The sequence below is a fragment of the Lathyrus oleraceus genome, chromosome 3 (assembly GCF_024323335.1).
Source record: "Lathyrus oleraceus cultivar Zhongwan6 chromosome 3, CAAS_Psat_ZW6_1.0, whole genome shotgun sequence".
In the NCBI taxonomy this organism is placed as follows: Eukaryota; Viridiplantae; Streptophyta; class Magnoliopsida; order Fabales; family Fabaceae; genus Lathyrus; species Lathyrus oleraceus.
The window spans coordinates 145,890,954-145,963,042 of record NC_066581.1 but is presented as its reverse complement, the minus strand read 5'-3'; the positions used below and the strand labels follow the sequence as shown (position 1 = coordinate 145,963,042).

The 72,089-nt window shown below is 36.8% G+C and overlaps 2 protein-coding genes across 2 annotated transcripts; both read left to right on the top strand.

Annotated features, from left to right (window-relative positions):
- Positions 1 to 7,014: 7,014 nt before the first annotated feature.
- LOC127125865 (probable serine/threonine-protein kinase PBL7) lies at positions 7,015 to 9,785 on the top strand. Its single transcript, XM_051054717.1, has 5 exons — positions 7,015 to 7,371; positions 8,225 to 8,415; positions 8,543 to 8,732; positions 8,814 to 9,205; positions 9,305 to 9,785. Exons 1-5 carry the CDS (start codon positions 7,272 to 7,274, stop codon positions 9,569 to 9,571), a joined length of 1,140 nt encoding a protein of 379 aa, XP_050910674.1. The 5' UTR covers positions 7,015 to 7,271; the 3' UTR covers positions 9,572 to 9,785.
- A 30,227-nt stretch (positions 9,786 to 40,012) lies between these two features.
- LOC127130102 (uncharacterized) lies at positions 40,013 to 58,272 on the top strand. The gene is made up of 4 exons (XM_051059171.1): positions 40,013 to 40,267; positions 56,613 to 57,624; positions 57,716 to 57,865; positions 57,949 to 58,272. Exons 1-4 carry the CDS (start codon positions 40,014 to 40,016, stop codon positions 58,270 to 58,272), a joined length of 1,740 nt encoding a protein of 579 aa, XP_050915128.1. The 5' UTR covers position 40,013.
- The last annotated feature ends 13,817 nt before the right edge of the window (positions 58,273 to 72,089 follow it).

The window sequence follows — 72,089 nt, the reverse complement described above, 5'->3', positions numbered from 1 at the left end:
GATATGAAGATGTGAAACATTAGGCTTCCTTCCCTTTAGCAATTCATAGGGGCTTTTGTTTAGAATAGGACGAATGAGTATCCTATTCAATACATAACAAGCCGTATTTATGGCATCGGCCCAAAAATATTTAGGAAGGCCGTTTTCATTGATCATAGTCCTTCCAAGCTCTTCTAAAATTCAGTTTTTACGTTCCACTACTCCATTTAGTTGTGGAGTTCTTGGAGCAGAAAAATTATGATCAATGCCGTTTGTTTCACAAAATTCCTCAAAGAAGTGGTTTTCAAATTCACCTATGTGATCACTTCGAATAGTAATTATGCTAGTGTTCAATTTGTTTTGAGACATCTTGGCAAACTTTTCAAAAGCAGAAAAAGTTTCACTTTTACTTGCTAAGAAGATAGTCCACTAAAATCTAGAGTAGTCATCTACTATAACAAAACCATATTAGTTTCCACCTAGACTTTTAATTCTAGATGGCTCAAAAAGGTCCATATGGAGAAGTTCAAGGGGTCTCGTTGTGGAAACAATATTTTTAGATTTAAAAGAGATCCTTGTTTGCTTTCCCATTTGGCACGCATCACATAAGTGATCTTTTGAAAGTTTGATTTTGGGAAGACCAACTATTAGATCTTTTGCCAGAACTTTATTTAGCAAGTTAAAGTTGACATGCACTAATCGCCTATGCCAAAGCCACGAGTCTTCACTGATGGAGACGAGACATTTAGCACTAGTCAAAGATACTTCATTCAAGTTAAGCATGTATACATTATTTTTCCTCCAGCCCTTAAGCACATCATTCTTATTATCATTATGTTCAATCATGCAACAATCTTTTGAAAATGATACTTTATATCCTTTGTCACATAATTGGATAATACTAATGAGATTATACTTAAGGCCTTTAACTAAAAGGACGTCTCAGATAGTAGTAGATGAGGGATTACCTACACTACCTTTTCCAAGTATAGCTCCCTTGTTATTATCATCGTAGGTTATAAACCCTTTCTTCTTAGCCCCAAAGTCAAAGAACAAGGAAATGTCACTCGTCATGTGTCTTGAGCATCCACTATCGATAACCCATGTTCTCTCTGTATCCTCAAGACATTCCACCTACAAATTTAAACACGGGAAAAAGGTACCCAATTTTCATTGGGTCCTAGTGTGTGAGTGAAACTTTAGTTGCATTTGGGCAACCATTGAAAAATGCCTTTAGGAACTAAAAATCTCCTAAATCGATATTTAGAAATAGTATGTCCCCTTTTGCAACAATATAAACAATTTAAATTTGGATGAAAGATGCTTTTGCTAACTTGATCCTTTACCACATAAGTGTATTTTTGATAAGGATTATTCATGTTACTTCTAAAATGTGATTGATCAATAGCAAAGGTAACTTTAGGTTGTAAATCCTTGTCTAATTTAGCTTGAAGAGTTCTAACCTCTCTTTGCCAAATGTGACAAGTTTCACATCCATACCATCTAAACCAAAATCCCTTATCATCTTCAGTTTTGCCTTTAGTAACCTCTATCATAGATTTCTTAAGAGTTTCTGATTCCTTTTCGGAATCTGAAATCTTCTTTTCTAAATAATAGAATATTTTCTTATTTGAGGCTAGGCGTTTGAAAGCTTCCCTGGCCTCATTGTGTAGAGTACTAAAGGCATTTTGGAAATCACAATAAGACATTTTATCAACATGATCATATTTAGAATGACTTACATTATTTTTCTTCTTTAGATGAGTTGTAAGACAAAGATTGACATTTTCTTCTTCATCACTTGAGTTATCATTACTTGAGGACTCACCATCGCTCTCCCATGCAATGTATGCTCTTCTAGCTTTGCTAGATTTGTTGTGACGTTTGTCTTTTCCTTTGTCTTTCTTCAACAAGGGACAATCCGACTTATACTGACCAGCCTTTCCGCAATTAAAGCATGGTCCTTTTGACTTAGTTGTCTTACCTTCCTCTTGATTCAGGAATTTTGATTGTCTTCTATAGTTGACAAGATTTTTATCCAAACGTTGGAATTCATTCTTTCTAAGGTATCGGTTATACCTCTTTACGAACAACCCCATGTCTTCTATCGAATCTTTATCGTCATCACTTGATTCACTCTCACACGCATCGTTGGTTGATGACTTATATCTTGAAGTCTTTAAAGCGATAAACTTCCTTTCGGTGTCCTTAGCTTTCTCCTTCTTTTCCTTCTTTTGACTCTTCTCATGTTTCTCAAGGTTCATGAGCTCTTTCTCATGCTCTTGAAGCTTTCCAAACAATGTTGTCATGTCCAATGTTCTTAGATCATTGGCTTCCTTAATCGCGGTGACCTTTGGTAGCCAATCCCTGTTAAGACATCTTAAAATTTTATTAGTAGCAACATCATTAGGGGTAGTTCTACCAAGAGCATTTAACCGATTGATTAGATGAGAAAATCGCTTTTGCATATCGGTAATGGTTTCACCATCCTCCATATGGAAAAGGTCAAATTCTTGAGTTAAGGTGTTGATTCTAGCTAGTTTGACATCATTGGTTCCCTCATGGGTAATTTGCAATGAGTCCCACATAGCTTTAGCACTAGTACAATGGGAAACCCTATAATACTCATCAGCACCCAAGGCGGAGATGAGTATGTTTTTGGATTTCCAATCATAACTGTACTTTTTCTCATCTTCTTCATTCCATTGTGCTTCAGGTTTGGGTATAACAAAACCATTGGTCATGGTTATTTCCATAGGATCATCTTGGATGAATTTCCATACTTTCCTATCAATAGAGTTGATATGGATACGCATACAATCTTTCCAATAACTATAGTTTTCACCGGTAAAAATAGATGCCCTATTGTACGCCCCTTTAGGATCGTTGCTTATTTTCTAAAAAGTTATATGTGAAGCACTAGATGAATCGACGCTCGTGATACCACTTGTTAGACGATAGTACCGATCTAGAATGGGGGTTAAATAAATCAGTTTTTGAAATTTAGAGCTTTTTAAAAATGTTTTCAACGGTTGCGGAAGCACCCTAGATTATAATCATCTAAACGATCTGTTAATGGAAAGATCGGATATGCGTGAAACTGAATGGAATAACCATGATAGAGATAATCAACCACTATCTAAATCAACTGATTAACTACTATAATCCTTGATTTCGTTACCTCTAATAATACGTTAACACAATAAGAGAGCAAGTAAAATATTACTAGATTTGTGTGAGATTAATTTTATCGAACACTTGGTGAGCACTCCATACCAAGTTTCAATTTCACTCAAATTGAATGTGCAAAATTTTACTTAGTTGCAATCAAAGTGATTGTAGCAATCTATCAAACAGTTACTATGCACAACAATCAAGCGATATTGATTTTACTATTAATTTCACACAAAATGTAGTTAATGCAGAATTGAAAGAGTTAAGAGATAGAGAGAATAAGACCGGATTTGTGAGGCAATTCCCCTATCGTCCTCGCTTAGGATACGTCTGCCCTCAAATCTAAATCTAAAATTGAGATGTTTTTATTAACACGTTGCAAAGTCAATACAAGAGAACAAATGATCACCACCAATCAACCCCTAGTGTTGTTGAAGATCCTATTCGGTTCTCTCCCCTTGATTCGAGTTGAATCAAGTCCTTCAAGCGCTTCGAACAAACCTCTGGTTACCGCTACCTTATTGCAAGAACGCCTCGTTCTCCAAAACTTTAGCTCGACTGATTTCGATCGCAAGTCGCTTGAACCCTAAGCTTTCTTCACAATCCTCCGGTTTCTGTTACTTGTTTGACCGAACCCACTGTTCTTCAAACTTTTCACTCGGCTGAATCTGTGAAGCAAAGGTCAGTGCAACCCCCCCCCCCCAATTCTTGGAGGACAAAACCCCAATAGCTTTATTCAAGAAAAACCCACACAAATCCTCAACCCAAACTAAGATTACACAATTCTATTTGGACGTTATCACCACAACAATGCACAATGCTCAACAAAGATTGTTATGTGTGATTATTGAGAAATGCAATGAAGAATGAAGATGAAGAACACTTTGATGTATATCTTTCACTTTTCTTGTTAAATGTTGAAGAAGAGACTCTATAATATTTGTATGATGCATGGACTAAATAACAGACATAACAGAATTATTTTGCAAAATTACACAGCAGAAAATTGAGTCCAAGCAGTGACCACTCGACCTGTTCATACAGGTCACTCGACCTGTATGGACCTGAGGAAAAATTATTCAAGTAAAACAGGCGATGAGTCGACTCAAACAGAGTTTTTCCAAGGTTGACTTGACCTATGACTCGATCTGTTCAGACCCGTGGCTACATGGTTCAAATGAGAATAGACAATGAGTCGACGCAACATGTGGATGAGTCGACTCATTCAGTTTTCCCTAGGATTGAGTCGACCTATGACTCAACCTGTTTAGACCTGAGAGTTATGCTCCGAGTCATGAGTCGACTCACAGTTTTTAAACTCTAAAAAATGAGTTTTGAGATGTATTTTGACCAATTTAAACCAATCTCTTATAAACCTAGGGTATTAACGACGATCAAGTGCATGATTCACTTCTATGATATGCTCATATATGCCTGGACATGTTGAACTTATATTTTGAACATGTTAGAGGATGAATGCATTCTATGAAATGATGACACCGTCCAAAGTACACGTTATGGGCGACTAGAAAGGTTTGACATCATTAAAATAAGGACTAGGCATATTTGCCCCCATAATTTTTTCTTCACTGAACTTGACAATCATGTTATCCATATAAACTTCTAGAGTTTAACCTATTTCTTCTTTGATGAATTTGTTCATCATTTATGTTATGTTTCCTCCGAATTCTTCAGGGCAAAAGGCATAATGTTATATTGATAATTGGCTCTCTTAATAATAAAGGTTATGTTCTCTATCTGCAACTCATACACGAGTATCTAGTTATAGCCAGAATAGGCATACATGAACGACAATAGTTTGTAACTGGCTGGACTATCTACCAGCTTGTCTACGTTTGGAAATGGATACGAATTTTTGGGGCATGCCCGATTAAGGTTGGTGTGATTAACATATATTCTCCAATTTCACGAGGCATGCTTGTCTAATACAATATTAGGGAGTCATTGAATGTATCTCACTTCGAAGATAAAATTAGCATCAAACAAACTCTAGACTATCTTCATGGTTGCTTCAGCCTCGTCGGGGGGATTTCACCTTCTTTTCTAGGTCACATATTAAGAGAAAGGATCAATATTCAATTGATTGAATGATATGCTCGCATTTATGGCCATCATCTTGCCGAGAGAAATTGTAAAAAGGTCGACATTGGCTCTGAGACACTCAACGAGTTCCTTTTTCATTATGGTTGGTAGATCAACACCTATAGGGACCGACCGTGCTAGGTTATCATCAAGTTATTCAGCTTCAAAGTTTATGTCTAGAACTTAGTCTTGACTTCCGTTGACAAACTAATTTGACCATTCTATAGGATTTAGTCTTCTCATTCGTCAAGGTCGACCATGCCGACTACTTCATAAATATATATTTTCTCCTCTTAGAGGCGACTCTAGTCGCGGGAGGGGGGATGGGTGGGGTGGGATGAGGTTCTTCAACATCATTTTGTGTATAAGGTGAGATCCATATAAATCAGTCACAATAATGATCGTCTCACCCGAACTCTTGTGATATTTCATCTTCAAATGGAACGTGGAGGTCATTGCGTCTAACACCGCCAGAAACAACCTTCTTAGGATGTCGTTTTAGACGTTTCACAAGGGATAAGGAGGAAGCATACTTTCACAATTCTCTTATGTTTACCTTGTTCGAAAGAGACTTATAGGTCCATGCTTTAAGATGGACAAGTCAAGGAGTCAATGAATGCCAAAAGATTCCCTCTTCCACACAACTTCAAATCTAGCACATGTTATGCTAATCTCATGAAGACCTCGAGGTACATCAGGTTGTATGAGCTTCCATCATCGATGAAGATCCTTGATACTGAGTGGTTAGCTATGAATACAATAAAGTCTTGATACGATGTTCCACTAGGAAACCAGAAATGCTTGGTGAAATGATATAGTAGAGTCTTGATACGATAGAGCAGATCTCTGGTGTGGCGGCGCGAGGATGGACCTATAAAGTTAGAACTCTAACGCGTAAGTCAATTAGAGAAAAATGAGTTATGTGAGTTATAAGAGTTATGGTTCAGAGAGTACCACAGGTTTCACGTGAGATGTCTTATATACAAGGGGAGGTTAAAGACGTCTTTTGCTTCTCGGCGTGTAATGTGACATAGGCAACAATCCATGATGTGGATCCAGTATGAGACTCCATAATATAGTTACATTGTACCTTCAACGCCTGGTAAAATGACTTACTATGATTGAACCTTTTCCAGGTCGGTCCATAACATATTTTGTTGAATCTCATCTTTAAAAAGCAAGTTGAGAAGATTTTCGTTTCAGTAAAGTATCTTATTGTATAATTTCTTTCACCGTAGCTTCTTTTAAAATAGAAAGTTTGAAGTTGGGGTTAGGAGTTACTGGCTTTTGTCTTCGTCGATAATCTTTCAGAATAGCTGTTCAATTTAAGCGTTTTTTTAAGTTGCGAGTCTCACATATGAATGCTATGTATTTTTGCAACTTGTTTAAAGACTTTGTGCTTTTGCTTATGATGGTGATTCTGTTTAATTGGATTTCTTATGCTAGTTTGTTATTGTTAATAGGTTTGCTTTTGCTATAAAAAGAAGCAAATGATTATAACTAGATTAAATGAGCATCACATTATTTTTCTTTTTAGTGTTGGACTAATTCTAATAAGTGGCATTAGGTATTTTGTTCATTAGATTCTTAACATTGAGACAGCAATGGGCATACAGTAGTCGCTGGCATGACATGTTAAATAAATAAAGAAACTTAATTCAAAAGCAATTATTTTATTCTCAACCAAAATAAAAAAGAAATATAAAAAAGGAATATTTATATATACAAGATTAGTTTGAAGTAGGTTTTAGGAGACGCATTTGAACCAATCATGAAATTTTTTCCGACCAAAAAAGAAACCAATGACTAAATTAATATTTCAAACTCAAAACACCCACAAAATTTAAAGACAAAAAAACATAGAACATAAACACATGTTAAAAAAAACTGACATAGTCAGAGAAAGAGAAAGAGAGAGAACAAAGAGGTTCTTCTCCAAGTTGCCGTAGCTAGATACCGGAGCACCGTGTTCCGGGTCGGGTCGGGTCGGATATTCGAAGAAAGGAGGAGGAAATATGGGTTGGATCCCATGTTCTGGAAATTCAGGAACCAAGAAGAAGATTGTGAAGATGGAAGTTCAAGATAGTGTTGCTCCTCAGATTAAACCTACCCCAGGTACTTTTCTTTTCTTTTGTTGGTTTTCAACGGTTCATCAATGGGTTTATGGTTGTGAGATGAACCCTATTGAAGATAATTGAGCTTTCAGTGATTTTGTAATATGTATTTTGCAAATTTATCTACTTGCTTTATTTGGGATTTCTTGCAAAAAAAGTGATTTTTTTAAGCTGGAATTTGATGTGATTAATGACTGCAATGTTTTTAGTGATTGACCAAATAGCAGCACGAGCAACATGTACATTTTCCATATACAGATCATAATAACAATGTTAACATGCCAAATTTTTTCAAAAAGATCGTCGTATTAAGCGTTCGATATTAATGTTTGGGACTAAATTGACAGTAGGTGGTTGAATATAGGGGCCAAATTGATAGTAAGTTGCATAATATGACGACTTAATTGATAGTAAGTGGTTATTATAGGGATCAATTTAACATTATAATAGAGTCGGGGACTAATTTGCCTCTTTACTCAAAACCAAATATTAACAAATTTGACATTACTGTCAAGTATCAGCTTGCTTAATTATCCCGATATAGTCAGCCCAACACGGTCGTATATTTAACGATGAAGGTAAAAATATGAGGTCTTTTTTTAATTTTGTTTTCTTTGAGCTCTATGGTTTCTTCTATCGCACAGTATAATCCTAACTCAAACTTGTATGTACCATTGATGTGATTTGGAAAAAAACGTATAATGTGTGTAAAACCAGTTTGCGATTCGTATTATGTCAATATGACATGGTTCCTAGAGATTGCAGTGACATGTGTTGGTTTTAGAAGTCAAAGATAATCATGCTTTAGTATGCTTCTCCCCCTTTAAATCATTATTCATCTCACTTGAGTGCAGGGAAATTGAAGAGGAATTCATCAACAAACTCCAAGGATAAATCTAAAAACGGGAGCGCACAACACATTGCAGCACAGACTTTCTCGTTTCGCGAGTTGGCATCGGCAACTAGAAATTTTAAAGCGGAATGTCTTTTAGGAGAGGGAGGCTTTGGTAGAGTGTACAAAGGGCATATGGAAAGTATCAATCAGGTGAGTATACTTTAACATGGTTTTTATTTGCAGGGCAATGAAATAAATCTTTCTATCCACCTTAACATGGAACTCTTAAAAAGGTTGAGTTTGTAACTTGTTTCGTATTTTCTATCATTGAATATAGGTTGTCGCAATCAAGCAACTTGACCGAAATGGACTCCAAGGGAATCGGGAATTCCTTGTTGAAGTATTGATGTTAAGTCTACTTCACCATCCTAACCTTGTCAACCTTCTTGGTTATTGTGCTGATGGAGATCAAAGGCTTCTAGTTTACGAATTTATGTCGTTAGGATCCTTGGAAGACCACTTGCATGGTATTCATGCATTCTTTTTCTCTCTGAATTTGATACTATCTTCTCGTTGTTGTTTATGGGTTGTATATATTTGGATTGTAGATATATCTCCTGGGAAGAAACGTCTTGATTGGAACACGCGAATGAAAATAGCTGCTGGGGCAGCAAAGGGGTTGGAATATCTACACGACAAAGCTAATCCTCCGGTTATATATCGAGATTTGAAGTGCTCCAACATTTTGATTGGCGAAGAGTATCACCCGAAATTGTCTGATTTTGGTTTGGCGAAACTTGGCCCGGTCGGAGAAAACACCCATGTATCGACGAGGGTTATGGGAACCTATGGATATTGTGCTCCAGAGTATGCAATGACCGGGCAACTCACTCTCAAATCAGATGTTTATAGTTTCGGTGTAGTTCTTCTAGAAATAATCACAGGAAGGAAAGCAATCGACTATACAAAATCTGCAGCCGAGCAGAATCTTGTTGCATGGGTAAGAGAGAAAGTTGTCGGTTTTATGTTTTAAATCGGCCTTTGATTATCGAAGTACTTCATAACGAGATTTGATATATGACTTGGCTTTTGCTTGCAGGCTAGACCATTGTTCAAAGATCGAAAGAAATTTTCGCAAATGGCCGATCCTACGCTTCAAGGCCAGTATCCTTCAAGAGGGCTATATCAGGCCCTTGCTGTTGCAGCAATGTGTGTTCAAGAACAAGCTAATATGCGCCCGGTTATAGCTGATGTTGTCACTGCTTTATCTTACCTCGCTTCACAAAGATACAATCACAATACACAGACAGTTCAAAACTCGCGCCACGCCCCTCGTACTCCTCCTAGAACCAGAAGAGGACAATGATATATGGAGAAATTTCAAATTTGTTGTTTAATTGAGGTCTCAACATGGTTCAAAATATAGGTTAATAGATGTTAATATCAGTGGTCTTTTGTGGTGTTCTCTTCTCAGCTCATAGGATAATGGATAGTTGTGGAAAAACTTTGTGGAATTTTGTTATAGTTTTTGGTATTTTTCTCTTTTTCTCTAAATATTTATTGAAGATCAAATTTTTTTATGTGTGCTTTAGAAATTACGCTAGTACACAACACAACTGAGTCATCAGGTTTTGCAAACTTCATTCACATCATCAATTCCTCTTACATATGCCAATGTGTTTAGAATCAGAATCATCACCAGTATATTTATTCATCTCATAGTTTATGTTCAGGTCACTGTTTTCTTTATTGTTGCAGTTTTGGACAAATACCTTATGCATCAAATTTATTTATTTATTTTTGAAAAAGTGAAAAATATATACAAAACATTATTTACTGCTTAAGATGCCGCTAATTGAGATAAACAAGAGGCAACAACAAACTTTACAATGATCAAAGAAATACAAGAAAAACAACCCAAACAATAGGTACCTCATTCAAATGACTCAACCCACCCATAGAATGAATATAACATGACTATAGTGCAAGATTTTTGTTGAGTACTCTCATACCCCGATTTTGAGCGTCAGCTGTCGCATCTTGAAAAATACGATCTTTTGTGAAGTGTTTGTATGCTCGTGGAAAATGATATCGAACAGAGTTGTTATCGAACTTTATTTATTCCAATAAAGGAAAGGGAAAATATTGATAAAACTCTTGAGAATAAATGATACCCCAATTTTGAGCGTCAGCTGTCGCATCTCGAAAATTACGATCTTTCGCGAAACGTTTATGCGTTCGCGGAAAATGATATCGAACAGAGTCGTCATCAAACTTTATTTATTTTAATGAAAGAAAGAGAAAATATCGATAAAACCCTTGAGAATAAATGAAGATGATCGTCGCAACCATATTTAGGTTCGAGAGTCGATTACGCAAGGAGAAAATATCAATACTCTTCACGTCTGTTGTACTCAATGAGAACCTTTTAGTTGAACTTGTGATTGAATGTTATCTTATGTTAATTTTCTTCGAATTATCAAAAGTGCAAAGGGAAAGAAAAGGGATCACAAAAATGATTTTATTAGGGTGTTTGACGAGATTACGGGTACAAAGCTTCGTAGTTCGGGGAAAAACAAAAAATATTTTTGGTGTTTTTTGTTATAGTGTTTGACGAGATGTTGAAATTCACTCCTACATATCTCCATGTGCGATGGAGAATTCAAAGCTACGTAGTTCTTGATAGCAAATGAGTGTTGGTTGATTGATTTTAGCGAACGAATGTTTAGTTGCATTCAAACAGTTAAACGTTGGCTTGCATGCTCGTGGTGGAGACTTAAGCGCTAGTTTGTATACACATTAAAAATGACTAAATAGTGTCCGTTTGTGAAAAGATCTCGATCGCACGAGGGCGAGAAAATATAGGTTTGATGTGTTTGAATGTTTTTGAGTGATTAACGAATATTCAAACGGTAGGCTAAGTACGACCATCACATGAACATTCGGGAAAGGAGAAGAAAATTACTTTCGCCCCAATCTTTTTCAATCGATTAATTATGAAATTTGTGTGACGAATCAAGTCACATTTCTCTAACGGACGACAAGCATTCGAACGGTAGGCTAAGTGCGACCATCACACGAAAACTTGGGAAATGAGAAGAAAATTACTTCCACCCCAATCTTTTTCATGCATGAAAGAATCAACTTAATTAGTTTATTTAAGAATGTTTTGAAACGATCAACGAATGTTCAAACAGTAGGCTAAGTGCGGCCATAACATGAACGTTTAGGAAAGGAAAATAAAATTACTTCCGTCCCAATCTTTTTCAATCGATTATTTATTACAAAAAGAGTTTCGAAACAAATTATAGAGTTAGTTTGAAGTATATTAAGTTTTGAAAAAATCGACTCGGCGTTGGATCAAAAGTTTTGAAAAATCCACTTAGCGTTGGATAACGGTTTTAACATTTAAAAAAAATTAATTACAAAATTATTACTTATTCATCAATCAATTTCAAATTAGACAAATAAATAACCAATATAAGACATGATAGGGAGTATAATTCTAAAATAACATAAAAGATGAGGGAATAAAGATAATTAACATGGTAATTACACCAAGATAGTAAATTAATTAATTATATTTTATTTTTACTAACTAATTATATTTATTAATTTTAATTACTTTAATTAATTAATAAAAATTTGGTCTCATTATTTAATTAAATTAATTAAGAACTAACTAACTTAATCAATTAATTAAAATAAAATTATGATTAATTAATTGGCATAATATAGAAAAAAAGTAAATGAATTAAAAAAGAAAAAAGGGTTGTTAGAAAATTGGGCTCAAGAGAGGCCCTATCCCAATATTAAAGACCGTAGAAGAATAGAAAATCGGGGTTTAAAAATCAATCAAATGCAGGGCCTAAAAGATATAGGCCCACCCTAGCCTGTCAAACGAGTCAACCAAAGAGCGTTCAGATCAAACACACTAGAGCATCTAAGGGACACATGGACGCATGCATATAGTACCAAAGTGGGGTGGATCCACGCAAATCCCTATCAGTCTTGGAATCAAGGTGTGACAAATGTACAAGGGGAAGAGCATTGGCCAGCCAAGTGGGGGTCATGCTAAGCAAGTGAAAGACACAACGAAAGGGCAAACAGAGAGATAAGTATTCATTTTATTGAAACTACTCTCTCTCTCTCTCTCTCTCTCTCTCTCTCTGCACCCAAACCCTGGACATGCTTTCCTCTCTGGTCACCTTATCAGATCAAACTTGTCGGAGGTAGACGACGACCAAGGGCGGCGCCACCGTCTTCACCGGCGGACTCATCCACAAACACCAAAACCTTATACACAGACCCTAGTTAAAAAACTCACAAATCCAAATATGAGATTCATTTCCTCAAATACACCCTAAACTTACGGATCATGGAGTTAGAGTTAAAAAAACCAAAATCCATTTATGCTAAAATATAGTCCAAATCAAACACAAATCCTCTAAACCCTAATCAAACGACGATCAAATAACATATTTGAAGCTAGCAGAAATATACCCAAACGCATCGCACGCTCGAGCATACAACAGAGTCGCCATCAAACTTTATTTATTCCCGAAGAAAATGGAAAACATCGATAAAACATAGGGAAAGAGAATAACTGGGTAGGTAAGTCGGTTATGCAAAGGGAAGATGTTATCACCCCTTATATCTGTTGTACTCAACGGGAACCGTTTTGATTGTTCTTGCTCGAATGAGTGTTATATCTAAAGATTTACTCGCGAAAGAATAAGGGAAAAAGAAGAGAATAGATAGAGTGCTCAGTGAGGATTATGGCCCTCATGCCTACATATTCTTATAGTGCAATAAGGAATTTAGAGCTCCATAGTTCATATAACTAGTGGTAGGTGTCATACCCCAAAATTTGCCCGTTAATATTACAAGGCATTTTTCAGGACACTCCAACTTATTTTTCAAGGCACTGATCCCAAAAGAACAAAGGCCCAACACACAGATGGCCAAATCCAGAAAATGGCCCAAACTGGCCTGCTCGCTAGGCGAGCAAAACCTTCGCCTAGCGAACCCTTCGCTATGCCACTCGCCTAGCGAAGCTTGCGAATACCAGAAAATTCTGGGCTTCATTCTGAGCCCATTAGGTCACGGAAAAGCATTATAAATACTAAGGATTTCATTCAGAAAAGGAGAACGGAAAAACGGAGGAAGACGGACAGAAACCCTGGAGACCAACTCAGAGAATTCCAAGTAAAGAAACCCTGAAGGCCGCTCATCCGCACCAAGGTTGCCTCCGCCCAATTCGACCCGATTTGCCAATCCAAAGCTGCAATTCCATTGCAAACAGGTTTGCGCATCTCTACTGTTTTATGCTTTTAATCGGTAATCGCTACATACATAAGGCATCATGATTAAATTTTCGGATATGTAATTTGATTTCACATGTGAATCTAAGTATGCCTGAATATCCTGAATGTTTGTCCATGCTATTCCTGTAATTAAATGCCATAAAGTTCAGGATTCTGGAGATCATGCTGCTATCAAACTCAAAACCCGTAGCCGCTCGCTGGCACATCGCTAAGCGAGCCTGTAGCGAGTACTCGCTAAGCCTTCGCTAGGCGAAGCAGGAGCGAACGAGACAGTGGCTGTTTTGTTTCTTTTCTGTTCTACCTTATGTTTATCTAACCAAGATTTATTATAATTCTGCATTATTTGGCCTGACTTTATGACTGTTGTGTTTATTTTGTGGTGCAATTTTCAATCGTACTTTATCTCGATGTTCTAACCCGTGTGCTGAATTGTGTAAAGGCTTACATATTCCCGAGGAAACGGCCGGCTAGGTATTCCACTTTATATGTGGGATACCCTTATGGAGATGGATTCTGAATTACTTAATTTTAATGTGGAGATTCATCCTAAATTACCTAGTTGATTTTTATGTATTGATTTCATCGTTTTTAATGTGGACCTAATTACTTAATCGATTACGGCTATCTAATTAATTGTAAAACTTTGCTTTTAAATATGCGATCTTGGACCTCTCTTTGTTACCCTACGATATTAAGGTATTATGGTCATGTCCCGCGAATGTGAGGATGCACTTAGCAAAGACCCTTCGGTTAAATCATCATAGTCCCTCGAATGTTGCCTTTGTCCCTCGATGACCCTTCGGTATAGCCTACGGTTAAATGATGATCGTCCCTTCGAATGCTAAGGTATCCTTACAAATGTTGCCTTCAATGACCAATCGATGACCCTACGATGACCCTTTTACATCCAAAGGATAAAACTACTTACTTGTCAATAGTAAGGACAATTTTACCCTCATAAGGATAGGAAATGCCCATAAAGACCTTGGGTAGGTATCACTCCTAAATGCTTGCTCACAACTTAAACTACTTTTCACACCTCACACTTTTCAAAACCATTAGAAAATCACCACTTGGCATACATTCGTACTAGAATCATTGTCAAGTTATATTTTTCTAAACAACTTTCAAAATCAAACGAGATAAATACTTTGTATACATTCGTACAAGAATCATTACAAAGTTAAACTCCTTTTTTCAAAACATTTTCTAAACAATTCACAACCACTTTTTCCAGACAAACATAAGTGATCAAGCAATTAAGAGCCCATGGATAACCATGGATACAAAGGGTGCTAACACCTTCCCTTTGTATAATGTACCTCCCGAACCTAAAAATCTAAATTAAGGTCTTTCCTGTTCTTATCCACCTTTCCTTATGGGATAAAAGAAAAGTCGGTGGCGACTCTTGCTAACCGCGACATTTGCTTTCCAAAGCAAAAACACATAAAGTCAGTTCACCGTATGACAAAACTGACGACTCTGCTGGGGATTACAAAGAGAGGTCACCTTAAAAAATCATTTATGTTTTCAAAATTGTTCATTCTTTTAAGGGAATTTTTGAGTGAAAGATCCTACACCCGGATCTAGTGTATCTTAGGTAAGTAGCAATAGATCATCGCGACTATCCGGCGTATACTGGAATGGTTAAAATGATGGCTACGGTTAATGTGACACTTTGGATGTCCTGATGTTCCTCATGTTTACTTGAGGAAAAATTTGGCATTCGCGTGGTGTCATCAAAGCATTAACCAGACCTTTAGAACCCTAATTGACTCATCCTAGCCATTAGAAAGTAGTGAGATAACTGACTTCGGTTCCGACTGGGGTTGGTTGATACTCGATACTACACTCTTTGAGATTAGACTTTAGGGAAGCTTCGGTCAACCACTTGGTGTTGCACTGAAGTGGACTTAAAGGAAGGTCAATGATTTGAGATCCTTTTAGAACCCGGTTACTATTCTAGGACAGGTTGAACCAACCAAACTTCAGTGGGGAGGGTATTTACCTATGGAATTCATGCAAGCCTCAAAACCTAGGAATAATTGTGTGACTTGTTTATGCTTATTATTTGCATAACATCATAACATCATAACATCATAACATCATAACATCATGACATGGTACTAACCATTTCAAGGACTTAGGGATTTAGCTTTGCTCCGTTAAACAGGTTATGGCTTCCAGGAAGACTATCCGGATCAATTTTGTAGTCATCTCTCCTCAACTCAAGGATTTAGTGTCAGAACTTCCCGATCATGCTCAGTTCATCAAGAAACATGGTTCTCTCCTCAACTTGGTTACCACTGGTTTCAAAGAAGATATGATGAGAGTTTTATTCCAGTTCTTCGATCCTAAACATCATTGCTTCACCTTCCCAGATTATCAGTTGGTACCCACATTAGAAGAATTTTCCAGGCTGCTTGGGATACCTATTCTTGATCAAACACCTTTCAGTGGTTTAGAAAAGATTCCGAAGTCTGAAGAAGTTGCCGCAGCTTTACACATGACAAAGTCTGACATTGAAATTAATTGGGTAACAAGAAGTGGAGTTAAGGGTTTACTTGCCAAATTTCTGATAAATAAGGCCCGAGAATTCCTAAAAGTTATGGATGTCCATGCTTTCGAGGATGTCCTAGCATTACTAATCTATGGTTTGGTGTTATTCCCTAATCCAGACCAATTCATAGACATGAATGCTATTAAGATATTCCTCACTCATAACCCTGTGCCTACCTTGCTCGGAGACATTCTGCATTCCCTTCACACTCGTACTATGAAAAGGCAAGGGACTCTCATGTGCTGCATACCTCTATTGTCTAGGTGGTTTATTTCACACCTTCCTCAATCAGTCTTGAAGAATGAGCAAACTCTGAAATGGTCTCAAAGGATAATGTCACTCTCCTATTCAGACATCCGTTGGTGTCCTCATCTCGAAGGAAATGTTACCCTCATTGACCGTTGTGGAGAATTCTCTAACGTACCACTCCTGGGGATAAGAGGAGGTATTACTTATAATCCAACTTTAGCCCTACGTCAGTTTGGTTATTCTCGAAGAGATGGTCCACATGAAGTAATCCTTCAAAGCACTGTGTTCGACTATGACAATGACCCTCAAGGTCTCCGTCAAAAGTTTGTACGAGCTTGGGGCATGGTGAAAAGAAGCACTTTAGGACAGAAAAATTCTATTCCTATGGAACCTTATCTCAGATGGGTACGCGCAAGAGCTCGTGAACTTGTCATGCCATATTTTGCAATCGGACCTCTGATTGTTGAACCAGGAGTTGAAGGAGGTACTCCTCAGATCATTCCTTATCCAGATATGCCTACCGATGTTGAAGAATTGAAGAGATCCTGGATCCAGTTGAGAGAGGAAAGGGATACTTTTGAAGCCCAGTTCTGTGCTGAAAGGAAGAAAGTGTCAGAACTTACCAGCCAGCTTAATGAGGAACGAAGACTCAATGCATATCTTCGCCCAAAAAGAAGCTGTCCCTGGGAGACTTGAGCTTTCATTGTATTTTTATTATTATTTCTTGTAATGAACAATGATTAAAGAAACTATTAATAAAAAATTTCTCTCTTTTTGGTAGTTTACGCAAAGTTAAATTCCAAAAGTCCTTGAAAACATTTCATACATTGCATTGCATAACATAACATTGCATAACAGGTATTCTAAAGGATCAATGTTCTCACGGTCTTCATTGCAAACAGAAAAATGGACCTCGAACAAACTGTCAAAGATCTCCAGACTCAGAATGCTCAATTCCAGGAGTTGATCTTGAGCTTATCCAAAGGGCAGGAGGAACTGAAGGCTCTTTTGCTCGAAAAGAAGAAAGACAAGAAAGCTGTGAGTTACATCAACACGGGAAGAAGGCTTAAAAGACAGGCCGCGAGAGTCAAGTTTGGAATTCCGAATGGTCCAGAAGAGGAGACGGAGAATGATTCAGAGGAGGAGAATGTTGATTTCTCCAACCCTGAGGATGACGATGAAGATTATGAAAATGAACAGTACTCTCCAAGAGATGATAAGTACAAGTTGCTGGAAGAACGTATGCTAGCCATGGAGGGTCAGAAGGCGCCCGGTCTGGATTTCGAAAGTTTGGGTCTGGTCTCCGATGTGACCATTCCTCGCAAATTCAAGATCCCCACTTTCACTAAGTACGATGGTGCGTCCTGTCCTCAGATGCATCTGAGAGCTTATGTGAGAAAGATTCAGCCGCATACCACTGATAGGAAGCTATGGATCCATTTCTTCCAAGAGAGTCTGTCTGGCACACAGTTGGAATGGTATTATCAGCTCGAGAGCTCTGACATCCGCACCTGGACTGATTTAGCAACAGCTTTCTATAAACAGTACCAGTATAACTCTGAACTAGCGCCTACTCGGCTACAGTTGCAGAATATGACTATGGGATCTAAAGAAAGCTTCAAAGAATATGCTCAAAAATGGAGAGATTTGGCTGGCAGAGTCAAACCCCCTATGACCGATCGAGAATTAGTGGACATGTTCATGGGCACACTGACTGGCCCATTCTACAGCCATCTATTGGGAAGTTCTTTATCAGGTTTCACTGAACTTATATTGACAGGTGAGCGTGTTGAAAGCGGCATCCGAAGTGGAAAGATACAGGCGGCTACCTCTGCAAGCACCAAAAGGTCCTATCAGGGGAGGAATGAATCAAATGCTGTGTACGGTCAAAAGGGTCGTAACAAGAAAAATCGTGACCATACCATTGGAGCGGTTACGATTGCAGCACCGCCATCTCAAAGCTTCCAGCCCAAACAAGACAAGCCAAGAAGGCAGTTTACCAGGATCAATATGACCTTGGCACAGGCACTGCAGGAAATGCTAAGGGTAAATCTGATCACCCTCCGAGATCCTCCTACGAAACCCAACACTGCTTCTTCTCGTTATAATCCCAATGCCAGGTGTGCATATCACTCCGATAGCCCCGGACATGATACAAATGATTGCTGGTCATTGAAGAATAAGGTTCAGGATATGATCGAAGCTGGAGAAATTGAATTTGAGCCTCCGGAGACTCCTAACGTCATCACTGCACCTATGCCTAATCATGACAAGGCTGTTAATGCTATGGATGACAATTCTCACATTTCTAATGTAGCTGATTTAACATCTCCTCTCCTGGTCATCAAGAAGAATTTATTGCAAGCTGGTTTATTTCCAGGTTGTGCTGAAAATTGCGATCGCTGTATACTCCGACCCAATGAGTGCTTGAAGTTGAGGAATGGTATTCAACGGCTGATGGATGATCGCACAATTCTCTTCGAAAAGGATCCTAAGGTGGAAAACCCTACTGAAGAAATATCTGTGATTGCTAGGTCCAAAGTTCCAGTGAAGATTACCGCTACTAGAGCGCCTGTGAAGATTACTGCTGAGCCCAAGGTAACTCCCCTAATCATTACTGCACCTGGCCCAGTACCGTATTCCTCAAGCAAAGCCATTCCGTGGAATTATGGAGGTGATGTTTACATCCATGGCGTAAAGCAAGTAGATAATTCTGCTAATCCTAATGACATTGTTGGGACTAGTAAAGTTACTCGAAGCGGAAGGATCTTCTCTCCAGAAATCTCACCTCCTGCCCCTGAAACTCGAGGAAAGGAACCAGTAGTCAACCCTCCTCAGTCAGAGACATCGGTTGAAGTCACTACTGAAGATGCTGCCAAACGAGAAATAGAAGAAGTGCTGAAAATCATCCGCAAGAGTGATTTTGATGTGGTAGAACAGTTGGGGCACACCCCTTCTAAGATCTCGATGTTATCCTTGTTGTTATCTTCTGAATCTCATGCCAATGCCTTGATAAAATTCTTGAGGACTGCTCATGTACCTCAGGAGACCTCCGTCGATCAGTTCGAAAACTATGTTGCTAACCTGACTGTTGACAATGGCCTAGGTTTTTCCAATGCTGACTTGACACCAGCAGGGAAGAATCACAATAAAGCTCTGCTTATCTCCATTGAGTGTAAGGGAATCACCTTGTCTCATGTGTTGATCGATAATGGCTCTTCTTTGAATGTGCTACCGAAAGCCGTGCTCGATAAACTTGACTGCAAGAGCATTGAACTGAAGCCTAGTGACATTGTGGTGCGTGCTTACGATGGTGCGAAGAGTGTTGTCCATGGTGAAGTGGTTCTCCCTATCAAGATAGGACCTCAAGTCTTCAACACTACCTTTCATGTAATGAACATTCGTCCCGCCTATTCCTGCTTGCTGGGACGCCCTTGGATTCATGGGGCAAGTGCTGTAGCTTCGTCTCTCCATCAAAAGCTGAGATATCCAATAGAGGGTAAGATCGTTACTGTGTGTGGAGAAGAAGAGTATATTATCAGTAGTGTGCATACCTTCAGATACGTCGAGATGGATGGTGAATTCTTTGAGACTCCGTCTCAGTCATTTGAAGTAGTTCCTCCGACTAATCCTGTCCTTAAGCCAACTTCCTGTGCGCCCAAGGTTATTCGTGCTCCTCCTACTATGATTTCTCTGAAAGATGCTCAAGCTGTGGTTGAAGATGGTGGTTGTACTGGCTGGGGTCAACTGATCAATGTACCATACAAGTCTGATAGATTCGGCCTGGGGTTTAACTCTGAGAAGATAGTCAAAGATCAGATTAATGCTATAGAAGATGCTGACAGCGACTGCGACCTGGATAGCTGGATTTTCCCAACAATTAGTGACGGACTCAATAATTGGAAGGCTGAAGACACTATCCCGATTTCCTTTAGTCAGGAGTAATTGTTATTGTCTATTTTAGTGTTGCAAATTTTTTAGTTTTTACAATTGAACTTCTTAAAGCATTGTGTCTATGCCCGGGGCACAATAGCTAATTTGTTAAGGGTTTTGTCATTTTCATAAGCATATTCATATTCAATAAATCAATGGACTTTTTGCATTCAAATATTGCGCTCTTTATCTTTCCTGTCATCTTCCAAAAAAGTTATGTTTTCTTACACACACTCGCGTAACGAATTGCAGATCCATACCCACTCTGGATCCTGTTGATAATAGTTCTACTACTGTTCATTATGACTTTGAAAATCCGATCTACCAAGCCGAGGATGGAAGTGAGGAAGATTGTGAAGTACCTGGAGAACTTGCCAGACTGGTACTGCAAGAAGAAAGGACTATACAGCCGCATGAAGAGTCAATCGAAATTGTAAACCTGGGTACTGAAGTGGACAGGAGAGAAGTCAAAATAGGAGCAAGCCTGGAAAACAGTATTAAAGAAAGATTGATTCAGATGTTACATGACTATGTAGAGATTTTTGCTTGGTCTTATGAAGACATGCCAGGATTGGATACTGATATAGTAGTGCATCGTTTGCCAATGAAGGAAGATTGTCGTCCTGTTAAGCAAAAGGTTCGCCGCATGCGTCCTGAAATGTCTGAGAAAATTAAAGCCGAAGTTATGAAACAGTTCAATGCCGGTTTTCTAGCCGTTACTTCTTATCCTCAATGGGTTGCTAATGTGGTACCAGTGCCGAAGAAGGATGGTAAGGTGCGAATGTGCGTAGATTACAGAGATTTGAATAAAGCAAGTCCCAAAGATGACTTTCCACTCCCGCACATCGATGTTCTGGTAGATAACACCGCTCAACACAAAGTATTCTCCTTCATGGATGGATTCTCGGGTTATAATCAGATTAAGATGGCATCTGAGGACATGGAGAAAACTACGTTTGTGACGCAATGAGGCACTTTCTGTTACAAAATAATGCCATTCGGTTTAAAGAACGTCGGGGCAACGTACCAGCGTGCTATGGTGGTTTTGTTCCGTGATATGATTCATCATGAAATAGAAGTATATGTGGATGACATGATAGCCAGATCTCATACTGAAGAAGAACATCTCGATCATTTATACAAACTATTCAAGAGGTTGAAGAAATACAAGTTGAGATTGAACCCGAACAAATGCACCTTTGGAGTAAGATCCGGTAAACTCTTGGGATTTATTGTCAGTGGTAAAGGAATTGAGGTTGACCCGGCTAAGGTGAGAGTTATTCAAGAAATGCCAGTGCCCCGTACAGATAAGGAAGTCAGAGGTTTCTTGGGACGTCTGAATTACATCGCCCGGTTTATCTCCTATTTAACTGCCACCTGCAGACCCATCTTCAAACTACTAAGGAAGAATCAAGAGATGATATGGAATGACGAATGTCAAGAAGCTTTTGACAAAATCAAGAAGTATCTCCAGGAACCTCCGATCCTGATACCACCAATTGAGGGAAGACCTCTAATCATGTATTTGACCGTGTTAGAAAATTCAATGGGGTGTGTGTTGGGGCAACATGACGAGTCTGGTCGAAAAGAGCATGCCATATACTACCTTAGCAAAAAGTTTACCGACTGTGAAACAAGATACTCACTGCTCGAGAGAACTTGCTGCGCTTTGGCTTGGGCTGCTCGCCGACTAAGACAGTATATGTTGAATCATACCACTTTGTTGATTTCTAAGATGGATCCCATCAAATACATATTTGAGAAACCTGCCCTCTCCGGAAGAATAGCGAGATGGCAGATGATTTTAACAGAGTATGATATCCAGTATACTACCCAGAAAGCAATCAAAGGAAGCGTGCTAGCCGATCATTTAGCTCATCAAGCAGTGGATGATTACCAATCTATGAATTTTGAGTTCCCAGATGAGGACGTCATGCTTGTTACTGATTATGAAGAACCTGGACCGGATGAAGGACCCGAACCGGGATCCCGATGGACTATGGTTTTCGATGAATCTTCTAATGCGTTGGGTAATGGTGTTGGTGTTGTAATTATTTCTCCCAAGGGTTGCCATACGCCTTTCACTGCTAGACTATGTTTCGACTGTACCAACAATATGGCCGAGTATGAAGCATGTATTTTGGGACTCAGAGCTGCCATAGACCTGAGAATCAAGTTTTTAAGCGTAAACGGAGACTCAGCCTTAGTAATCAGTCAGATCAAAGGAGAATGGGACACTAAACATCCGAATCTCATCCCTTATCGAGAGCGGGTGTCGACATTAATCCCATACTTTGAAGAGATTACATTCGAACATATTCCACGAGAGGAGAATCAGTTGGCAGACGCGTTGGCTACCATGTCATCTATGTTCAGAGTCAGATGGGACAACGAAGCTCCTAGGATAACTATTGAATGATTAGAAGAACCAACATATTGTCATAATACTGAGGGAGTAGAGGAGAGACCTTGGTTCCACGAAGTGAAAGGATATTTAGAAACTCAGGAATACCCTGAAGGGGCATCCGTCAATGACAGAAAGTTCCTGAGGAAGTTCTCCGCTAAATTCTTTTTGAGTAATGGAGTGTTATACAAACGTAATCATGATTCGACTTTGCTTCGTTGTGTGGATAAAAAGGAAGCAGAAAAGATTATGGAAGACATGCATGACGGTATTTTTGGGACTCATTCTAGTGGACATACGATGGCCAAGAAGATTCTGAGATCAGGGTATTATTGGTCTACCATGGAAGCTGATTGCCGCCATCACTCCAGAACCTGTCACAAGTGCCAGATCTATGCGGATAAAGTACATGTGCCTCCTGCTCCATTAAATGTGTTGACAGCCCCTTGGCCCTTTGCAATGTGGGGCATTGATATGATTGGAGAGATTAAACCTACTGCTTCTAACGGACATCGTTTCATTCTCGTTGCTATTGATTACTTTACAAAATGGGTAGAGGCAACCTCATTCGCTTTTGTCACCAAGAATGTGGTGGCACGATTCATCAAGAATAATCTCATTTGTCGATACGGCATTCCGGAAAGAATTATCACTGACAATGGTACTAATTTGAACAACAAGATGATTACTGAACTCTGCACGCAGTTCAACATAAAACACCATAACTCTTCTCCGTACCGGCCAAAGATGAACGGCGCCGTGGAAGCTGCTAATAAGAATATCAAAAAGATCATACAAAAGATGACAATAACGTACAAAGACTGGCATGAGATGTTACCGTTTGCTCTCCATGGTTATCGCACCTTAATACGCACCTCGACAGGGGCAACTCCCTTCTCTTTAGTCTACGGAATGGAAGCCGTCTTACCTGTGGAAGTTCAGATTCCCTCTCTAAGAATTATGAAAGATGCAGGCTTAGATGAAGGTGAATGGATTCAAACTCGGCTCGATCAGATAAATTTGATTGATGAGAAGAGACTTGCGACTGTTTGTCATGGGCAGATATATCAGAAGCGCATGACCCAGGCATTTAATAAGTAAGTCAAGAGACAGGTATATCAAATTGGCGACTTGGTGGTCAAGCGTATCATTCTACCGCAAGGTGATCCCAGAGGCAAATGGACTCCCACATACGAAGGGCCATTTGTAGTTAAGAAGGTATTCTCTGGTGGAGCCATGATACTTGCTACAATGGATGGCGAAGACTTCCCACATCCCGTGAACGCGGACATAGTTAAAAAATACTACGCATAAAAGAGACCCGCTAGGTCGACGTACCTAGGCAAAAGTAAGGGCATCCCGGCGAACCAAAAGGGTTCGGGCAAAAATTAGGGATAAACATATAAAAATATACACCCGGCAAGTCGAAAACCTGAAAAGGCGGCTTGGGCAAAAAAGGGTATCCTGGTGGACTGAAAACCTGAAAAGGCGATCCAGGCAAAAATTAGGGATTAAAGCGTAAGACTATGTCCCGTTCTCAGTCAGCTTCAACCAAGTTCAAAGGACTAAACAAGCTAATCACTTCCATCCGACAGCAAGGGATGAGATGCTCGAAGACATAATGACAGTAGTGGAATTAAAGTCAATAGGATTTTTTTTCTCTGCATAGCTTTCTCTTTGTTTTCCTGACAATTTCCTCTTACTAGGATTTCTGTCTCCTTGTACACAAATTGCCTGTTTATAGGCCCTCTTTCAAATTCAATACAATTTGATTTCGAAAAAAATGCTGTTGTTTTACTTCCTCTGTTTTGTTTGCGTAAACGTCCATTGATTTAGTTTGAATTAATATATGCATTTGAATATGATCGATGTTTATCAAAAATACATGCAATAGCAATTACTAAAAGACTTCAGGATCGAGGAGAAGGTCTAACCATGCGTTCCAAGGAATCCGGTTGCTAATTCTATTCCCCAACAAAAACCAGCTATTTCCCAGAAAAGGTCGGCATCACCAGACAGACTGGTCATCTCTTTTATCCCCAGCCAGGTCCTGGTGAATATTTCCACCATCAGACAGAAATCAAGTATCCCCAGCTAAGAAAGGGCCATCAATACAAGTATCTCCAACCAGAATATTGGGATTTATTTTCCCCTGGAAGAACTTTTCAGACACATAATTCACTCATGCATCATTCCGCATCATATACATTACATCATTTCATAGCATGCACATGCATGCCATGTTCGCAGGCATAAAACATCTCATGCATCATGACATTGCATGAAACTAACTTGATTTTTCAGGTTAAGCATCCTCCTGATACGGTCAAATAAAGATCCATTCAGACGGGCATCTTTATCGATTACAGATACATCTTTCAGATATACTCCATGTCAACATTCATCCTGACATTCTCCTAATGATGGCATCTCTAAGCCCATCCCAGACATTTATTGTAAACACAACGTATACAAATATTGTCAGACATGGCCTAACGTACGGTTCATTCTGATTTAGCCTAACGTACGGTTCATTCGGATTCAGCCTAACGTATGGTTCCTCCAACTGTTCCAAAACGGTCTAACGTACGACCCATTTGGATGTTCATCCCCTCAGATACGATCTCGCGTATGGTCCATTCCGATCTTTATTCCTCGGATACTACCTAGCATGCGGTACATTCTGAAACGCGGTCTAGCATACGACTACCCTTTCATCCTTAGATGCGGCCTGACAGACAACTCATTCCGCAACTCCAATACGGCCTAACATACGACCCCTTTGGATCTTCAACTCAGATACGATCTAGCGTACGATCTATTCTAATTCCACCTTCCTCAGATACAGCCTAATGGATGACTCATTCTGCAACTCAGATACGATCTGGCGTACGATCCATTCTGATCTTTCGTCCCCAGTGGAGTCACCCGTGAAATCACCCGCCTAATGAATAACTCCTTCTGCGATTCAGATACGGTCTGGCGTCTGACCCATTCTGATCCCTTATCCCCAGCAGCATATAACACTCTGACTCCCCGGCGAAGTCGACAGCCTAATGGATGACTCACCATACGGTCTAGCGTATGACCCGGTATGACACCCAGGTCTTCAGATATCGTCTAATGTACGACGCACTCTGAAGTTCTCATCATCAAATTTCCTGGATGGTATCTTTAAGCCCATCTTCATCAAGACTAACGGTTGATTAACAAGTGGAAATTTTGGGGCATTCTAAGTGTTCAATAATCTTTCACCTCCAGACCACGAATGGCGTACATACCATTTTGATTCTCTCGATTCAAGAAAATTGAACAGGGGCAGCTGTCATACCCCAAAATTTGCCCGTTAATATTACAAGGCATTTTTCAGGACATTCCAACTTATTTTTCAAGGCACTGATCCCAAAAGAACAAAGGCCCAGCACACAGATGGCCAAATCCAGAAAATGGCCCAAACTGGCCTGCTCGCTAGGCGAGCAAAACCTTCGCCTAGCGAACCCTTCGCTATGCCACTCGCCTAGCGAAGCTTGCGAATACCAGAAAATTCTGGGCTTCATTCTGAGCCCATTAGGTCACGGAAAAGCATTATAAATACTAAGGATTTCATTCAGAAAAGGAGAACGGAAAAACGGAGGAAGACGGACAGAAACCCTGGAGACCAACTCAGAGAATTCTGAGTAAAGAAACCCTAAAGGCCGCTCATCCGCACCAAGGTTGCCTCCGCCTAATTCGACCCGATTTGCCAATCCAAAGCTGCAATTCCATTGCAAACAGGTTTGCGCATCTCTACTGTTTTATGCTTTTAATCGGTAATCGCTACATACATAAGGCATCATGATTAAATTTTCGGATATGTAATTTGATTTCACATGTGAATCTAAGTATGCCTGAATATCCTGAATGTTTGTCCATGCTATTCCTGTAATTAAATGCCATAAAGTTCAGGATTCTGGAGATCATGCTGCTATCAAACTCAAAACCCATAGCCGCTCGCTGGCACATCGCTAAGCGAGCCTGTAGCGAGTACTCGCTAAGCCTTCGCTAGGCGAAGCAGGAGCGAACGAGACAGTGGCTGTTTTGTTTCTTTTCTGTTCTACCTTATGTTTATCTAACCAAGATTTATTATAATTCTGCATTATTTGGCCTGACTTTATGACTGTTGTGTTTATTTTGTGGTGCAATTTTCAATCGTACTTTATCTCGATGTTCTAACCCGTGTGCTGAATTGTGTAAAGGCTTACATATTCCCGAGGAAACGGCCGGCTAGGTATTCCACTTTATATGTGGGATACCCTTATGGAGATGGATTCTGAATTACTTAATTTTAATGTGGAGATTCATCCTAAATTACCTAGTTGATTTTTATGTATTGATTTCATCGTTTTTAATGTGGACCTAATTACTTAATCGATTACGGCTATCTAATTAATTGTAAAACTTTGCTTTTAAATATGCGATCTTGGACCTCTCTTTGTTACCCTACGATATTAAGGTATTATGGTCATGTCCCGCGAATGTGAGGATGCACTTAGCAAAGACCCTTCGGTTAAATCATCATAGTCCCTCGAATGTTGCCTTTGTCCCTCGATGACCCTTCGGTATAGCCTACGGTTAAATGATGATCGTCCCTTCGAATGCTAAGGTATCCTTACAAATGTTGCCTTCAATGACCAATCGATGATCCTACGATGACCCTTTTACATCCAAAGGATAAAACTACTTACTTGTCAATAGTAAGGACAATTTTACCCTCATAAGGATAGGAAATGCCCATAAAGACCTTGGGTAGGTATCACTCCTAAATGCTTGCTCACAACTTAAACTACTTTTCACACCTCACACTTTTCAAAACCATTAGAAAATCACCACTTGGCATACATTCGTACTAGAATCATTGTCAAGTTATATTTTTCTAAACAACTTTCAAAATCAAACGAGATAAATACTTTGTATACATTCGTACAAGAATCATTACAAAGTTAAACTCCTTTTTTCAAAACATTTTCTAAACAATTCACAACCACTTTTTCCAGACAAACATAAGTGATCAAGCAATTAAGAGCCCATGGATAACCATGGATACAAAGGGTGCTAACACCTTCCCTTTGTATAATGTACCTCCCGAACCTAAAAATCTAAATTAAGGTCTTTCCTGTTCTTTTCCACCTTTCCTTATGGGATAAAAGAAAAGTCGGTGGCGACTCTTGCTAACCGCGACATTTGCTTTCCAAAGCAAAAACACATAAAGTCAGTTCACCGTATGACAGTAGGAGATGAAAAGAAGTTGTGATTAAGATATGGTCTAAACCAAATGATTAAATGATTTTAACTCCAAAAAGGGATGAAATCTGAACCCAAGAGTAAAACTAACACGAACCGTATGTGGGGTAGCCGGAAGCGTGGTGCCACTATATGGTATGGCCGAAAACAAAGAGAATTAAGTGATTGGTTTCACAACACAAACAACTCTTGGTTCATAAGCTGACACAAGATGGAGCTCAAAGAGATAATGTATTTGGCTTAAAAAGAATAATATATCACATGAAATGAATGGTTCAATGATTTAAGGTAAATGATGGTTCATGAAGGATATGAATGGTGCCCAAAGGCGGAATAAATAATTAGGATTGTGCTTGCCAAGAGTTCGAAACCTTATGCCTACGTATTCCTATCGTGCAATGAGAAAGTCAGAACACTCGTAGTTCGTGGAACTACGAGAACAAAGGAAGAGATTGACAGTGATGAAAAGTATAACCTGTACCAAAAGCATGGTGGAAACAAAAGGTATTTGTCTAAGCAACAAGGACTCACAAGACAAACCCAATTTCAAAGGTTAATTGCAGTGGAAACAAAGAGATAAATGTTTGTCTAAGCAACAGGGACTCACAAGACAAACACAACTTCAAGGGTTTGCTGTAGTGTTGTTTAGTACAAGAAATAGTATATTATTGTAGGGAATAAATAATTTGAAACCAAAGAATAATGGTATATTAGATCCATGAAGGAATAAACTCTGAACCGAAGAGTAAACATGTGTTTTAGCCAAAAAAAGAAGGAATAAAGTGTTTGGTTTCACAACACAAACATCTCTTGGTTCACAGTGGACTGCCGTTATATTGCCCTAAAAGGGTGTGCATGGAATCCAAGAAAAAGTGTTGTTAGATCTTAAAAATATGGGATTGATTGATGAATGAAGAAGTGAATAAGATAGGATTAATAAATAAGATAGCTCACGGAGAATCTGAATTTTCGTGCCTATGTATTCTCACCATGCAATGAGTAAGTCATAGCTTTCATAGTTCAGCCTACTAGGGATGACAACAAGAGACCGAGGCAAGAGAAATGGTATGATAATGAAAGATGAAGAGGACTTGTCAGTCATTGGATATGAAACACACTAAAGTCTACGAGTAAAGGAGAATATGATAAGCAACTAGGTCATTAGTCTCGTACCCAAAGATATTCAGAATGAGTTAATAGAATTCTCCACTCTCATTCATTCTTTACTACTTAAGGCTCGTCGCACGTAATTCTCATCATAACTTTCAAGTTATTAAAGAAGAATCCTTTATGCTTCTTATGATGATGAAGATCTTATTAATCATTTAATTCGAATTGCATTAAAGTCTATGAACAAGGGCGAATACCTTTACCAACTGGGTCATTCGTCTCATACCCAAGGATACCCTAGACAAGGATATGAATTCTCCACTCTCATCATTCTTTGTTACTTAAAGCTCATGGCATACAACTTGAATCCTGATTGATAATTTGTTGGTAGAGTCTTCTGCTTGTTTCACTATTGTTTTGAATGGAGAAACTTGACAACCATGAGATTTGAATTATGCTAAAGTCTATGAATATGGGTGAATACGATGAGCAACTAGGTAATTCGTCCCGTACCCAAAGATATCCAAAATGAGTTAATGGAATTCTCCACTCTCATTCCTTCCCTATTTCTTAAGGCTTATGTCACAAAATGTTAATCTTGATTGACAAGCTCTTGAAGAAACACCTTTGATATGCCTTGTATAATCCACTGTTTGATTTGACTAAGATGCCTTGTATGAAAGTCTGAACTTGAGGCCTTGAGATCCACAACTTACAGGATAATCTTATCAAGTGATCAAGGGATTATACATCATCAAATGATTTAGTTAATTAAAATTTAGTTTGATCAACTTTAATCAAAGGGTTTGAGTTAATTGGTAATTATGGTTAACCTAATCTAAAGGTTAAAATATGTACAAGTTCTACCTAAGTGATCATGCAAATATTAAAGTCAAAGTAATCATCGATTACCAACTATCACATGAACATTAGTTTGGTTAAAATGACTAATTAGTCTAGATATATTCCTAATCCTAAGGAAACACGAATTTTACTAATAAAACCCCAGGGTTAAAATAGTCAAATTACATGGGAAAAACAATTAAGGGATTAACCTAGAATTAAAATCTAATTAAAATTAATTATTTCAATTATTTATAATCAAAACAATTAATCTTAATTAAAATTCTAATTTCTAAGTAATTTTAAAAAATCTAATATGTTAATCCTAATTAATCTAATTACTAAGAAATAATATGGAAAAAACAATTAATCAAACAAAAACAAATAAAAAAGAATGAAATGGGCCTGAAAGGGGGTAAGGCCCTAAACTGGTGGTGCAATTAATGGTTGGGGCATAGACCCATTGAATCAAAGCCCAATTCAAGAATCCCAAAGGAATTGAGGGTGTGGACTCAAAACGTGCAACATTAGCAAATTGTTCAGAGGTCCACTGCAAGGGCCCATCTGGAACCTTGAACAAGAGTGGTAGTAGGTAATATACCTCCCTCTTTGAGCTACCCTATTGTTTAAGCTGCCCCATGATTGGTAGTCGGTAGTTTCATTCCCAGTAGGGTTGATAATCTCATTCCCTTAGAGCCATCACCCCTTCCTCAGTTGAAGTCACAATCCTTTGGAATGATCTATTCCCCAGGAAGCCCCGATCCATTGGAATTTGCAAATCTTCTTCCTCAACTGAAGTTGTAATCTTTTCCTTAGTGGAATTTCCTTTTGTCTGTCCCCACAGTGGTGTTCCTTTATCCCTGTGTGTTTTCTCAACTAATATTACTCCCTTGTGACATTGTTCCTCACATAATTCCTTAGTCATGCATGCATATCATATCATAAGCATTTAGTGGCCTCTTACGGTAAAAAGTTGTGCATGTTTATATTTAAGTCTCTCCAATCACGTCGAGATGAAAATTCCAATATTCATATCTCTGGATTGAAGAAACTTAAATATGGGCATCTATCACACCCTAATTTTCAACCCTAAGATGCCACCATCATTTGTATCATTCGCATGACATCTAGCATCTTTGCATTACTAACCTATTGAAAATACAACAAGATTTTCTACTTTGTTTGTCTTAAGCTAGGGTTTTGCACCAAGAGCTTTCAAAGATTGATCAATAAAGACTTAGCATGAGTTTCAACATTTCAAACTCCTCATCCTTCCCAAGTGATCAAGTGACTTACGTCAACAAGAATCAAGTTCAAGATTATTCCATCTCAAATTCATCAAGGCCAAAGTTCATCTGATACCCTCAACTAGGGTTTTGACCCAAAGTCAACTGGTTGACTTTTTAGCCAATGCATGATCCCAAAGCTGGAAGTATGGTTCAAAGACTTAAAATACATCATAAGTGATCCATTCACATCATCCAATGTTCCCAAGAGATCCCATTCATTAAAGATTGCAAGGATTTGATTCATCTGATACAAAATCTATTGAGGCAAAGTCAAAGTTTGACTTTTGATATTTTTGGTCAACCATGGACTTCTCAACTTAAGGATCATGAAAATATGGTTGATGAATGAATTTTATCAAGAGAAAACAAGAAACTGGAGGTTACTTGCAAAAAGGACAAGACTTGGTTTTGTAAATTTTTCTAAGTTATGAAAAAAATACATGTTTAAGGAGCCAACTTTCCAAGTTCATAACTTCCAATCCAAGAAACCATTTTATTTTCTCCATATCTCAAATGAAAGCTCTCTTTTACATACTACAACTTTTTCCTTGATGATTGATTTCCAAAAAATGTAAGGATTTCAAGTTATGAAGCCATGAAGTTGAATCATTAAGTTGAAATAATTGCAGTTGTAGTTAAATTGAGTTCCACATCGTTTTTGTTATAGTTTTAGTTAGTGTTTAAATAGTTTGTTCAAAATGTGGGTTGACATGAACTTGTGAATGATTGGGCCATAAGTTAAACCAAGTTTTTAAAAACACCCAAATAAACCGACATTGGAAGCCCAAAAGAGGCTCAGCCCAGAAAACACATTAGAATGAAGATTTAAAATAACCCTAATTCTAGAGAGAGATAAGTCCAACTTATCCTGGTTCTCCATCACAAAAGCTACACTCACATTCAGTGTCCTGTCCATCATAAGGGTTTATTCTTGATAAAAAATCATTATCTCAACACAAAGCCTCTCACGTTCAGCTTCTCAAACTTGTATGGTGATCTCCTCATGCTTATCTTGGAAAACCCTTTCAATGGAATTTACTGACGACCCACATACGTCGGCATGGTTTTTTTTGCAGCATTTGGGCTAATTGGCGCGAATGTGATTTCCTTATAGTCAATTAGGTCTTGAACTTTATGTTTCAAAGCCTTGCGACTCTCCACTGTGTGCCCTAGGGCACCCATATGATACTCACACCGAGCATTGGCATCATAGCTTGATAAAGGGGAAACATAGGTGTTAACTCTTTCAAGGTAACCAATCCATCTTTTAGCAGATAAGGAAGGATCTGGTTATATGGTACGAGCATAGGATCAAAATGTCTTTCTGGCCTCCTCACCCTTTGTTGGTTACACTGGCGCTGTTGTAAAGCCCGTTACTGTTGATTTTAGTATTGTTACTGCTACCCTTGTGCTTGATATGGTTGTTGTTGTTGTAATGGTTGTTGATATGGCGCGGGTGCGGTGGCAGCAACCTGATGGTAAGGCACAAAGATATATGGTTGAGCTCTATTTCCCCCTCCTCCCATTATGGCATTGGCCTGACCTTCAAGTTTCTTCAGGAAGTTAGAGTATGGTTTCTTCCCTCCATTTGAGGTACTGTCAGCAAAGAGTAGCTTTCCCTTCTTCACATGGCTCTAAACTCATTCCCCAACAGAAAAAACCTCAGAGAAAGTTGGGAAGCTAGATCCTACCATCTTCTTCATATACTGGGCATGGAGAGTCCCCATAAACATATCAATGAGCTATTTGTCAAGGATATGTGGCTAGACACGAGATGCAAGTTCTCTCCACCGTTGTGTATACTCCTTAAATGACTCGTTGTTGTGCTAAGTCATGTATTGCAGCTGAGTGCGGTTGGGCGCCAAATCAGTATTATACTATTAATGCATGATGAAGGCTTCTGCAAGGTCTCTCCATAACTGGACTTACCCTATCTCTAAATTCATATACCAATCCAATAATGCACCATTAAGGCTATCTTGGAAACAATGAAACAAGAGTTGATCATTAATGATGTGGGCTTCCATCTTGAGACAATAAGCTCTAAGGTGAGTTATATGACAACTGATCCCTTTGTACTTGTGAAAACCCAGAACTTTTAATTTATGGGGAATCACTAGGCCTGACACCAGACACATATCCATAACATCCAAGTCCGGAGTAGTGTGAACCTCTAGGGGCTTGAATTCCTCATCCAAAGCATGAAGCCTCTCAAGAGCTTGGTCTGGAAGAACTGCAACAACATGCCTTATGGGTTGTGTGTTGGTGTAAGCCCTAGAGGCCAATACTTTTGGTACTTGTATCGAATTATTAATTAATAATAAAAGGCTTTTTCTTTATTATGTCTGTTTAATAAAGTGCCTAGAATAGATAGTCCGTTTAATGTATCAAGTATGACTTAATCATGAGATCACATTAAACATAAGGACATTATTCTTAAAGTATCCATAGTCGAGCTTTATTGTGAAGTGGGATAACATTAAAGCATTAAGACTATTATGTATATAGACTGATGATCACATCTCATGGATCATGGATAAGGAGTTATCAAGTCTTAAACATAGGTATGAATATTAAGAGTAATATTTATACTAGATTGACCCGCTATGAGAATACTATATAGAATGTTATGCAAAGTGTCATAAGTTATTCTCATGGTGATAATGGTGTATACAAACCTTCGACCTGAAACCACTATGGACCCTAGATGTAGAGTCGAGTGCCTTATTGCTGATCAAACATTATCCGTAACTGGATGACCATAAAGACAGTTGATGGGTACTCCACGAAGCATGCTAAGGGACATGAGTGACCTAGATGGAATTTGCCCATCCTGCATAACAGGATAAATGTCTATGGGCCCAATATTGAACTGGACAAGGATGACACAATCTATGCCTTGTGTTCAATATAGACATAAGGGCAAAAGGGTAATTATACATATAAGTATTATCACAAAAGGATTTGTCAGATCACATGACATTTTCGTGTCTTGGGTAGCAGTGATGTGTTGCTAGATACCGCTCACTGTTTATTATGTTAAATACATGATTTAATATAATTGCCAATGTCGTGAAAACCTATAGGGTCACACACAAAAGGACGGATTGATGAGAGATAGAGTAACTAAGGAATACCGTAATATACGGTGCACTTAAGTGAATTGTAGAACATCGTAAGGTACGGTGTACTTAAGTAGAATACGAAATATGGTGAGGTACCACGCGCTTAAGTGATTTTGGCATATTATAAGATATGGGTCACATACACTTAAGTGAGCTTTTTAGCTTGTAGCCCGCACAAGTGGTTCTATAAATAGAACCCTTGTGTAGAAGCATTTGTGCAGTTGCAATTTCGTCTCTCTCTCTCTCTCTCTCTCTCTCTCTCTCTCTCTCACTCACTCACTCACTCAAAGCCTTCATTCGTAGCAGCTAGCACTGAGATTGAAGAAATCCGTTCGTGCGGACTGAGTAGAGGCGTTGTCATCGTTCAACATTCGTGATCGCTCCGTAGATCTGCATCAAAGGTTACAATCTCCACAAGAGGTAACGATTCTATCACTAATCATGCCCATTCGTAAGGATCATTAAATGAGAAATTTTAAATTCCACTGCGTTTTGGATCGCTCTTCTCCTTCAGTGGTATCAGAGCCACTTACGAAACCATGCATCTGATAGCTGTTTATTTTCTATATTTTCTGTATTAATACGATTAAAAGACAGAATGAATCAAAGAATAAACGAGTAATTAAATTTGGCATCATGTGTGTACGATTTGGATGATTGATATTGACTATGCTTCGGAATCCGATATTAGTACGGTGAAGCAGCGATACATCGATCGTCCATAGGTTATGCAATTGAGATCGATCAAGTTATATATATGATATAATTAATCCTTATGAAAAATACGGTATATGTGATATACTGTTTCTGTTTCGTTCATTCAAACACTTAATGGTTGTTTTCCTTTGAGCGATCAATGGTCGTTTGCTTCTTGATCCGACATTAGTATGGTGAAGCAATGAGGTGTTGATCAATCATACTGAATCAACAATCGAGATGTGTTTGGCGGTCTGAAATTGGTGCATTGGGGTTAATGACGACACAAGGGCTGTGTTGTCAAAGAGTTATGCGATTAGGGTTGTGACTGCGTAAGAGTTGTGCTTTAAAGTATCAAGTGTTGATGCGAAAAACGACGTCGATTTCAAATGAATTGTTAATTAAAAATTTCGACTTTGGTGCAGCTCCAAGCCCTACCTGTCAAATTGACACACAAGCCAAGCATTTGGAATCTATAATGATCCCTTAATGGAATGAATGATGCATATGCATGAATTATCAATGTATGCGGTTGATCCCCAATTTGGACGGAGGTGGGAAAGAAATGGATGACAAATTTTAGGGTACTACAATACCGTATGAAGGCAACAATTAAGCAAAACCAACATTTATCGTAAAGTTTAGGGATGCTCATGGATGATTAATTTCCATAACCAATCTATAACCATAAATAATCCATATATTATAACTCGTTATTAAAATCAATTGTCATAACCGGATTTCATTATTGTAAAATGGTTATAAACTAGTTATTAACAGATTATATCCATAACCAAATTTATAATTAATTTTGATTTAAAATTTTTTTAAATCATTTTTTGCAAGAATTTTTATTTTATTTTAAGAAAATTTATTTATTTTCAAAAATAAAAATTATTTTTTTATTTAAAAAAAAACTTTTTTTTCTAAAAAAACATTTTTTATATATTTTTGTTTAAAAAGTAATTTTTTTCCAGTTTTTTTTATTTACTCAAAAATATTTTACTTTTAACTTCTTTTTCCATTTTTTTTTTGAAAAAAAAACAAATACATTTTTTTTTATTTTCATAAGAAAAAATGTTTTTAAAATTATTATTATTTTTTTAAAAATAGGCTAATTTGATTTTTATTTTAGATATGGATGTCCAAAATATGGATTTGGTTAAAACCATATTAAAAACATATCTAAAATATGTATTTGATTGAAATTATACTAATAATTAACCAGTTTTGAATAATCAGATTTGAATATTGATATGAATAATTTAAATAATTGATTAATTTGAGTAAAATCGGCTATTTGTCAAGGAGATGTGGCTAGACACGAGAATCAAGTTCTCTCCACCGTTGTGTATACTCCTTAAATGACTCGTTTTTATGCTAAGTCATGTATTGCAGCTGAGTGTGGTTGGGCGCCAAATCAGTATTATACTGTTAATGCACGAGGAAGGCTTCTGCAAGGTCTCTCCATAACTGGACTTGCCCTATCTCTAAATGCATATACCACTCCAATGATGCCCCACTGAGGCTACCTTGGAAATAATGAAAAAAGAGTTGATCAATAGTGATGTGGGTTTCCATCTTGCGACAATAAGCTCTAACGTGAGTTCTAGGACAACTGATCCCTTTGTACTTGTCAAAACCCAAAACTTTGAATTTATGGGGAATCACTAGGCATGACACCAAACACACATCAACAACATCCAAGTCCGGAGTAGTGTGAACCTCCAGGGGCTTGAATTCCTCATCCAAAGCATGAAGCCTCTCAACAGCTTGGTCTGGAAGAACTGCAACAACATGCCTTATGGGTTGTGGCATAAAGAAAGCATCATATTAATCTTTGTCATCAGTCACAGTTCTACGTCAAGCAGACGCGACAAAATGTTTTGGGGGATCCACATTGACCATTGGTACATAAATTTGGATATGGCCTCCTTTAGGATGCATAAAACTACCATCGAGATTGTCCGCCTTCGGGATGCGGAGCGAGGACGAGCCAAACTGAGCAGCAACTCTTCTGGCTTCGGCATTAGTTTCAATGTCTTTTTCCTTCTGGGTTGAGAGTAGCATAGTCTCAAGCAAGCAATCCATCTTCGCCTGAATAGAGTCGATGTCTGTTCTCATTATAATTTGGTTGACCTTAACTTGTTCGTGTGTCATTCTATAGTAGCGGCGCGTCTCGTACCGGTGTCGAGTAGTCAGTTTTTTTGAATGAAAGGGTAAAAGGTGCATAAGTTTTTGTTTTTTGTTTTGGAAAATGACATGCATGTTGATGAATGTAGATGCGTGATTTTTCGTTTTGATATGCAAAAAGTGAAATGTCACGCACCGCATGGATGCAATGAAATGCCATGTGTGGTTGTAAGGATTTGAGATAACATGAGTATCACAGAACAAACCTAAGACGAAAGTCTCCATATAATGGAAAGTTCTAGGCTTTCTACCCATAACTCACCCATATGATAGTTTTTAGGTTCATGGATAAGGTTCCCAAGGTCATGGACTCTAATTGTATCATCGTCCTGCAACATGCTAGCTGTTTTATGACGAGAGTGACAAAAAAGTCTATCATGGGTGGGGTCTTCATGCTAGGCACACAAGGAGAGGTCCTTGGAGTCTAACACTACGCAACCACCAAGATAAAAATTGGTTCTAAAAGTGGTTCCCAGAGTCATGGACCCTTCATGAATCAAGTCATGCGACATGTTAACTGTCTTATAACGAGATCTACGAAAAGGTCTACTCTAGAGGAAGTCTTCATGTTATGCACACAAGGAGGGATCCTTGGAGACTAACACTACACAACTTCCAATTCTAAACTATGTGTTCCCTCTTCTTTTTTCCAAAGCTCGCGTGTAGAGCTTTTACTCATTATGTGATCTCAGGATCCATAGATAGGTAGAAGCATATATAATGAAAAGAGAAAGCAATTAAAAGAAAGCAAATAAGCATATACCGTATGAAGGAAACAATTAAGCAAAATCAACATTTATCGTAAAATTTAGGGATGCTCATGGATGATTAATTTCCATAACCAATCTATAATCATAAATAATCCATATATTATAACTCGTTATTAAAACCAATTGTCATAACCAGATTTCATTATTGTAAAATGGTTATAAACTAGTTATTAACAAATTATATCCATAACCAAATTTATAATTAATTTTGATTTAAATTTTTTTAAAATTATTTTTTGCAAGAATTCTTATTTTATTTTAAGAAATTTTTTATTTTCAAGAATAAATATATTTTTTTTCAAAAAAAATCATTTTTTATATATTTTTTTTAAAAAGTAATTTTTTTCCAGTTTTTTTTATTTACTGAAAAATATTTTATTTTAAACTTCTTTTTCCAATTTCTTTTTCAAAATAAAAAAAAACAAATACATTTTTTTTTATTTTCATAAGAAAAACTATTTTTAAAATATATATATATATTTTTTAAAATAGGCTAATTTGATTTTTATTTTGGATATAGATGTCCAAAATATGGATTTGGTTAATACCATATTAATAACATATCTAAAATATGTATTTGAATGAAATTATACTAATAATTAACCAATTTTTAATAATCAGATTTGAATATTGATATGAATAATTTAAATAATTGATTAATTTGAGCATCCCTAATAATCAGTTATTAAAATCAATTGTTATAACTGAATTTTATTTTTGTAAAATGGTTATAAACCCGTTATATCCATAATCAGATTTATAAATAGTTTTGATTTAAAATTTTTTTAATTATTTTTTGCAAGAAACTTTTTTATTTCAAGAAAAATTATTTACTTTTAAAAATAAAAAAATAATTTGTTTTGAATTTTTTATTTTAAAAAATAAAAATAAAATGGTTATAAACCAGTTTTACCCATAACCAAATTTATAAATAGTTTGGTAGCCCATTAGCCTGCATAATTGCTTGAGAGAAGAACAATCAATCCCTTGATTTGCATGTTGCCATGCTACTGAAGAACAATCTTTGACCATCGATTTTTACTTTAACCATCACGTTTCACATGTTTTTCACTTTTCACTGCCGCTGAAACAAAATTTTCTTGTTGCCATGTTAACTGGATTTGCATGTTGTTCACATGTTTTGTTAGTCTCCAAGATATTGTTCCTAATTTGTGGCGCTGTGATCTTTGCAATCTTTGCTTTTGCATTTAGCAGCTTAAGCCACAAACGCGAAGGAGAATATTGGAATCACAGATTGGAAGAAGCAACAGATCTTTGCTTTTACATTTATCACAATCTTTAGTTTTGCATATATCAGCTTAAGCCAACAAAGTTCAGATACGAGGTTGGAGAAGCAACAAATGGATTTCAATCAATTATTAGAAGAGGTTCTTCGGCTTCCGTTTTCAAAGGAGTTCTGAATGATGGAAAGAATTGATGCAGAAGAAATAGGTGAAAGAGAGTTAAAATCAGAAGTTGCAACAATAGCTAGCAGAAGAAATAGGTGAAAGAGAGTTAAAATCAGAAGTTGCAACAATAGCTAGTGTTCATCATGTGAATCTTGTGAGCCTTTTTGGGTATTGCAATTCTTCTTCAGCTCCTAGAGGGTCAGTATGAAGTTAAAATAGTTGCAGTTGTAGTTAAATGAGTCCCACATCGTTTTTTTATAGTTTTAGTTAGTGTTAAAAGAGCATGTTTAAAATGCCGGTTGATAGCGAATGAATGGGCCGGTATGTTAAACCTAATATTTAAAAACACCCAAATAAACCTGCATTGGAAGCCCAGAAAACACAACCCTAATTCCGAAGATTATATAAATTGAACTTTTGTTATGATTTTCCAAGAGAAAGCTACACTCAGCGTCTTGTTCATCATCTCAACAAAAAGTCTCTCACGTTCTTCTTCCAGAAGGTAACTCGATTTTGTTTTGTAGCTTGTTATTTGGATATGAAATTTTAGAGAGTTTGATTTGATTGATTATACTGTTAATTCAAATTCTAAAACTTTTTGATACGTGTTTGCAGCAACAATGATGAGTGAGTTGTCTGATTTGCCTGATTGTGTTATATCGCATATCTTTTCCAAGTTAAGTCTGAAAAGTTTGGTAAAAACTAGTGCTTTGTCCAAACAATGGTATCACGAATGGGGATTAAGGAAGGACCTCAATTTTGATCTACATAACATGTTTGACTATAATCCATTTCCAAAGTTCCCAATAACCCTTACACTCTATCAAGAGCTTCAATCTCTGTTTGCTACAAGAATGGGTAATTTCATGCAGAAATATCATGGTTATTAGAAGTAATTCATATTTATTAATTATATTATTTTCTTAGCCCCTAAGTTTGTTAGAGGGTATTTTAGTATTTTATCCTATTCTAGTAACCCTAGTTTTAGCTTATAAATAGGGTGACAATCATTGTAACTTTTATCATGTTTTGTAGCCGTCATTCTCTGAATAGAATATTCATCTTTCATTCTACCTTTGCACCAACAATTGGTATCTAGAGCTCCGGTTCGGATTCATTGGGAAACACGGGAAACACGAGTGAACGTGAGGTCTTGTGTGTTTGATTTTGATTCTTAGATTCGTGTTGAATCTTGAACAAAATCTGATCAGAATTTTAATTCTGTGGGTTGGGAAACACTGTGTGAGAAATCTGAGTGTACTGTGCAAGGTAGAAAGATGAACGGAAACGGCAACATGAACACCAAACTTCCAGTATTTGACGGTAAAAACTGGAATCGTTGGATGATCCAAATGCGTGTATTGTTCGGTGCTCAAGATGTTCTAGATCTTGTCACTGATGGTTATGTTCCGGTAGCAGCAGATGCGACGGATGAACAGAAAAACGCGCAGAAGGAAGTAAGGAAGAAGGATCAGAAAGCATTGTTCTTCATTCATCAATGTGTTGATGTAAATGTGTTTGAGAAGATTGCAGATTCAACGACAGCAAAGGCTGCGTGGGACACACTGGTTAGATGTTATGGGGGTGACGCATCAGTGAAGAAGGTGAAGCTTCAGTCCTTGAGAAAGCAATATGAGAATCTCAACATGAAGAATAATGAGAAAGTTTCTGAATACATCTCCAGAGTGATTCTGATCACTAATGAGATGAAAGCGTGTGGAGAAACTCTTTCTGAAGAAACAATCATGGAGAAGGTATTGAGATCCCTTACCTCTCAATTTGATTACATTGTGGTAGCAATAGAACATTCCAAGGACCTGAGCACCATGAGAATTGAAGAGCTGCAGAGCAGTCTAGAAGCGCAAGAGTTGCGTTTAACTGAGAGAACCTCTGAAAGGGAAGTAGAGCAGCAGGCTCTGAAAGCAACTTCTGATAGGAGGTATCAGAAGCAGTCAGAAGCCAGGAGAAGATCTGATGGTGGTCAGAAGTCAGAAAGCTCAACCTCTGATAGACAAAAGAATGCTCAGAAGGGAAAAGAGAAGTATGACAAGAAGAAAATCCAATGTTACTGTTGTAAGAAGTTTGGTCATTTTGCTAGAGACTGTTGGTCAAACAAGGAGAGAAAATCAGAAGAAGCAAATATAGCCAGAAGTTCTGATGACGAATCTGTGCTATTGATGGCCTCTGAATCTGATGATTTGGATCTGATAGACTGGTGGTATATGGACACTGGCTGTTCAAATCATCTTACTGGAAACAAGAAATGGCTGGTTGACTTTGACTCTGAAAAGAGGACAAAGATCAGATGTGCTGATGACAAATATCTTAATGCAGAAGGTATGGGAAATGTCAGAGTGATTCTGAACAATGGGAAAACAGTATTGATTCAGAACGTGTGGTATGTACCTGGCATCAGAAGCAATCTGATGAGTGTGGGACAATTAATTGAGAAAGGTTTTTCAGTTACCATGAAGGACAATCTTCTGAAGCTGTATGACTGCAATCAGAAGTTGATTATGGAGTCAGAACAGGGAAGGAATAGAACATTCAAGGTGAATGTCAGAACTGCAGACTCAGAATGTCTTAGTGCAACAAGTGCTGAGAAGGAGAGTGAGCTGTGGCACATAAGATTTGGTCATTTGAATTTCAGAAGCTTAAAACATCTGAATTCAAAGAAGTTGGTACATGGAATTCCTACTGTCATACCCCAAAATTTGCCCATTAATATTTCAAGACGTTTTTCAAGGCACCCCGACCCATTTTTACGGCACTGATCTTAAAGGAACGAAGGCTCAGCTCACGAATGAAAATGGCCCAAACTGGCCTGTTCGCTACACGCTCGCCTAGTGATAACATGAAATTATATCATATTTTAAGGCTTAATTCAATTAAATTTTATCATCATTTATTTCAGGTCACTTTATATTATTGGATATTACGCGGTATTTTCTTCCTATTTGTCTCAGGTGGCTTATTTGGAAACACAAGTAGAATTGGAGGAAAAGAGGTGCAAAAAGGAGGAAAAACGAACCAAATAGCAAGGCCCAGCCCAAAATACAAGAATTCAGGTATTGCACCTGTGACGAGCGTCACAGAGGCTGTGACGAGCGTCACGCCTTGCGCATCCCTGTGACGGACGTCACACATGGTGTGACGAACGTCACACCATTCCCCTACTTTTTGGGCGCCAGTAACGCCTCAGAGACTTGAAGAGACTTGAGGAATGTTGGGCCTTATATCCACGCGCGTTGAAGACTTTTTTTTGGGCAGCAGGCATGACCTAACGACACCAATATAAATAGCCACCTTGAAAACCTAAAAAGAGGAGGCTTTTCCACATGTTGTTTCCTTTGGCCGTTTTTGCTTTTGCATAGTTTCTTTTCCAGAAGCTTAGTCATTGTTTATTACGAGTTCTACACTGCTCCCCTTGCAATTTCCCATTCCCTTTTCAGCATTTAGTCAATTCTTTTCGCACAATAGTTTCTGCAACGGAAACTATTGTGCACCTTTTTACCGAATCTAACCTTACGTTAGGATCTAGTTTATTTCCTTCGTTTTAATTTGTTGTTTAAAGGAGACCCTGAAGGAAAAGCCGGCGGCACCGCTCAACTCAATCCGGTATCAACCCTAAGAGTGCCAATTCAAGGTTACAATTCAATTGCAAACAGGTTTGCGTTACTATCGCCGCTTTACGTTCCGAATTCCCATGTGATATTATAATTGAATTCATAAATATATTTGAGGTTCTGTATATAGACTTAAGTATGCCTGGATACCTTGAATTGTTGTAATGGATGCCGCTGTTTTTTTCGTTCTGTTTTGATCTTTGCCCTTCTGACCTGTTTTATTATAACCATGCTTTGTTTACCTGATACTATTACTGCTTTGGTGCAACTCCTCGATTACACCCTGCTTTGGTATGCTAACCCGTTTGTTGAATTTTGCAAAGGTTCATATGGCCCAGGAAAAGATTGCCGTTAGGTCTTCCACTTTATGTGTGGGATACCATTGGGGAGGCTCACCCTAAATTGCCTAATTAATTTTAATGTGTTAATTTTAATAATTAATTTTAATGTGTTAATTTTAATGTATTAATTTTAATGTATTAATTTTAATGTATTATTTTTAATGTATTGATTTTAATGTGGAGATTCATCATAATCACCTAATTAACTTTAAAATGCGGCCTTTAAATATGTGATCTTGGACCTCTCTTTTGCCTTATGATATTACGGTATTACGGTCATGTCCCGCGAATATAGGGATACACTTAGCAAAGACCCTTCGATTAAATCATCATAAAATAAATCATAGTCCCTCGGATGTTGCCTTCAAATATATGATTTCGTCCCTCGATGACCCTTCGGTGTAGCCTACGGTTAAATGATGATCGTCCCTTCGAATGCTAAGGTATCCTTATAACTGTTGCCTTCAATGACCTATCGATGACCCTACGATGACCCTTTTACATCCAAAGGATAAAACTACTTACTTCTCAATAGTAAGGACAGTTTTACCCTCATAAGGATAGGAAACGTTCATAACGACCTTAGGAAGGTATAACTCTCAATTGCTGGATCATAACCTAAAACATTTCCCACCCCTCACACTTTGCAAAATCCTAGAAAGTCACCACTTGGTATACATTCATACTAGAATCATTACCAAGTTACATTTTTCTAAACCGTTTTCAAAATCAAACGAGATAAATACTTTGTATACATTCATACGAGAATCATTACAAAGTTAAACTCTCTTTTCGAAACATTTTTTAAACAATTCACGAACACTTTTCAGACAAAAATATAAGTGATCCAGCAATTAAGAGCCCATGGATAACCATGGATACAAAGGGTGCTAATACCTTCCCTTTGTATAATGTACCTCCCGAACCAAAAATCTATTGAGGTCTTTCCTGTTCTTTTCCACCTTTCCTTATTGGATAAAAGAAAAGTCGGTGGCGACTCTTGCTATCCGCGACATTGCGATAAAAAGCAAAACACCCCAAGTCAGTTCACCGTATGACAGAACTGGCGACTCTGCTGGGGAGTAACTTTAAAAAGAGAGGTTACCTTAAAAACAAGATCACTTATTTAAAATTGTCTGATTTACTTTTAAGGGATTGCTTGGGTATTCTTGAGTGAAAGATCCTACACCCGGATCTAGTGTACCTTAGGTAAGTAGCAATAGATCATCGCGACTATCCGGCGTATACTGGAATGGTTAAAATGATGGCTACGGTTAATGTGGCACTTTGGATGTCCTGATGTTCCTCATGTTAGTTGAGGAAATATTTGGCATTCGCGTGGTGTCATAAAAGCATTAACCAGACCTTTAGAACCCTAATTGACTCATCCTAGCCATTAGAAAGTAGTGAGATAACTGGCTTCGGTTCCGACTGGAGTTGGTTGAGACTCGATACTACACTCTTTGAGATTGGACTTTAGGGAAGCTTCGGTCAACCACTTGGTGTTGCACTGAAGTGGACTTAAAGGAAGGTCAATGATTGGAGATCCTTCTAGAACCCGGTTACTATTCTAGGACAGGTTGAACCAACCAAACTTCAGTGGGGAGGGTACTTACCTATGGAACTCATGCAAGCCTTAAAACCTAGGAATGATGGTTGTGTGACTTGTTTGTGCTTGTTATTTATTTAACCTCATAACATCATAACATCATGACATCATAACATTGAACTAACCATTTCAAGGACTTAGGGATTTAACTTTGCTCTGTTTTGTATGAAAAAAAAAAACAAAAAAAAAAAAACAAAAAAAAAGTTTCCCTTTTCGGTAGTTTATGCAAAGTTAAATTCCAAAAGGCCTTGAAAACATTTCATACGTTGCATAGCATAACATAACATTGCATAACAGGTACTCTAAAGGGATCAGTGTTCTCACGGTTTTCCTCCAAACAGAAAAATGGATCTCGAACAAACTGTCAAAGATCTCCAGACTCAGAATGCTCAATTCAAGGAGATGATGCTAAGCTTATCCAAGGGGCAGGAGGAACTGAAGGCTCTTTTGGTCGAGAAGAAGAAAGACAAGAAAGCTGTGAGTTTCATTAACCCGGGAAGAAGGCGTAAAGGACAGGCTACGGGAATCAAATTTGGAATCCCGAATGGTCCAGAGGAGGGGGCGGAGAATGACTCAGAGGAAGAGAACGCTGATTTCTCCAACCCTGAGGATGACGGTGAGAACTATGAAAATGAACAGTACTCTCCAAGAGATGATAAGTACAAATTGCTGGAAGAACGCATGCTAGCCATGGAGGGTCAGAAGGCGCCTGGTCTAGATTTCGAAAGCTTGGGTCTGGTCTCCGATGTGACCATTCCTCGCAAATTCAAAATCCCCATTTTCACTAAGTACGATGGTGTGTCCTGTCCTCAGATGCATCTACGTGCTTATGTGAGAAAAATTCAGCCGCATACCATTGATCGGAAACTATGGATCCATTTCTTCCAAGAAAGTCTGTCTGGCACACAGTTAGAATGGTATTATCAGCTCGAGAGCTCTGACATCCGCACCTGGACTGATTTAGCAACAGCTTTCTATAAGAAGTACCAGTACAATTCTGAATTATCGCCTACTCGGCTACAGTTGCAGAATATGACTATGGGATCTAAAGAAAGCTTCAAAGAGTATGCTCAGAAATGGAGAGATCTGGCCGGCAGGGTCAAACCCCCTATGACTGACCGAGAATTAGTGGACATGTTCATGGGTACACTGACTGGCCCATTCTACAGCCATCTACTGGGAAGTTCCTCGTCAGGTTTCACTGAACTTATCTTGACAGGTGAACGGGTAGAGAGCGGCATTCGAAGTGGAAAGTTACAGGCAGCTACTTCTACAAGCAGTAAAAAGTCCTACCATGGGAAGAATGAATCGAATGCTGTGTATGGTCAAAAGAATCATAACAAGAAAAATGGTGACCATGCCGTTGGAGCAGTGACAATCGCCGCCCCGCCGGCTCAAAACTTCCAGCAAAGACCAGACAGACCAAGAAGGCAGTTTACCAAGCTCAATATGACTTTAGCACAAGCACTGCAAAGTATGCTAAAAGTAAACTTAATCACTCTCAGAGGTCCTCCTGCAAATGTCAACACTGCTTCGCCTCGTTATAATCCCAATGTCAGGTGTGCATATCACTCCGATAGCCCCGGGCACGATACAAACGATTGTTGGTTGTTGAAGAACAAAATTCAGGATATGATCGACGCTGGGGAAATTGAGTTCGAGCCTCCGGAGACTCCTAATGTCATCACTGCCCCTCTGCCTAATCATGACAAGACTGTCAATGCTGTGGAAGATACTGATAACGATTATGACTTGGATAGCTGGATTTTCCCAATAATTGATGACGGACTCAATAATTGGAAGGCTGAAGACACTATCCCGATTTCCTTTAGTCCGGAGTAATTGTTGTTGCTATTTTTGTGTTTCAAAACATTGTGTCTATACCCGGGGAATAATAGCTAACTTTAAGGGTTTGTCATTTTCATGAGCATATTCATATTCAATAAATCAATGGACTTTTTGCATTCAAATATTGCGCTCTTTATCTTTCCTGTCATTTTTTTCAAACAAGCTATGTTTTCTTGCACACACTCACGTAACAAATCGCGTATCCATATCCACTCTGGATCCTGTTGGTAATGACTCTGCTACTGTTCATTATGACTTTGAAAATCCGATCTACCAAGCCGAGGATGGAAGTGAGGAAGATTGTGAAGTCCCTGGAGAAATTGCCAGACTGGTACTACAAGGAGAAAAGACCATACAGCCGCAAGAGGAATCAATTGAAATTGCAATGGGTACTGAACTAGACAAGAAAGAAGTCAGAGGTTTCTTGGGGCACTCGAATTACATTGCCCGATTCATCCCACATTTGACTGCTACCTGCAAACCCATCTTCAAATTGCTAAAAAAAAAAATCAAGAGATGGTATGGAATGATGAATGACAAAATCAAGAAATATCTCCAAGAACCTCCAATTCTAATGCTACCAGTTGAAGGAAGACCTCTAATCGTGTATTTGACCGTGTTAGAAAATTCAATGAGGTGTGTGTTGGGGCAACATTACGAGTCTGGTCGAAAAGAGCATGCCATACACTGCCTTAGCAAAAGGTACCGACTGTGAAACAAGATACTCACAGCTCGAGAAAGCTTGCTGCGCTTTGGCTTGGGCTGCTCGCCGGCTAAGACAGTATCTGTTGAATCATACCACTTTATTGATTTCTAAGATGGATTCTATCAAATATCTACTTGAGAAACCTGCTGTCTCCTGAGAGAGTTATCACTGATAATGGTACTAAACTGAACTCTACACGCAGTTCAAAATAAAGCACCCTAACTCTTCTCCGTACCGGCCAAAGACGAACGACGCCGTGGAGGCTGCTAACAATATCAAGAATATAACAGTAACATACAAAGACTGGCATGAGATGTTACCTTTTGCTCTTCATGGTTACCGCACTTCGACAGGGGCAACCCCTTTCTCTTTAGTCTATGGAATGGAAGCCGTTTTACTAGTGGAGGTTCAGATTACCTCTCTAAGAATTGTGAAAGATGCAGGCTTAGATGGATTCAAACTCGACTCGATCAGATAAATCTGATTGATGAAAAGAGACTTGCGGCTGTTTGTCACGGGCAGATATATCAGAAGCGCATGACCAGGGCATTCAACAAAAAGGTCAAGAGACAAGTGTATCAAATTGGCGACTTGGTAATCAAGTGTATCGTGCTACCGCAAACTGATCCCAGAGGCAAATGGACTCCCACGTACAAAGGGCCATTTGTAGTTAAGAAGGTATTCTCTGGTGGAGCCATGATACTTACTACAGTGGATGGCGAAGATTTCCCGCATCCCGTGAACGCGGACATAGTTAAAAAATACTACGCATGAAAAAGACCCGCTAGGTCGACGTACCTAGGCAAAAGTAAGGGCATCCCGGCGAACCAAAAGGGTTCGGGCAAAAATCAGGGATAAACATATAAAAACATACACCCGGCAAGTCGAAAACCTGAAAAGGCGGCTTGGGCAAAAAAGGGTATCCTGGTGGACTGAAAACCTGAAAAGGCGGTCCAGGCAAAAATTAGGGATTAAAGCGTAAGACTATGTCCCGTTCTCAGTCAGCGTCAACCAAGTTCAAGGGACTGAACAAGCCAATCACTTCTATCCGACAGCAGGAGATGAGATGCTTGAAGACATAATGACAGTAGTGGAGTTAAAATCAACAGGATTTTTCCTCATAGCTTCTCTTTGTTTGCCTGACAATTTCCTCTTACTAGGATTTCTGTCTCCTTGTACTCAAATTGCCTATTTATAGGCCCTCTTGCGAAATCAATACAATTTTATTTCCAAAAAGATGCTTTTGTTTTACTTTCTCTGTTTTGTTTGCGTAAACGTCCGTTGATTTAACTTGAATTGATATATGCATTTGAATATGATCAATGTTTATCAAAATACATGCATAAAATAACAATGACAATTACTGAAGGACTTCAGGATCGAGGAGAAGGTCTAACCAGGCTTTCCAATGAATCTGTTGCCAATTCTATTCCCCGGCTAAGCCAGTTATTCCCCAGAAGAAATGGGCATCACTAGACTGGTCATCTCTTCTACCCCCAGCCAGGCTCTGTTGAATATCTCTGCCATCAGATAAAAGTCAAATACCCCTAGCTAAGGAAGGATCATCAATACAAATATCTCCGACCAGAAGACTGAGATTTATTTCCACGGTAGAGTCCCCTGGAAAAACGTTTCAGACACATAGTGCATTCATTACATCATTTCACATCACATACCTACATACAATTTTCATTCCGCATAATATACATTACATCATTTCATAACATATACATGTGTACAATGCTCTCATTTATTCCAAACGCATAATTCACTCATTACATCATTTCGCATGCATACAACATTTGCATCTCATGCATCATGACATGGCATGAAGCTAACTTTATTTTTCAGGTCAAGTATCCTCTTGATACAAGCAAAACAAAGGTCCATTCAGACGGACATCTTTATCAATTACATTCAAGATTCAACTATATCCCTCAGATACCGCCTAGCGTACGGTATATTCCGAGGTGTAGTCTAGCGTACGACTACTTTCTCCTTCAGATACATCTTTCAGATATACTCCATGTCAACATTCATTCTGACATCCTCCTAACGATGGCGTCTATGAGCTCATCCCAAATATTCATTGCAAATACAGCATACACAAATACTATCAGATATGGCCTAGCGTACGGTTCTTTCTGATTCAGCCCAACATAGGACTCCTTCCACTCAGATACGATCTAGCGTACGATCCATTCTGACCTTCAACAACTCAGATACGGTCTAACGTATGATCCATTCTGACCTTCAACAACTCAGATACGGTCTAACGTATGATCCATTCTGACCTTCAACAACTCAGATACGATCTAGCGTACGATCCATTCTGACCTTCAACAACTCAGATACGATCTAGCGTACGATCCATTCTGACCTTCAACAACTCAGATGCGATCTAGCGTACGATCCATTCTGACCTTCAACAACTCAGATATGATCTAGCGTACGATCCATTCTGACCTTCAACAACTCAGATACGATCTAGCGTACGATCCATTCAGACCTTCAACCACTCAAATACAGTCTAATGTACGACCAAGTTAGACCTTCAAGTCATCAAATACAGTCTAATGTACGACCAAGTTAGACCGTCAAGTCCACGGACAACTCAGATAAGGTTTAATGTACGACCAAGTTAGACCTTTATCTCCTCAGATGCTACCTTCGGACAGGTACATTTCTGAATGGTAGTCTGGTATACGGCTACTCCCTTGCTCAGGTGCTACCTTCGGACAGGTACATTCCTGAATGGTAGTCTGGTATACGGCTACTCCCCTTGCTCAGGTGCTACCTTCGGACAGGTACATTCCTGAATGGTAGTCTGGTATACGGCTACTCCCCTTGCTCAGGTGCTACCTTCGGACAGGTACATTCCTGAATGGTAGTCTGGTATACGGCTACTCCCCTTGCTCAGGTGCTACCTTCGGACAGGTACATTCCTGAATGGTAGTCTGGTATACGACTACTCCCTTGCTCAGGTGCTACCTTCGGACAGGTACATTCCTGAATGATAGTCTGGTATACGGCTACTCCCCTTGCTCAGGTGCTACCTTCGGACAGGTACATTCCTGAATGGTAGTCTGGTATACGGCTACTCCCCTTGCTCAGGTGCTACCTTCGGACAGGTACATTCCTGAATGGTAGTCTGGTATACGGCTACTCCCCTTGCTCAGATGCTACCTTCGGACAGGTACATTTCTGAATGGTAGTCTAGTATACGGCTACTCCCTTACTCAGATGCTACCTTCGGACAGGTACATTTCTGAATGGTAGTCTAGTATACGACTACTCCCTCTTCAAGCAGATTCAGCCTAACGGACGGCTCATTCTGCAACTCAGAAACGATCTAGCGTACGATCCGTTCTGATCTTTCATCCCCATCAAAGTCATCCGTCTAACGAACAGCTCACTCTGGTACTCAGATATGGTCCAGTATATGATCCATTCTGATCCCTTATCCCCAGCAGTATATAGCATACTCTGACTCCCCAGCGAAGTCAACCGCACGATGGGGGATTCACTATACGGTCTAGTGTATGACCCGGTATGACATCCATGTCTTCAGACATCGTCTAGCGTACGACACAATCTGGAAATCTCCTCATCAAACTACCTGGATGGCATCTTTAAGCCCATCTCCACCAAGACTAATTGGCAAGTGCAAATTTTTGGGGCATTCTAGTGTTCAATAATCTTTCACCTCCAGACCACGAACGACACATACCATTCTAACTCTCTCGGTTCAAGAATATTGAACAGGGGCAGCTGTCATACCCCAAAATTTGCCCATTAATATTTCAAGACGTTTTTTAGGGCACCCCGACCCATTTTTACGGCACTGATCTTAAAGGAACGAAGGCTCAGCTCACGAATGAAAATGGCCCAAACTGGCCTGTTCGCTACACGCTCGCCTAGTGATAACATGAAATTATATCATATTTTAAGGCTTAATTCAATTAAATTTTATCATCATTTATTTCAGGTCACTTTATATTATTGGATATTACGCGGTATTTTCTTCCTATTTGTCTCAGGTGGCTTATTTGGAAACACAAGTAGAATTGGAGGAAAAGAGGTGCAAAAAGGAGGAAAAACGAACCAAATAGCAAGGCCCAGCCCAAAATACAAGAATTCAGGTATTGCACCTGTGACGAGCGTCACAGAGGCTGTGACGAGCGTCACGCCTTGCGCATCCCTGTGACGGACGTCACACATGGTGTGACGAACGTCACACCATTCCCCTACTTTTTGGGCGCCAGTAACGCCTCAGAGACTTGAAGAGACTTGAGGAATGTTGGGCCTTATATCCACGCGCGTTGAAGACTTTTTTTTGGGCAGCAGGCATGACCTAACGACACCAATATAAATAGCCACCTTGAAAACCTAAAAAGAGGAGGCTTTTCCACATGTTGTTTCCTTTGGCCGTTTTTGCTTTTGCATAGTTTCTTTTCCAGTAGCTTAGTCATTGTTTATTACGAGTTCTACACTGCTCCCCTTGCAATTTCCCATTCCCTTTTCAGCATTTAGTCAATTCTTTTCGCACAATAGTTTCTGCAACGGAAACTATTGTGCACCTTTTTACCGAATCTAACCTTACGTTAGGATCTAGTTTATTTCCTTCGTTTTAATTTGTTGTTTAAAGGAGACCCTGAAGGAAAAGCCGGCGGCACCGCTCAACTCAATCCGGTATCAACCCTAAGAGTGCCAATTCAAGGTTACAATTCAATTGCAAACAGGTTTGCGTTACTATCGCCGCTTTACGTTCCGAATTCCCATGTGATATTATAATTGAATTCATAAATATATTTGAGGTTCTGTATATAGACTTAAGTATGCCTGGATACCTTGAATTGTTGTAATGGATGCCGCTGTTTTTTTCGTTCTGTTTTGATCTTTGCCCTTCTGACCTGTTTTATTATAACCATGCTTTGTTTACCTGATACTATTACTGCTTTGGTGCAACTCCTCGATTACACCCTGCTTTGGTATGCTAACCCGTTTGTTGAATTTTGCAAAGGTTCATATGGCCCAGGAAAAGATTGCCGTTAGGTCTTCCACTTTATGTGTGGGATACCATTGGGGAGGCTCACCCTAAATTGCCTAATTAATTTTAATGTGTTAATTTTAATAATTAATTTTAATGTGTTAATTTTAATGTATTAATTTTAATGTATTAATTTTAATGTATTATTTTTAATGTATTGATTTTAATGTGGAGATTCATCATAATCACCTAATTAACTTTAAAATGCGGCCTTTAAATATGTGATATTGGACCTCTCTTTTGCCTTATGATATTACGGTATTACGGTCATGTCCCGCGAATATAGGGATACACTTAGCAAAGACCCTTCGATTAAATCATCATAAAATAAATCATAGTCCCTCGGATGTTGCCTTCAAATATATGATTTCGTCCCTCGATGACCCTTCGGTGTAGCCTACGGTTAAATGATGATCGTCCCTTCGAATGCTAAGGTATCCTTATAACTGTTGCCTTCAATGACCTATCGATGACCCTACGATGACCCTTTTACATCCAAAGGATAAAACTACTTACTTCTCAATAGTAAGGACAGTTTTACCCTCATAAGGATAGGAAACGTTCATAACGACCTTAGGAAGGTATAACTCTCAATTGCTGGATCATAACCTAAAACATTTCCCACCCCTCACACTTTGCAAAATCCTAGAAAATCACCACTTGGTATACATTCATACTAGAATCATTACCAAGTTACATTTTTCTAAACCGTTTTCAAAATCAAACGAGATAAATACTTTGTATACATTCATACGAGAATCATTACAAAGTTAAACTCTCTTTTCGAAACATTTTTTAAACAATTCACGAACACTTTTCAGACAAAAATATAAGTGATCCAGCAATTAAGAGCCCATGGATAACCATGGATACAAAGGGTGCTAATACCTTCCCTTTGTATAATGTACATCCCGAACCAAAAATCTATTGAGGTCTTTCCTGTTCTTTTCCACCTTTCCTTATTGGATAAAAAAAAAGTCGGTGGCGACTCTTGCTATCCGCGACATTGCGATAAAAAGCAAAACACCCCAAGTCAGTTCACCGTATGACACCTGCAATTAAGAAGCCTGAAAAGTCATGCAAAGTTTGCATGGAAGGAAAACAACCACGATTGCCATTTGCGTCAGAAACTGCTCCAAGAGCAAAACACGCCTTGGGAGTTGTACATTCTGATGTGTGTGGTCCATTTCCAGTAGCATCGATTGGAGGGAATAAATACTTTGTGTTATTTGTTGATGAATTCACAAGAATGACATGGGTATCCCTTATTAAGTTTAAACACGAGGTGTTTGATGAATTCAAGAAGTTCAGAATGAAGGCTGAGAATCAGAGTGGTCAGAAGTTGAAGATTCTTAGAACTGACGGTGGAGGTGAGTATAACTCCAAAGAGTTCCAGAAGTTCTGTGAGGAGAATGGAATTGAGCATGAGGTTACTGCTCCTTATACCCCTCAACACAATGGTCTTGCTGAAAGAAGAAACCGCACTTTGCTTGATATGGTGAGAAACATGCTAAAGGAGAAGAAACTTCCTCAGAAGCTCTGGGGAGAAGCTGTTGCCACTACAACGTATGTACTCAACCGATGTCCTACGAAGAAGTTGAAGGAAATAGTTCCAATACAGAAGTGGACTGGAGATAAGCAAAGTGTTAGTCATCTGAAAGTGTTTGGTTCTGTTTGCTATAAACATGTTCCAGAAGCCAGAAGACAGAAGCTGGATGATAGAAGCAAAGTGATGATTCTGATAGGGTACCACAGTACAGGTGCATACAAGCTCTATTGTTCAGAAACCAATAAAATTGAATTCAGCAGAGATGTGATTGTGAAGGAATCAGAATCTTGGAATTGGGATAAGTCTCAATCTGATTCTGATGTTAGAACTTCTGAAGAAAGGTCAGAGTTAAGAATTTCTGAAGTTGGAGTAAACACTGTCGTTGATTCTGACTCTGATAGTGATTCTGACTCTGGAGAAGACTCAGAAGATGAAGGTGACTCTGATGATCCAGACTCTGATGATCCAGACTCTGATGACCCAGACTCTGATGGTAATCTAGATTCTGGTGGCAATTCAGACTCTGGAAATATGCCAGACTCTGAAGATGGTCAAAGCTCTGGAGAAAGTCAACCATCTGAAGCTAGAAACTCTGAAGCTCAAGACTCTGAACAAGTTCAGAGACCACAAAGAATCAGAAACATCCCCAGAAGATATGCAGAATTTGACATGCTGCAAGACACTGAAGTAGACTCTGAAGGAGAAGTTATTCAGTGTGCCATGTTAGTAGACTCTGAACCCATAAGTACAGAAGAGGCTCTTAAGCAGAAGCTCTGGCTGAAGGCCATGAAAGAAGAACTTGATGCTATAGAGAGAAACAAGACTTGGAAGCTGACAGAACTTCCAAAAGACAAGAAAGCCATCAGCGTCAGATGGGTTTTCAAGCAGAAGTTAAAGCCAGATGGTTCAATTGGCAAACATAAAGCAAGGTTGGTAGCCAGAGGATTTCTACAGAAACCTGGGCTGGATTACTCTAAAGTGTTTGCACCTGTAGCAAGACATGAAACAATCAGAATGGTGATTGCAATAGCTGCTAACAGGAATTGGCCTCTGATGCATTTAGATGTAAAATCTGCATTTCTGAACGGTCCATTAGAAGAAGAAGTTTACGTGTCACAACCTCCTGGATTTGTGAAAAAGAATCAGGAAGGGATGGTGTACAGATTATACAAAGCTCTATATGGATTGAAACAAGCGCCCAGAGCTTGGAATCAGAAGATTGATTCATTTTTCAAGAAGCAAGGCTTTCAGAAATGTGAGATGGAGTACGGTGTCTATGTTCAGCATACTTCTGAAGGAAATATGACTCTGGTATGTTTATATGTTGATGATATACTGCTGACTGGAAGTTCTGAACAGGAGATAGCCAAGTTCAAGAAAGTTCTGATGAATGAATTCGAAATGACTGATCTAGGCAAAATGACATACTTTCTAGGGATGGAGTTCAGATACTCTGAGAAAGGTATTATTTTGCATCAACTCAAGTATGAATTAGAACTTCTGAAGAGATTTAATCTGAAGAATTGTAAGATTGCTGTCACACCTTCTGATACAAATCAGAAACTGGATTCTGACTCTGATGGAAAGGATGTGGACGCTACAACCTTCAAACAGTTGGTTGGTTCTCTGAGGTATTTGTGCAATACCAGACCTGATATTTGCTATTCAGTTGGGATGGTTAGTAGGTTCATGAGTAAACCTAAGTGGTCCCATTATCAAGCTGCTGTCAGGATTCTGAGGTATATCAAGGGAACTCTGAAGTATGGAGTATTATTTTCTTCTGGAAGAAAGGATGAGTCAGAACTTCTGAGTTATTCAGATTCTGATTGGTGTGGAGACAGAGTTGACAGAAGAAGTACGTTTGGGTACTTATTCAAATTTCTGGGAGGTCCCATTTCTTGGTGCTCCAAGAAGCAACCTGTCGTGGCGTTGTCAACTTGTGAAGCTGAATACATTGCAGGTGCTGTTACTGCATGCCAAGCTGTGTGGATTCTGAATTTATTGCAGGATCTGAAGATTGAAGTAAACAAACCTCTGAAGCTGATGATTGACAACAAGTCTGCAATCAATCTTGCCAGAAACCCAGTATTGCATGGGAGAAGTAAGCACATTGAGACCAAGTATCATTTTCTGAGACATCAAGTTCAGAGGGGAGTGTTAGAAGTTGTACACTGCAGCACTCAGAAACAGTTGGCAGATGTTCTGACGAAAGCTATCAAGACTGATCAATTCCTCAGATTAAGGGATGGAATTGGTGTTACAAGCTTTGATGGAATATGAATTAAGGGATGGTATTAGAAGTAATTCATATTTATTAATTATATTATTTTCTTAGCCCCTAAGTTTGTTAGAGGGTATTTTAGTATTTTATCCTATTCTAGTAACCCTAGTTTTAGCTTATAAATAGGGTGACAATCATTGTAACTTTTATCATGTTTTGTAGCCGTCATTCTCTGAATAGAATATTCATCTTTCATTCTACCTTTGCACCAACAATGGTGACATGATCCGTTCTATCAGAATAAATTTTCCATTAAATGCCCATCATACTCATGTCATTAATGGATTGATTCACAAAGGAGTTGTCAAGGGTGCCAATCGTATCGAGTTGCTATTCGCACATCATTGTCAAGAGTGCCCACCATACGAATTTGTATTTCCTTTCTTATCTTGCACTAATTCTGTCACATATCTGCACCTACAGAACTGCCGCATTGCAGCACCTATGGAATTTTCTGGGTTCAAGAATTTGACAACTCTTGTGTTGCAACTACTTCCTGTGGACCAGAATATACTTCAGCCTCTCTTTTTTAACTGCATCTATCTTCAGAATCTCACTCTTAATCAATGTACCTTCAGATCTGACTTAACAATAACTAGTCCAACATTGCTTCATTTCAACATTAACTGCGGCCATGTCATAGGTGATATGAAGACTAATATTCGTATCATTGCATCAAATCTCTTATCTATGGAATATTCTTCCTACTTTCGCCCTAGACATACACTCAAGTTTAACTCTCCAATGTTATCCAAGTTTAGCTACTCATGTCGTAGCAATTCTAATCTTGTTGATTTTTCTGCATTCAAAAATATGACAACAATTGTGTTGGATCGACTTCTTGGTTGTCTCCAAACTGATGTCATCACTCATTTGTTTTCTAAATGTCTCCTACTTGAACATGTCACCTTTAACAACTGCAAGTTCACTTGTGATTTGAAAATTAGGAGTGCAACCTTGCTTCATTTGAGCATTGTTGACTGTTATAAGAATCTTTGTTGTTATGATTTTTCTGATAAGTTAGACATTGATGCTTTGAATCTCTCATCATTTGAATATAGAAGTCACACTGTCATGAGGCCTGTAATCTCTCTTGCAGCTCCAAAGTTATTCAAGGTTTTTTGGGATGCAGGTTTCAGAAAGAGAAATGTATCCCACTTTGCTAAAATTGCAAGGTTACATCTGATTCAGAATTTAACTATGAATATGAGCTTTTCACAGGTGAGTCGCTCAAAATCCATACATGCTTTGTTGATCAAAATGTTTGGTATCCTTGCTTTTAATTCACTTTAAATGTTTCTTGTGTAAACAGATACCCAAGTTAACAAAGGATTTGGTTCGATTTCAAAATCTTAAACAATTGAAATTATTTATTGTCGGAGCATATAATCCTAAAATGGATTACTTTTGGATTTTAGATATTGCAATGGCTTCTCAGCATCTCCAAAAACTTTCTCTAACAGTGAGTTATTCAACCCGCTTGTCGTGTTTTTGGAATATTAAAATGTTTGTGTATGTAAATTATGATTATTATTCAATTTTCAGATTAGAAATGGACATACAGGAAGATCACATATGGTTGGATCTGAGAGACAAAGAAGAGAATATGCCAAGTTTTTTCACAATGAGTTAAAATATGTGGAGTTACATGGTTGTGTTTGCTCCATAAATGTAATTGAGTTGGCTAGTCATCTATTGAGGAGTGCAACTTTGCTTAAGCAAATTACTTTCAGTTCTCGTCGCAATTTCTATAGAGGTGCTGGAAGATGGAGTAAGGATCCCGATAATTGTTGTTGGTTTCAACACGATCTTATTCATCAGCATCTTAAACATGAAGTAAATCAACAATGTCACCTCATCATTTTCTAGTTTTATGCTATTTATTTATAATCAATTATGTCCTCTATGATTTACATTCATACTAGTTACAATATTAATTATGAATTACATTGATATCAATTGTTCAATATTAATTATCCTTCATCGTCATTCTTTGTTTCATGTTCAACTCCAGGGACTAAGCAGACACGAACAATAATATTAAATAACTCATTCTGGAATAGTTGGTCATTTGATTCCTTGTTACCCTTAAAATCCATTGTAAGGGAAAGAAAAAGAACCTTTAAATTCATTGTTTTGTTTATTAAAACAAGTGTTGTTGCTTCTCCGACAATGGAAATTTCTGAGACCCAATTGATAAAGTTTTTATTCTTCCTTCAGCCAAACCCTAAGTCAACCCACAAACCTACCTATACCACTTCAAGTCACACCAAACATATTCTAAACAATAGATTATACACTACTAAAAAAAATGTTTTTACTTCGGCTGTTGTAGTGAGATAACGAACGCCTGAGGAGTAATTTTATATGAACATGGATTCGAATTCCAGTAGTAACACTTTTATCATTTTCAAAACTAGTATATCTTATATTTCGGTTTATCTTAAAATTTGAGGGGTAAGACTTTTTTTTTAATTGTTACATTTAAAAATCAAATTCCCTAGGGATCTTGATAAAAATCAAATTACCCGTAGATCTTCAATTATTGGATCTTGGGAAAAATCAAATGTTTGGTGGAAGATTATTCTCTATGGATTTTTCATGTATTTGAATCTGAAGAAAAATAAAATAAAGGTTAGATAAATAAAATCAATATTCAAATATATGATATTGTTCTTAAATAAATATTTTAGAGAATTTTTTTAAACGTCTTTATGTTTCAAGCGCTTCATATTTGTTCGATAATATAAATTTGACATTTGAAAAAGTCAATAAGGGAAAGCCATAAATTATTTAGCAAAAGCTAAATATGCATTTTGTCAATTGTTATAGTTGTTACTTGTAATGAAGTACTCATTAGAAAGAAAGTGAAAGTTAAAACAATAAGAAAAAGGCTCCAACGAATTTTTTTGTGTGCTTAGAAGATGTTTGTTTATGATACTATTTTCAAAATTATTCTTATAACAACACAATTATATTAAGGCAATTAAATTCATTTGCCAACATTTGGCATCAGAGTTTGTTAGATTAAAATGACTACAAGTTCAAGCACTGATCAAGTTTTGTCAATGCAAACAATTATTTTCAAATTCAATGGAAGATCAAATTTTCATATGTGAAAACGGTTGATGGAGTTGTGTTTAACAACCAATGGGTATGGAGAAATTATGAAGAAAGGTTTTGTTGAACCAACCGAAGAAGATAAAGGAAAAGCTGATGAGAAACAAGTTAAGAAAGACTGTCAACTCAATGAAAAAGCTTTGTTTTTGATATGTCAATATGTGGAGCTATCTGTTTTTGAGAACAAAAATCATGCAAAAACAACTAAGGAGGCTTGGGAAATTTTACTTAAAACATATGAAGGTGCTGACCCAGTTAAACGAGCGAGATTGCAAGGATTAAAGCGTCAATTTGAGCTAATGGAGCAAGGAAAATATGAAAGCATTCATGAATTTTTTCATGAATGAACAAACTAGTCAATGAAATGAAATCCAACGGTGATGGCATAAAGGAGAAAGATGTTGTGGAAAAAATTATGCTCACTCTTTCAACTCATTTTGATTACGCAGTAGTAGCAATTAAGGAAGAAAAATATGTAACCACAATGACTTTAAATGATTTGCAAGTACCATCCAATGGAGGTAATAAATATTTTATTACATTTATTGATGACTTTAGTAGGAAGGCGTGGGTTTATGTTTTGAATAATAAACCAGATGCTTGTCATGCACTCAAAAGATTTATGGCGTATGTTGAAAGACAAAGTGGTTATACTCTGAAAACCTTAAGAACTGACAAAGGGACAAAGTATATTGTATGTGATGATTTCTTGAGAAAGCATGGAGTTAAGCATCAAATGACTGCAAGATACAGTCCTCAACAAAATGGAGAGGCAGAAAGAAAGAATAGAACAATCATGAATAATGTGAGAAGCATGTTGCATTGCAAGAATTTACCCAAGAGTTTTTGGACCGAAGTAGTGACTTGTGCAATATACCTTTTAAATAGGTGTCTAGTGAAAAGCATACGTGATAAAACTCCACAAGAAGCTTGGAGTGGGAAAAATCCAAATTTGAGTAACTTGAAAGTTTTTGTTTGTATTGCTTATGCGCATGTTCCAGATCAACCGAGGAAGAAGCTTGATGACAAGGCAGAAAAGTGCATCTTTGTAGGATATAGTGAAGAAACAAAAGCCTACAAATTGTACAATCCATAAAATCCAAAGGTAGTCATCAGCAGGGATGTTACCTTTGATGAAGATGGATCATGGGATTTGTCAAAAAAAAGACTTCTTGCATGTACTAGTTACTATAAATGAAAAAGTTGATAATAAAGTTAATGAACCATCCACTGAACCAACATTTGATGAACTATCCACTGAACCAACACAAGACTCACCACCTCGTAGATATCCACAACGGGAGCGTCATCCACCTCCTCACTTGAAAGATTATGAAGTTGGTCAAGATGATGATCCTGATGGTATGGAGGAAGAAATTACTTATTATGCCTTATTTGCTAATTGTGATCCTGTGACATATGAGGAAGCAGCCAATAAAGATTGTTGGATGAAACAATGGATGAAGAAATTCATGCAATTGAGAAAAATAATACATGGGAGTTAACTACACTTCTAGAAGGAAAGAAGCCAATTGGAGTCAAGTGGATGTACAAAACTAAGTACAACCCAAAAGAAGAAGTAGATCACTTCAAAGCACGATTAGTAGCAAAAGGGTACAAACAAAAACCTGACATTTATTATTTTGAAGTTTTTGCTCCAGTTGCTAGAATGGACACTGTATGAATGATTATTTCCCTTGCTACCCAAAATCAATAGGAGATATTTCAGATGGATGTCAAGTTCGCCTTCTTGAATGGTGTGCTTGAAGAATAAGTTTACGTAGAACAACCGCCAGGTTATTTACAAAAAGGAAATGAAGGTAAAATGTACAAGTTGAAGAAAGTACTATATGGATTGAAGCAGGCGCCTAGAGCTTGGTACACACGTATTGACACGTATTTTATCAGTAATGGATTCCATAGAGGTCCATATGAGCATGATTTATACGTCAAAGCAAACAAGGATGAAAAAATATTGTTATTGTTTGCTTGTACATGGATGATCTTATCTTCATTGGTAACAGTAATAAATCGTTAGCAGATTTTAAGGAGAGAATGTCCACTCAATTTGAAATGACAAATATGGGCCAAATGTCTTATTTTCTAAGCATTGAAGTGAAGCATACAAGTGAGAGAATTTTTATTTCATAGAAGAAATATGCATCAGCTAATCTAAAGAAATTTAAGATGGAATCATCTAAACCAATGCTGACTCCAGTGGAAGAAAGATTGAAATTAGAAAAAGAAAGTGGCGATGATCTTGTCAATTCAACAAATTTCAGAAGGCTAGTGGGAAGTCTCAGGTACTTGACAATAACAAGACCTGATATAGTTTATGGAGTTTGACTTATAAGTAGATTCATGGACTCGCCAATACAATCACACTCGCAAGTTGCAAAGAGAATTTTGAGGTATATCAAAGGAACAATTGATGAAGGAATTTTTTATTCAAGTTCTATCAAGTCAGAGTTGATTGGATACACATACATTGATTGGGCAGGTGAAACTGAAACTCGAAAAAGCACTCTGGGTTATGTTTTCCATCTCGGTACAAGCGTGTTTTCCTGGTCCTCTAAGAAACAACGAGTAGTTTCTTTGTCAACATCAGAGGCAGAGTACGTAGCAACAACAAATTGTGTTACTCAAGTTGTTTGCTTACGAAGAATATTAAGTGAATTGCAACATCATCAAGATGGTCCAACGAAGGTATTATACGACAACAAATAAAGATTTCTCTAACAAAGAATCCAATGTTTCATGAGTGTAGCAAACATATTGATATTTAACATTACTACATTCGAGACTTGATAAAAGATAAGGAAATTGTGGAGGAGTATTGTACTTAGGAAGATCAAATTGCTAATATTTTTACAAAGCCACTAAAAACCAATTTGTTTTTGAAGATGAAGAATTTGCTGGGAATGATGAAGCCAAATTTAAGGGAGGATGTTAGATAATATAAATTTGGCATTTGGAAAAGTCAATAAGAAAAAGTCATGAATGGTTAGCTAGTTTCAAGGAAAGCCGTAAATTGTTTAGCAAAAGTTAAATATGCATTTTCTCAATTGTTATAAATAGTTGTTACTTGTAATAAAGTACTAATCTGAAAGAAAGTGAAAGTTAAAATAATAAGAAAAATGCTCCAGCGAGTTTTTTTTGTACTTAGAAGAAATTTGTTTATGATACTATTTTCAATATTATTCTTATAACAACACAATTATATTAAGGAAATTAAATTCATTTGCCAACAATGTTCCATATAGGTTAAATTTTCAATATTCAACATCCTTTAATAATGGATGTCCCTTAGGTTTCACGTGGATCACTAATGGCAGATTCTTGAGCGTTCATAAACATTAAATGGACGACAAAGATTTGTTTAAGGGCATTGAATATAGTAAAAAAACCGCTTAACTATCTCATCGGTCACGAAGAAAACCGAGGTGAATAAGCAGTTTTTTTTTTTAAAATTACATTGTTTACATGTAATATTAAAAATACATTGTAAAATCTTTTTTTCAATGAGAATTTTTATTTTCCAAGTCCAGGTCACATGCAAGATGCTAGAGATTTATTTCTCAATGAATTTTTTTTTTGCACTTGCAATCCATCCCAGAGATCTGTAGTAGCAACTTATGATCAAATGGACAGTGGTGAATATCTCTTTTAACAGATATTCATCAAAACTCTTCCAACAAATCTCTAAGGTAAAATGATGTTTGATGAATATCTCTTTGGGACGACTACATATAAACACATCAGTTTTATTATAAAACCGAGGTGAATAATTTTTTTTTTAATTGTATTGTTTACACAGAATATTAAAATACACTATTTAAAACAAATCTTCGGTGATATCCAAATTTTGTTGCATACCCTTTGAAACGATTTTTTTAAACAAGAATGATTTTTTGCACTTGCAATTTATCAACTGAATACTCTTCAAAGGTTGAACTCCCTTCTTTAATTGAGGGTTATTCCAAAAATACAAAAACGACAACATCAACACCATTATATGCGATAGATTGTAAGGCCGCAAAACTGTTTTGTTTAAGATGGAAAAATATTGGAGATTTTTTCTGTCTTGCAATCCATCCCAAAGAATGATGCTTGTGAGTTTGGGGTGGTTTCATATTAGTAAGGATTAGGGTAAAATATGTTTAACGAGTGATTTTATAGTAAAATCTTATTATTTTATGTCTTGGTTAAAAAGAAAACATGATGCGTTAGAACATTTTGTTTACACTTATAAACAAACAAAATAATAAACGCGATAGTTGGGAATCAAAGTTTGTACTTAGTTATCTTTTCACCTCGGTATTTTGTGCGTTTGAACCCACTTTAGAAAGTCAAGAATGTTTTTTGGTGTGTTTTGATGGACCGTTGACTTTTCTGACTCATAGTTTAAATCCATAAAAATAAAAATAAAAAGGAAAAAAATGATAATAGTAAATTAGTAATAATAATAGTAATAACTACAAATAAAACTAATGACTAATAATACTACCACTAATAATAATAATAGAAATTATACTAATATCAATAATAGAATAATAATAAACTAATGGTAATAAAAATGATGGTAAGTAGTGAATGTAAAACAAATTAAAATTAAAATGGGCCTACATGAGCAAAAGTCAAAATAGTCTCTCTTTGACTTTTGGGTCGATGGGATTGACCCAGGACTCAAACAAATGCAATGCCCTGACTCGAATGAAATGGACCAAAGCAATGTATTAAATTACATTCACTTGACTCGGATAAACGCAATGGCTTATATAACTGACTCAATGACCAACTGACCCAAATGAATAAACTATAGACTAAGGATTCACATGTAGATGACTTACACTAATGCAAGATATGGACTCAACAAGGAATAAATGACTCAGTCAGTCAGAAGAAATTGATGGGCAAAATTTAGAGTATGACATAAGGAATTTAAGGTGGGATGTGGCCTGAGGCAGGGTGACCTTTTGTCCCCTTTTCTTTTTCTAAAAGTAGTAGAAGGCCTAACCATTTTGCTTAAAAAAATTGTGAATCAAAGGTGCTACAAGGGTTCACGGTTAATGATGTTGTTACATGTGATATTCTATAATTTGCAGATGATATTGTCATAGTTTGTGAAGGATTTTGGTCTAACTTGTGGAGTTTAAAAGTTGTATTTAGAGGGTTTGAGTTGGTGTCAGGTTTGAGTGTGAACTTCTTTAAGGGTTTGTTTAGGAGTTGATTTTTGGAGAATTTTGGAGGGGAAGACTTTGGAGGACTGCGTTTATATCTTGAAATATGTTTGATATTTTTAAATTTTTTTAAAAAACAATATACTACATTAGCTTTGGAGGGTCAATTTGTTTTAGCTTCAAAAAATGAATTTTTTCTTTCTATTTTAAAATATGAATTTTATAAAACCATTTTTTAAAATATTACAAGTTTTTTTATACTCGTTTTTCTAAATTGAAAGATTAGTTTTGATATCGTATAACATAAACATACAATATTGAAGATCAAAGCATAGTCAAAATCACTATTTCTTCAAAAAGTTATATCTCAAAAATGATTTTTATGAAAAACTATTTGAAATAGCTTCAAAATTAAGTGATTTTTTAAAATTTTAATATCCAAAAAAAGTTTCAATAAAATGGTAAAATATTTAAAATAATATTTTAAGAATAACTATTCAAAATAAATTTTCATTTAAATCTTTTATGAAAAGTTTCTTTGTAATTTTTTTTACACAAAAGTCTATCACACTATAAAAATTATTTTAAAAAAAACAAAACAAACGGATCCAAAATCATATTGTTTTTAAAAAATATCAAATACATTCCAAGATATAGATACAACTCTCCAAAGCATTTCCTGAGTAATCTATATGTTATAAATGTGAGAGAGAAATTCATGAAGTTGACCTCTAACTTTATAGCTTCTTGCAGAGGATATATACCATTAATTTTTTTGGGTATTACAGAAGGATCAAACATCTCTTAACGGGGGGAGGGTTACTTTACTGATTTCTACTTTGAATAATTTATCCATTTACTACTTATCTTTTTTAAAATCTCCTACTATGTGTGGAAGAAACTATGGAGAATCCGAGAAAATTTTATATGGGGAGGGTCAGAATCAAAAAGGAAAGTTCACTGGGTTAGCTGGAAAAAGTTGTGCAGATCAAAAGAAGATAAAGGTCTGGGGATTAAAGACATTGAGCATTTTAATAAAGCTTTACTTTGCAAGTGGAAATTACTTGTAGAAGATAATGCTTTGTGGTTAGGATTACTAAATCATAGATATGGTTAGGGGTGTGCAAAAAAATTGGTTCATAAGAACCACTTTAAAAATATGGTGCACCAATTTTAAAAACCCATATTATTTGGTTTAAAAACTAACCCATATCCATTTTATTAAAACCACAAAAAACCGATATCCACTTTTTAAAACCAATATATGAATGGTTAATCCAGTTTTCAAACATAATGTGTTTTACTTTTTCTTTATTTTTGTTCATAAGTGACAATTAAAATAATGTATATTTAATTAAAAAAATGTCATAAATATTATTTTTTAGGATAAGATAAAAAAATACACATTAATTACATTTTCTTAAATAGAGCTTTGTGTTTAAAATCATTGTCTCAAAATGATGTGTTTAGTCTCTTCTCCCACATTCAACATAATATAGTAAGTAGTTTTTGGTAGGTTGAAATTATATAATTACTAGTCTCTTTTCTTACATTAATTCATTCATTAGACTCATGTTTATTTTAAGGAATCTCTTCCACTTTTGTAAAATGAAAGTGAAGATTGATGGAGTCAAGAAAATGGTAACTATAAAATACTATATAAAGAGAGAGCAATTTTTTAAGAAGGTTAAACAAAAGAGAATTATATATATATATATATATATATATATATATATATATATATATATATATATATATATATATATATATATATATATATATATATATATATTACTCAATTTTGATTTTTTAGATTAAAATTTAAATAAATTTTTTTACAATTTCTTAGCATTTTTTCTTCGCCAACGAATAATGATTGATTTCAAAAGCGATTGGATAGAGTTAAGAAGTTGTTGGAATGAAAATTAAATTTGAGGAAAATTTGGTTTTAAAATTGATCCAAACAAAAACTATTTTTTTTAGTGCAAACCGGTTATTAATCAAACCGATCCAAATATAAACCAATTTTTAAAAAATAAACCGGTTTCGTCAAAGTGATTTTAAAAACCAAACTAATATATATATATATATATATATATATATATATATATATATATATATATATATATATATATATATATATATTTCAATTTGGTTTGGATTTTGAACCATGCAAACCCCTAGATATGGTAATGTGAGCAAGCAGATTTTGGTAGAGACCTGTATCAAGATGACTAGACTTGATTCAATTTGGTGGAGTGATATCAAAGCTTTAAGTGGGAGGGAAATTTGGTCAAAAGATAACTTCAATAAAAAATTTGAGTGCATTTTGGGAAGGAGCAAAAGTAGGGTCGTCCATGAGATTTTGAGTATCATGTCGAAATTATGAATTTGGTGCCCTTTTTCTTAATTCATAATTTATTTTTACCAGATTTGTAAGTCACATAACTATAAATATATAATTGTAAAAAATGGTAAAAAAATTACATTCATATTTAAAATTTTACACCAAATCAAAAGTACAATAAAATTATGACAAAACATCTTATTTAAGCCTACTCGTAAGATGAGACCAATTATTGAAACCTTCTTGAGCTAAGTGATTTGTTTTAGGACTTCTACAAAATATCGTACAACAAAAACAAAAAAGTTTATCCAATTCTTTTTAATAAACAAGTCAACTACTATCGTGATTTTCTCCATTAGCACAATAATAAATATAATGTAAGGATGAAAAGTGCCTATCAAAGATATCTTTAGGACCATTTACAATTGACACATTTCTTTTAGGACCATTTTTTTAGCAATTCATCCCTTAAATCACTTCTAAGTTTTTCCATGCTCTTGGATCATAAATATCTAATTGAATAGACTCATTAGGCTTTTCATTAGCAAAAGTAAAGATATTTTCATCTTCATTATTATGTACATTCAAAGTAATATATTCTTCATTATTCTTGTTTGATTGTTCATCCTTAAAATTTTCAACCGTAGAGTCTAAATCATCCGGATTCACATCATTTTGAATAGAAGTTGTAGAATGCTTGCTAAAAAACTAATCTAAAGCGCCCTTTTGAGATTTACCAACAATTTTAATTTGTTTCTTTCTTTTCCGTTTGATGACCGGAAAGTCGTTTTCTAGGCAACATTTCAACAACTCAAAAAGCACAAACAACAAATCTATAAATATAATGAATAAATAATAGCAATAAATTAGTAAATAATAACACCTGATTTTTTATTATTGCCTTGACTCTAAACCTCTACTAGATGCCCCAACGACCAAAACAAACTCACGCCTGTATCTATAGACACAAAAAAGTATCAACATATAAAGTATGGATTAATAAAGAAACAAACAAACAAACTAAACTATAAAACACGTACAATAGCATAATGTAAAAAGTTGATAAAACTACAACCAACGGGATTGATTAAGCAAAGATACTTAAATAGCCTAAAAAAGAAACCAACAATGATTAGGTCCAAACATAAAAATATTATCATAATAATCACCTTATAAGGTTTTGCTCAAACCTTCTTTGACCACAAACATTATCAGAGAGAAACACAAAGAGAAGAAGGTTTCCTCTACCTCTTACCTCGAATTTGTATAAAGATGAAATTTTGACTTTGGGGTTTCCTCTTTATTCCTTCCAAAAGCTTCTTCTAAATTTCTCTCCGTTCGGTCTCTTTTTCACCCAAAGCACGTACTGACTCAAATATCTCTCAATTCCCCTATTTAAATAAAAATCTAATTTTATTTTATTAATTCTCTTTATTCCCCTTATTTGTCATAAATTTCACCTCCCTCCTTAATTTTTATTATATTTTTATTTTCTTTCCAAAAATCAATTATCTCATTATTTATATTATTTAAAAATTAATTAAAAATTCTAATAATTCTATCAACAATCTAATCATTCTCAAAAAATACTAATTAAATCAAATAAAATACTCTAACACTCAAATAAAATAAAATAAAATAACTTAAAGACAATTAAAATAATTAAACAAAAAATTAGGATATTATAAACTGAGTCCAACAAAGTATGTCAAGAAACAATCTCAAGTTGACGAGCTACTAAAAAAATTGTTTTGAGAAAATGTTAGCCATTGTGTTGTACTATCTCCGTTTTTTATTATAAGTCGCTTTGGAAAAATATTTTGTGCCACAATATAAGTCATTTTATAATAACAATGAATCATTAATGTTATTTTTCCTATTATATCTTTAAATATCTATTATTCTCTCTCCTTTCAGTTATGTCAATTTGTCTTTCCAATATCTTTAATGAAGAACAATTTTATAAAATCCTTGATAATTTCTCTTTTTTATATCATAATTATTACATTTCTTAATATGTGAAAAGTAAAAAACAATTTATAATAAAAAATGGAGAGAGTACTTTGTACTTGCCTTGCTACTACCATAAAAGGATGGTAGTTAAAGAATATTCATAATAGTTGAGCAGTCAACAATATTTCGATAAATATTTGCCTCGGAAATTCATGGAAGACAATTTTCAAAATAAGAGACGAGTTGTACGAATGAACCATTATTACGCCTAATGAATCAAGTATTTAAACTATTTATTAGTAAGTATGTTGTTGAACTTTGATAATATCTTGATCTATAACAAAGGACATTTATGACATATCCAATGATAAACTCAAGTATTCTATAATAAGTTATATGTTATCGTTCGTGCTTTGCAGCACACAAGAGCCAATACTTGTTTATTCACTACTTCTAACATGAGGCCCTAAAAAAGTTCCGCTCTTAGACACATTCTCATCTATTTTGACGAAAAAATATGTTCCACTCTGAAATGTTAAAATTCATGCCAAGTCTTGATTGATCAATCTTTGAAAGCTCTTGGTGCAAAACCCTAGCTTAAGACAAACAAAGTAAAAAATCTTTTTGTATTTTCAATAGGTTAGTAATGCAAAGATGCTAGATGTCATGCAAATGATACAAATGATAGTGGCGTCTTAGGGTTGAAAATTAGGGTATGATAATTTGTGATCAGAATCACTCTGGATATGTAGTCAGGTACCTTCTCATTGTTCTTCATGCTAAGATTCTCATACTGCTTGCATAGTGACTGAAGCTTCATCTTCTTCATTGATGCATCACCGCCGTAGCACCACACTAGTGTGTGCCGTGAAGCTTTCACCATTATCAAATTAACGATTTTCTCAAACACATTCACATCCACAGACTGATGGATGTAGAACAGAGCCTTCTGGACCTTCTTCCTTAGATCATGCTGAGCATTTCTCTGCGTATTTGTTGCCTTTTTTTAAAGTGCGGCCTGAACATAACCATTGTTTATGAGATCAAAAACATCTTGAGCTCCAAACAACACACGCGTATGAATCATCCAATGATTCTAGTTCTTGCCATCGAACATTGGAAGCTTGGTACTCAGATTATCGTTTTTGTTCATCTTCAACCTTGTGTAATACACTCAGATCTCACCTAAACACAATGTTTCCCAATCCCGTTGAATCAAGATATGTGATTCTGAACAAAAATTCAACAGGAATCCGAACATAAATCAATCATACTGCTTCACTTATTTCCTGTGGTGTTTCCTTGTGGATCTGAACCGGAGCTCTAGATGCCAATTATTGGTGCATAAGGTGAAAAAGATGAACAATGGAAACAAGAGATAGAAAATAGAATAATAACAAACTTCCACTACTCAAAACAGTTATACAGAAAATGCACACACACATTGCAAAAGGAATAAAGGTATAGTTTGTTTACGCCACTCACTTGCTTAAATACAAGTGAGACTTAATTAGAAATACAAAAATATCCTCTAACAAACTTTGTCTACAAGTTTTTTCAAAATATGAATTAATTCTAACAATACTTTGTATCCATAGAATTCTCTTATGCTTTTGTTGTTGTACATCACAATAACGTTACGCCAAGGAGAGAAAAAATACTATAACAACAAGGTCGATGTGTATAGCTTTGGGATTTTTTTTATGGGAGATACTAACAAATGACATGCCTTTTGAAGGAATGTCCAATTTACAGGTTGCTTATGTTGCTTCTTTCAAGGTACTAAATTCAAAATTACCGAGCGATTTTTCACCAATCAGTTGGATATATTTTCTGTTACTTTATGTTGATGCTTATGGAAGGAGAGTCTTTCTATTATGCATGTTGTTGAAGGATTAAAGTCAATATATTAGTTTCATATTGCCCTTATAATCTTAGCTTGTCATATATAGGAACACGACGTTTCAAAATGAGTATTTTGATTAGGGGTGTTCATGGGAGCGGATCGACCCACAAACCCGCTGATCAAAACCAATCCAATTCATAAATTACTCAAACCCATTCATTTATCTATATACCTAATCCAACTCATAACAATCCATATAGTTTTGGTTCGGATATCGGGTATCGGTTTTGACAATGAAATTGCGGGTTGGACGATGGATCCAACCCATTGAAGTTTGAACGGGTTGGGTAATGGGTTGTGTATTTTTTTGGAAATAACGTGTCTTGTTGAATTTTCTACTATTATAAAGTGTTATATCGTATTGGTGAATTTTATTAGATATTATATGATGTGTTTCATTAAATTTGAGTGTTATAAATGAGTAAGATTGTATTGAGTTGTGTTACATTTTATTAAAATCGACAAAAAAAATCATAAAAAATATATTTTTTATTTGAAACATAACCCGCGAACCCAACACAATCTAATAATTTTAATTGTCATTATTTTATTTAGTATCATGGTGTTAAACATGATATATTAATCAATAATATTGATTATAATCAAATTTGACATACAATATATATATATATATATATATATATATATATATATATATATATATATATATATATATATATATATATATATATATATATATATATATATATATATTATATATATATATATATATATATAATTCACATGACATTTTGAAAACAAAATAATCACATTTAATTAAAGATCTTAAATTTCTAATAGGATTGATTAAAGGTCTTAAATTTGTATTATTATATATTCCAAAACAATATAAATTTACATTACATTTAAATAAAATTGTTCTATATAAAATAAGTTAACCCGTGTGTATATTTAAATAGAATGTTCCGTATAAAATAAGTTAGGTATTATCTAATTATAAGAAAAAGAGTTTTGATAAGATTACCCTTTCCATTATGTGTCGTTTGGAAAATAGTTTATGAAATATTGTGAGTAATTAACAATATTGTTTGTAGGTCGATAATGGATAATGATGGATAAATTTACAGCATCCGCACTCACTACGCCAAAAAGGTTTTTTAACAGCGCATCTTAGACAGCGCTTTTAAAAGAAAGCGCTGTCTAAGGTTAAAATAAAAAT

Coding starts and splice junctions, on each gene's coding strand:
- LOC127125865 (XM_051054717.1), top strand. CDS start 7,272: ATGGGTTGGATCCCATGTTCTGGAAATTCAGGAACCAAGAAGAAGATT. Junction 8,416..8,542: donor ATATGGAAAGTATCAATCAG/GTGAGTATACTT, acceptor CATTGAATATAG/GTTGTCGCAATCAAGCAACT. Junction 9,206..9,304: donor AGCAGAATCTTGTTGCATGG/GTAAGAGAGAAA, acceptor TTTTGCTTGCAG/GCTAGACCATTGTTCAAAGA.
- LOC127130102 (XM_051059171.1), top strand. CDS start 40,014: ATGATGAGTGAGTTGTCTGATTTGCCTGATTGTGTTATATCGCATATC. Junction 40,268..56,612: donor ATGGGTAATTTCATGCAGAA/ATATCATGGTTA, acceptor CTACCTTTGCAC/CAACAATGGTGACATGATCC. Junction 57,625..57,715: donor TGAATATGAGCTTTTCACAG/GTGAGTCGCTCA, acceptor TTGTGTAAACAG/ATACCCAAGTTAACAAAGGA.